Below are 72,089 nucleotides of genomic sequence, written 5' to 3'. Positions count from 1 at the left end.
GCTAGGCAATGGGGGTTAAGTGACTTGTCCAGGGTCACACAGCTAGGAAGTGTCTGAAGCCAGATTTGAACCTAGGACCTCCCATCTCTAGGATTGGCTCTCCATCCACTGAGCCACCCAGCTGCCCCCCTTCCTACATCTTTTATTCATCTTCTGTCCACTCACATGGCCACCATCCAAGTTAAGGCTCTTATCATCTTTCACCTATGCTATTTTAATAGCTTCCTAGACTTTTTACATCTAGTCTCTCTTCTTTCCAATCCATTCTCCCCAAAGCTGCCTCTATAAACTCCCTAAAGCAAAAGGAATTTTCCCTTTATCCTTTCCCTTTTCATGAATTTTCAATAGCTTACCAGTTTTTGGTGTTCATTCACATTTGGGATTTTCTTGACAAAGATATTGGCATAGTTTGCCATTTCCTTCTCCAGCTCATATTACAAATGAGGAAACTAAGGTAAACAGAGTGAAGTGACTAGTCCAGGGTCACCCAGGTAGTAAGTTTCTGAGACCAGATCTGAACTCAGGAAGAGGGGGCTTCCTGACTCCAGGCCTGGCAATCTATCCCCTGTTCCACCTAGCTACTCTATCTCTAGCCTAGAATCAAACTCTTAATTTGGCATTAAAAACTTTTTACAATATGTCTCCATCTTCTGTTTCCAGACTTATTTCCCTCCATACATTTTACTATTCAACCAGATTCACCTACTATATGTTCCTCAACCTCCACATTCCTCCTCTCCTCTCTCAGGTGTTTGTACAGGCTTCTCCTTATGTATTTTTTATTATTATGTATTTGATCCTCTTCTCAGTCCTGTAGAATCCTTAGATTCCTTCAGTGATTAATTCAAAGGTTATTTCCTATTGAAAGATATTCCTGATTCCCCTAGTGGACAAGTGCTCTTTGATCTCAACATCTTGTATTTACTTCCCTGTGCACATCCTGTATTTCCCTGGAGAAAAGAAGATCTTTGTGCAGAGTGAAAGGAGCAGAACCAGGAGAACATCGTACACAGAGACTGATACACTGTGGTAAAATCGAATGTAATGGACTTCTGTACTAGCAGCACTGCAATGACACAGGACAGCTCTGAGGGATGTATGGTAAAGAACGCTACCCACATTCAGAGGAAGAACTGCAGGAGAGGAAACACAGAAGAAAAACAACTGCTTGAAAACTTGAGTTGTTGAGGACATGATTGGGGATGTAGACTCGAAACGACCACACCAACGCAACTATCAATAATATGTAAATAAGTCTTGATTGATTTCACATGTTAAAACCAGTGGAAATGTGCATTGGGTATGGGGTGGGGAGGAGGGTGAAGGGGAAAGTAAAAACATGAATCATGGAATCATGGAAAATTTTTCTAAAAAAAAATATTTAAATCTTTAAAAAAAGAAAAAAAGAAGATCTTGGAGGTCAGGGACCTATTTTTTTTGTTTGTTTTTATTTCCTCATTGTTTAACTCTGTGCTATAAACATGTAGATATTTAATATATGCATATTTAACTGAATTGATTATATGCATTGCCTATCTTCATAAATTGCCTATTTTTACAGACATAAAAAAATAGGAGTATGGTTTAATGGTTGACGATGTCATCTTTTAGTCTTTTTTTGGTGCTATCTTAGAATGTTAATTCAGCTAGCTAGATGGCATAGTAGATAGAGCAGTGGGTGTGCCTAGAGTCAGGAAGACTTGGAGTTCAAATTCAGGTTTAGACATTTCCTAATTGTGTGACCCAGGACAAGTCATCTAACCCCTTCAGTTTCAAATGGACGTAATTAAAAGCACCTCTTTCACAGGCTTGCTATGAGAATAAAATAATTTCATATTTGTAAAGTTCTTAGCACCATTCCTGGCATTGTAGGTGCTTAACAAATGCTTTTCCCATCTCCCTCCTTGCTTTGTGTCACCATAAGCACATTATCTATGCCTTGATCCAAGTCATTGATAGAAATGATAAACAGCAAAGGTCAAGAATAGATCATTACAGTACTCACTGGAAATCTTTTTCAAAGGTTATTTCAAAGGTCATTGAACCAAAAAGTAATCACTTCTTAAATCTGGACATTCAACTTGTTCTCAATCCATGTAATTTTACTATCCCCTAGCCCACATTTCCCACAATAATATTATCAGGTACTTTTTCCAGACTCTTCACTAGAATAAAAATTAAAAAAGAAAATAAGGATAGACAGACTTGCATAACTAATACTTGAGTATTAATCTTATTATTAATCTTAATTCATCTTAATACTTGAAATAATTAATCTTAATACTCGAAGAAGTGATTTTTAGTTGAGGTGATTTCCGGGCTCTGTTGGGGTTGCTAATTGTAACAATTACTTGCATCAATTATTTTTTCTCCTAAAAATAGTGATGAGTCCATTTCCTGTTTTGCAGTCACGGGTTTGTTTAGATAGGTCAAGTTGGAGCTATTATAATAACACGCCCTGACTTTCATTTTTATCCTTTCTTCTATCTTGATGTTAATTTTTCACCTTTGTTTTAACCAGTGAATGATCTAACTGTACACAGAAAGCTGATACTGAAATGATTCCCATAGTAGCAAGTAATCATATCTGATCTGTTAAAATGTAGTCTATTTCATTTCTTGTGTGATGCTCAGTTCTATCCATGTCTATCATCTTATTCTCTTCTTGAAGAAAATATTCATGAAACGCTGGCATGATGACTCTAAATCACCTACATGCTTTGGGCTTTCTTTCTTAATTGCAAATGCTATTTTCCAATGTATTTTTCACCATCCTCAGCTGTGCCAGTTTTGTCTTGAAATCACCAAGTATCAAGGGATTTGTTGATTTGATCTGGAGGATCTTGTCTAGTTCTTTGAATGATTCTTCTACTTTTTCATCCTTTCCAACAAATGTTGGCACAAAATCTGTAATTATTACAGTAATCCCCTTGCTGACCTCAGTTCTCACATGACATAGTGCTTCATAATATAAAGCCTGGAAAGAAAAAGAATCAAATGTACCATGAGGTGATCTTTCTTGTTATCCTTAGGAGCATAATGAAAGAACTCTGCCAAGTCTTTTATTTGTCTCTCTGAAGAGACCTATGAGCCATTATTCCATTTAGTTGCAATTCCTTTCTTTCTTCTTTTTATATTTATGGCAAAAATGCCAACAAGCCTGTGCTTCAGTTCTTCTGGCAGGGTGTTTATTGGTTGTTTACAAGGAACTCACATTTAGAGTAGCAAACAGTTAAATTAATGTTTGTAAAAAGTCTAAAAAAACTAAACAAACCACATGATTCTTAATAATCAGTCAGGCTTTTATTAAGTATGTGACATGTGCTGTGCTAAGAGTAGAGGGTTCAAAGGAAAAACAAAAGTCACCCTCCCTTACCTTAAAGGTACTTGTATTTTAATGGATATATATTCTGTGAAAAAAAATTAAAATAAAATAAATAAATATATATATACCGGCATACTTTGGAGATATCGCAGGTTCCATATTACTACAATAAAGCAAATATCATAATAAAGCAAGTCACATGAATTTTTGGTTTCCCAGTGCATATAAAAGTGTACAATGGTGCTATATATTAAAAATATATATAATATATATACCTTAATTTTAAAAAATTGTCACTAAAAAATGCTATCATTGAGTCTTCAGGAAGTAGAAAATTTTTTTTTTGGCTGGTGGAAGGTCTTACCTCTATGTTGATGGCTGCTGACTGATTGGAGCAGTGGCTGCTGAAGGCTATGGTGGCTGTGGCAGTTTCTTAAAATAAGACAACAAGAAGTTTGCCACATCGATGACTCTTCCTTTCACTTGAACACTTAGAGGTCATTGTACGGTTTTTAAATGGCCTGATTTCAATTGGCCTAATTGTTGTCTGTCAGGGACTAGGAAGGCCCAAAGAGAGGGAGATAAACAGGACAGCTTGTTGGTGGAACAGTCAGAACAAATACATTTATCAGTTAAATAAATTGTCTTATAATAGGTGCAGTCCATTGTGGCCCAGAACAATTACAATAGTAATATGGTGATCTTAGATTACCATAACAGATAGAAAAATGATAGAAAAGTTTAAAATCTTGTGAGAATTACCAAAATGTGACACAGAGACATGAACAGATGTGGTTGGAAAAATGGCACTGATGGATGTGCTCCACATGCAGTTGCCACAAAATTTCGATTTGTAAAAAATGCAATATCAGCAAAGCGCAATAAAATAAAACACATTAAAAAGCGTTATGCCTATAAATAAACCAGTTACATACAAGATAAATACAAATTTTATGAAAGGTCTTAGAGGAGAAGACACTGGGGAAACCAGGAAAGGCCTCCTGAGTTAAGATAGTATTTTTGGAATCCAGGCTTCAAGTCTATACTATCCGCCTAAGATTCTCATTGCTGGTGAAGATGATAGTGACTCCATACTGCATGCTTACATGGGGGGCAGAGTTGATACAGGAACTTTGGAGGGGAGGAATTTTTTTTATTCCTTCTCCAAGAAAGGGCATATATAGTTCTAGACTTCCTATAGGACCAACTTTAAGGAGAGAGAGAAAAGACTTGGGAAGCAACAAGAATGTCGGGGAAGGACAGCTCCTCAGCATGTCCCTGATTTCCAACTTGTCTTCCTAGAGAGTTTGAGGAATTTTTCCTTGACTGAGATTGGGGGCTTCTCTATCTTGGTTGAATGAGATCCAGGCTCATTTCTACTTAAAATATTCATTCAATTCATTCTGTATATTTTCTGGTATATTCTAATATGTCAGATTTCTGTTTTCAATTTATTTTGAAAAATGGGTTTGTTCCCTATGATAGGATTAATATCTACCAAGCTTTCCCCACCCATGGCATGCTTTCTCCTTTTCTCCTGTGATAAAAATTAGTTTTCCTTAAAAGGGATTTATGGAAAAGAACGCTACCCACATTCAGAGGAAGAACTACAGGTTCCGAGACTTGATTAGAACCTATTTCCTTATCTGTATCCCTTATCAGAATATATTATTCTGGTCATCTAAGGGCATAAAAAATCCAGCCATTTGGGACCCTTCTCATTTGGTCAATTTCTGAAGATCACATGAGTTATCATACTGGCCTAGTACTTGCCTCACTGACCAGATTAATTTCTATATGGAGATGACAATGATGTATCTAAAGAAGCTAAGTGTCACTGTTTCCCTTTGGCATATCCTTGCTGTGTTAGGACATGGTAAACTTCCTTTTGAAAACTGTTAAATAACTTGGGAGTGCTTAATTTTGTCCCAACATCAAGTTTGATATAAAGAGAGTGTTAATGTTTGCGTCACCTTGAACACTCACTATTAATAATTTTGCATAACTAACATTTGGTGGAAAGGAGTTAAGCCTGTGAATGTAAACCTGGGGCACTCCTTCCTTAAAAAAAACCAGGGAAATAGATTGAACCTTAAAAAATATTTCTCTTGCACTAGCAATATTTAAGGATAGCAGAGAAATGGAATTCTAGCCTTGTATGCTTCTCAGAGAACAATAAACCCTTTTCCTTATTCCCCCCCCCCCCCCCCCAGAAAGAAATCAAAGTCTTTCTTGGAGAATGTTAGGCAAGATTCCAGAAAGATCCATTCATGCCTCTCCATGAGCCTCATTCAGACAACTCAGGTATACACATACATACCTACATGGGCAACATACATAGACTCAACATAAAGGAAGGCATGGATTTTAAGAGGAGGAGATGAAGAGGAAGAACATTCTAGACATGGATTCATTCCTTGTCCTATTATTTTCTAAAATCTGTCATCTCTGAAAAGCAGAAGGGAACTCCACAGGTCTGAGAATCATTTTGTCTGTTTTTTTCCCATATATTATTGCAACCACCCTTCTGGTGATGACTCTCTCCATACTTAGCTAGGCTAGTCCTTGGACAGCAGTGGCAATCTGTCAATAGAACCATAGTCAAAGCCTTCCATCTTGGTAGAACTTCCCAGAGTTTGTACTCCACTGGAGTAAACTTTAAGAACCCAGGATTGACTCTGTACCATGAATCAGGGCAAGTTTTTTTTTTATACCACTGTATTTATATATATATATATGTATATATATATTTATACCATTGTATAATAATGATGCTAATAATGATAACTACTTTTTTAAAAAGCTTTATATTTTCAAAGCCTTTTCATATCCATTATTTCATTCATCTTCATAATACCCCTAAGAAAAAGCAAGCCCAGGGATATATTTTTATTCCCATAGTACTAATAAGGAAACTAAGATCCAAAAAATTAATGCTCAGTATCATACAATGAGTCAACCATGGAGCTAGAATTTAAATATCTTGGCTTCAAATCCGGTGCTCACTCATGATATGAAAATAAAAGTCTTGATTCTTGTTCCTACTAGAGATGAATTTCAATCCCCATCTAAGCCAACTACCTGAAAACTCGACTCTTTTCGCTATGTTGGTTTTACTGCTTTGTTCTAGATTTAATATTGATTTGTGGCTACCATCTTCAAGTGCCAAGAAGGGTCTGCTGAGTTGCTGCTTCAGAGTCGATTACTTGCCTTCTACTTGGGAGGATAAAGAACCAATGGAAGAGAAAAGGATGGACATAAAATCAAGAAATGAAAACTTGAATGTGAATTCATTTTATCTCCAAGAAGACTATAAACTTTTTGAAAGCAGGAGCTTTCTTCCTTACTTTTTTCTCCTCTAAAAGAATGATAGAATTGCAATTTTTTGAGGTAGACAGGGCCTTAGTGACATTTACTCTAATTCCTTCATTTGTCAAAGGAAAGAACATTGTAACATCGTAATTAGCAATTAAGTGCATCCCCTGTCATCTTTATGTTACTGCGTTTTATAGTTTAATCTTGGCTTTCTACCTAATTATGAGTGCCTCAACATTTTTCCTTTTTTTTCTCCTTAGCGATTAACAAAGGGTTGGACTAGGTACCTAGTAAGGGCACAACACATATTTCTTGCATGAAAAAATTGATAGCACTCACTGTAAGACTACAAATGGAATTTTCTGATCCTGTTTCATCTTTTATCTTTTTTCTGTCTTCTTCTCCCTTCTTTATTCTCCCCTTTTCCTCCTCTTCCTCTCTAAATTTCTACTTTTTGAATTTTCTTTCTTTTTATATTTTGAATTTTCTACTTTTTCCTTTTCATAATAACTGGTAATTATTCAATGCTTTAAATTTAATATATTGGTTTATAGTTAATCCACATCATCATCTAGACATGGATTCATTCCTTAAAATAAGTTTGTGAAGTAAGTTCAGGAAGATGAGCCAATTGTTAAATTTTCAGTGAGCATTGACACTTTGGAAGTTAGCAAATGTTACAAGCCAGGGCTTGATTTATTGTTTTGTTTCTTGCCTAGACTTAAGAAAGTAATGAAGATGTTATGTTAATAATGTAGATTAAACTTGAAAGGGAGTTCTTTGTCCATTTTCTCCTGGAGAGGCAGTTGTTAAAACATTTAAAACATTTACCAGCACACTCTTGATTATAGTGTTATGATCCCCAATTTGTAGATGAATGAATGAAAAAGCATTTTTAAGCATTTGCTATGTGCCAACCAAGCATTGTGCTTAGCCTTGGGGTTACAGATGGAAAAATAAAAATAGCCTCTGATATCAAGGAGTTTTCATTCAAACGAGGGAGACAATACTCATAGGAAGTGATGGCTATGGAAGGACACTTTTCTCTTGAAGATTACAATGATGGTGAATGGGGTAATTGGGGAATAGATTTACATTCCCTCCCAGGAACAAAGTTGGAATTGATTTTATCATGATTATAGAAACTGAGGGGTGTGGGAGATCAATGGGAAGAGAATTTGAAAATGGCAAGGTTATTAAGAAGATGGATGTGGAGTATGGAGTTGGGTGAAGCATCAAGGTTTTTCCTGAAGTGAGAAATGATAGACAGTCAACATTTAGGGCAGAAGGGCCCAGGGATACCCAGGGAGACAGGTCCAGAGGTAAATGGGATAAAATCTTCAGGATTTGTTTTCCGGCATGGCTGTCAAAGCATTTGGTTAGGCTGTCAAGATGGTTGAGGAAAAGGTGGCCATGAAGAAACTGAGTCCCAGAAAATTTAAACAATTTGCTTAGGTGATCATACAGCTACTAAGGAGCAGGGTCAGGACTTGAATCCAGATCTCCTAATTCTAAGTCCTATACTCAAGAACTGAGAAGGAGGTTAGGGGTCATCAAATATAATCTCTCATCTAGTATTAGAATACCCTATTTTAGATTCCTAAGCTGGTGACCATCTAGGATGCTCAATTGTTATTGTGTTCAGTTTTAGTTAAGTCTGACTCTTCCTAACCGCATTTGAAGTTTTCTCAGCAAGGATTCTAGAGTTGTTTGCCATTTCTTTCTCCACCTCATTTTTTTATAGATAAGTAAACTGAGGCCAACAGGATTTTAAATGACTTGCCCAGGGTCACATGGCTAGAAAGTGCCTGAGGTCAAATTTGAACTCAGGATGATAAGTTTTCCTGACTTCAGGCCCAGAAATTTATCTACTGTACCACCTAGCTGCGCAGGATCCTCTATCTATACCACTTGTTAAATAAAGCAAACTGCATTTGACTACAAGTACTTAAGAATGTAGTCAGATTACATGTAATTGGGAAAATAAAACATCTTTGAAGTTTAAAAAATGTAAATGAAAACTGAACTGCTAAGGTTCATCAGAGACTCGGGAAGTTAAAAGATTTATTTGAACTTGGACATATTAGTAGTGAGTGCTGGTTCTTGACAAAATTGTGGCATAGAAAATGTTTTTGTCGGCTTCCTTGTCCTGTGCCTTCTCTATCCCTCAGCATCAACACCTCCATACACTTATTCTCCTTGTGGTCCCTCTCTTTCTAAACCTTCTCTGAAGAAAAGAAAATGTAATACAGTGGAAGGAGTACTGACTTGGAATTAGGACAACTGGATTCATACCTCAAACTCTGAATTTATGAGCTATAGAAGTAGCCTTGGACAAGACACAACACCCCTCTGATTTACTATTTTTTAACCTGAAAAATAGGGATGGCAATATTTCCACTATCTACCTTATAGGATTTCAGTGGAAAAAAAAAACTTGTAGAAATTAATCACAAATTTTTGGTCCTGGAAGGGACTTCAAGCAGCAATTAGTCGAGCTCATTCCTACACTTACTGACTGATCAAGTGGTGATCCAGATTCTGCTTGAGCATCTCTAATGAAAGGAAGTCCACTGTCTTTTGAAGAAGCCCATTTCAGTTTTGAATAGCTGTGGATAGAGTCCCAAGTCTGAAGTCGGGAAGACTTATGTTCCTCAGTTCAAATCTGGCCTCAGACACTTACTAGCTATGTGACTCTGGACAAGTCATTTAATAGCATTTGCCTCAGTTTCCACATCTTGTAAAATGAACTGGAAAGGAAAATGGCAAACCATTCCAGTATCTTTGTCATGAAAACCCCAAATAGGGTCACAAAGAGTCAGACACAACCGAAATGACTAAACAACAATAACAAAAATTTTTGAATAAGGAAGTAATATGATTAGAACACATTTTAGAAATATTAATTTGGTGACTGGGACCAATTAAAAGCTATTGTAATAGTCCAGATGATAGGTGATCAGGACCTGAAGAAGGATGGTGATCTTGTGATATTAGAAAGGACCAGAAAATTTGTTTTGCAATAAGTTATAAATGGCTAATAGCTGAAAGTATTAACCCTGACCAGGACATTTTTATTTCAGTAGGGACCAAAATGTATAGGAAAGAAATTCAAATTGTAAGGCTTCAGGCACCAGCAAATAGATAGGGAAGAGAAGGGAACTTTCTTAGAGGCTCTGAAATCCAAGTTCCTGCCTCTGTCTACACACAAGTTCCATCCTATTGAACATCTTATTCAGGTGTTCAGTTATAATGGTTACATGTATTGAAGTAGAAATGACATTAAGAGAATAAAGATAGGGAAAGCAGCTAGGTTGGTTTAAATACAGAGGAGATCCATGCTAGAGTATAAATAATTGTGCTAGCATTGAAGGACTGATTTACAAGGTATATAAAAGTAGGAAAATACATAAGATATTTAAAAAAACACCTCTTAGACCATATTGATATCCTGCAGGGGGAAAGATCTATTTGCCTATTCTCCAATTTATTCAAGTGCTTTAATAGGATCCTCTATAAGGGCATCCCTGCTAAAGGTATTAGTGAGGGAGAAGCAAGACTTCAGGAATGGTAGTCAACAGTGGACCACATCTTTACCATCTCACTATTATCTAAAAGATTTAAACAATATAAGATGCCATTATGCTTAGTGATTGATTATGAAAAAAGCATTACACTTAGTAGAACAAAACACTATTTTATAGGCTCTGTTACAAAAAAGGTATTTTTCCATCTACTTATCATGACATTCATTATAGCTTTGAAGGTATAACAACAAAAGTAACCCTAGTTTATGACCATCTGAAAACAATCATCAAACAAGGCATCGTACTGGGAGAGATGCATGCTGGTCTAAGTATTTGCCACTGTGATGGAGGAAATCTAAGTAGAGTCCAGGCTGAGGAAGGATCCCCAGTGGATGGTGAGGTTCTCTAATTGCTCCTGTTTGCAGATGGCATTGTGCTGATTGCATCAATCCCCAACACACAACAGAGCCTATAGAAGAGATCTTGTTGCTCTTGTTCCATCATTCCAACTCTTCATGACCCCATTTGGGGTTTTCTTGGCAGAGATCCTGGAGTGGTTTGCCATTTCCTTCTCCAGCTCATTTTACAGATGAAGAACTGAAGTAAAAGGGTAAATGATTTGTCCACAGTCACATAACAAGTACAAGTATCTGAGACTAGATTTTAACTCAGGAAGATGAGTCTTCCTGACTTCAGGCCTGGCACTCTTGGCTAACTAGCTGCCAGAAGAGATCTGTAATCACTGAAAGGAGTTTTAGCCTGTTCATCCACATAGGAAAGACCAAATGAAGGAAGAGTATCTGTGGCCCATATTTCAACATGCATCAATTTGGATGCCTTATAGAGAGTGTCAATATCTAGGACAGAAAATACAGATTGATAATGATCTGAACCCAGAGTTGAAAAGGAGGAAGAAAGAGCGTTTGGAAAATTCTGTCTCTTTTATCTACCTCAAGCTTCCCATAACACACTATATTTTCAGTCTAGATGTTTCACTAGTGCAGCTGCATGGCAGTTAAATGCTTAGTAAATCAATCTCTCAACCCCACTCAGAATAGCAAGTCAGGTTCTCAGAGTTGAATTACTACTCTCCTGCTTAGAGTCTTCAAGTAACTGCTTTGGGTTGTGAGTTCTAATACTATCATTGATGAGCCCCCATCCAGTATTCCACATATCATCACATATTCCTGAGTTCAAATCTGGCCTTAGACACTTATTAGCTATGTGACCCTGGGCAAGTGACTTAACCTTGTTTCCTTCAGTTCTTCTTCAGTTAGCATCTTCTCAATATCAATTAACCAATTAACATAAATTAGCTTTTACAAAGGTAGATTTACTAAGAAGGTATAATAAGGACTGAAAGCCAAGGATATCCTCCAGTCACAAGTCTCATTCATTCTCTTCTACATACTCTTCTCAAGTAGATTCACCCCAAAAGGACAAAACATACCTACCCCTAAACTGGGAAGAGAGTGGTGTTTCCTGGCCTTGGTAACCCTAAGCATATCCACTCAATTCTGGGTCAGCAGGCAATTTTCCATCACTATTGCAGTACATTACTTGAAGCAATCAGAGGATACCTGAGCCTGCTCTAAAATGAGGGAAAGAGTCTCTCCTTTATATACACCCAAAGCAGGTTTGCCAAGCTTTCATGTAGGATGGTACTAGATAGGGCATATTGTATATGTTCGAAGGATTGAATTTCATTCAGTCCCTTTGCAGAAGTGAGAACTGGAATACCACTAAAGATGACTATCACTAAGAAGACAATAGAAAGATACATGGAGGTTGTAACGTGTAACATGGAGGATACAACAAAAAAACTGAAGAACTCCAAAGAGGAAGAAGGAAGATCATCAAAGGATTATATGATAAAAAGAGAAGACAGGGTGGTCATAAGACAAGAGTGAGAAGTGACAAGAGCACCCCCTTTGTATACCCTGATGTCAGGAAAATCAAGGAAAGCCTATAACAAACTGGGTGGACCACCTTTCTAAACTTTTGGAAGGGCATAAAATTGCACAGTTTGGCAGCCACGGAGAGGTTTCCATTTGCATCACTGGAGAGATAAAGGATCCATTTGAGGATTAACTTTTTAACACCTTATGTTCTCTCTCTCTCTGCCTCTCTGTCTCTGTCTCTGTCTCTCCCTCTATCTGTCTCTCCGTCGGTCTGTCTCTGTCTCTGTCTTTCTGTCTCTGTCTCTGACTCTCTGTCTCTTTCTATCTCTGTCTGCCTGCCTGTCTGTCTGTCTGTCTGTCTGTCTGTCTGTCTGTCTCTCCCCACTTCCATCCCTTTTTTGCCCTCCTCTCCTTTCTTATCTTGCCTTTTCTCTCCCTCCCCTTCTCTCTCAAACTACAGCTCATCATTCCCCTCTAGTGGCCAATTTAACCAATTTCCACAATTTTCCACAGCTCCCCGGGACCTTTACCAATTTGCCTTTTTGCCAATCTGCCCTGTTCCCCAAGAGACAGTAGGAGAGAGAGGGGTCCAACCTTAGCACTAGAACTTTTAAAAATACCTTTCCTGAACTTTCATCTTCAAAGTGCTATGCTCCCATTAATTAATCAGTGGCACTCAGGGCTTGAGTTCTGAAGCTCTGCTGGGCCATCTGTCCCAGTCCTCCCCACCCTCCCCATATCCCCACCTTCTCCACCTCTCTGGAGTGGTGACAAGAGCTTCTGGCTCCTTTGGGGATGAGGTTCTGAAGTTCAGCTCCAGCATGTCATCTGAGTATTCTGGAAACTTTTTTTCTGGTGCCTTTGGGAATTCCAATGGGCCTTGGTACTGGGAGATTTTATAAAGTTAAATCTCAAGATTCATGCTTGCTTAGTAACTGGGAACTTAAAAGAATACTTGGATCTTTCTCAATGACATATTTATCCTGGATATCAAACTAGGCTTAAAGAAATTGGAAAATTAGCTTGCATTCTGTGGGATAGTACAGAGGTCTGGAGTCTGAGGTTTTTCCCAATGGAGCTGATAACTGTGACTAGAAATTGAAAAGGCAGATTTGATTGGGCTTCATGAAAGGAAAAACTTCCCAATAATTAGAACTAAGATCAGGATGCACTGTCACATGAGATGGTTAGTTCCTATGACTAGAATCCTCTAAGCAGAGGTTGGCTGTCACAAAGGCTCTTTCTCTAATTGACCTCTGGGGCCCCTTCCACTTTTGACCTTGGGAAAGGCACTTCTCAGTATATTAATATCCTTATTTATAAATTGAGGACATTGTATGGAAGGATCTTTATGAAACCTTACAACTCTGAGATTTCCACTATAGGAATTTCTCTTTGCTAGTGTTATATAAATGTTTTTGTTCATCCTTTGTTTTCCAAAGAGGAGCAATGACATCACAGGGCCATGTCTTGACTTGCCTGTGAATTGGATTTAAGTGAGGCCAAATTGCACAAAGTCATCAGTTTCATTGTCTTTTCCAGAGCCATCTGAGTTCAGTGGCAAGACAAAAAGTAGGACAACTGCCAATGGCCTGGGGTGCAGTGGATGACCTTGGTGTCTTCAATGTCTGACCAAGCTCTAAGCTCTCCACAGAGTCTGCTTTAGCCATCTTCATGACCACTGGAACAAATTGTTCTCATCTTCCTATTTTGCTAGAGGAAGTCTTCACATGCTTGGGGGTAGACATTACAGTAACTCATTGACAGGTTTGAGACCTGTGTTTTAATCCATCTGCTTAGTTTTAATGGGCATAGCTGCTGTGCATGTTCCAACTTCTTGGAGCCATAGGTGAGAGTTGGGTGAAAGGTGGAAGAACAGATTTGAAAAGGGTTCTGCAAGCCCTCACACCAGAGGTCCTTTCTGAATACCCCATACAACCCTGTGTAAATGTACATATTTTGGGAATCAGCAGGGACATATTTAGGGTATTAACATTAAATAAAACTCTAGCTTTCCCAAAGTCAGTGACAAACCTGAATTAGGTGGATTGGGTTCGGGGACTGACTGGTACTCTTTCTTTCTATCTGTCTTAAGTTTCAGAGTGAAAGATAGTAGAGTAAAGTTAATGCCCTCGTGTGGTCTCCTCCACAGAAAATGCCAAGGACAGATTCCTTTTCTTTCAAGGGAACTCTTGGTGCTAGGGCACAAAGCCAGGCTGCTGTCCTGGAAACTGAAACCTATCTTCAGCCACTAGAGCTTGCTCAGCATGGAAGCTAGAACCAAAAGCCACCTCTAGCCTTTCTGTCCCATTTCTCTCCCTCTTTCCTGATCCAAGGTAGTTGAAGCTCAGATCAAGTTCCAGAAAAAAGAGGAGGGACAGGGGGGAGAGGGACAGATATATTCAAAGAAATGGTACTTCTGCTGCCAGTTCTTTCCTCTTCTTGACAGAATTGTAAAATGTCAGAGCTAGGGACTTTGGAGCACAGAATCACAGAGCTGGAAGGGCCTTAGAACACAGAATGTCAGAGCTTTCTGTGAGTGAATGAATGAAGGGGCTTTATAAATATAGAATGTGAGAGCTGAAAATGGTCCTTAAAGTGAGTCAGAGGGGGCAGTTGGGTAGCTCAGTGGATTGAGAGTCAGACCTAGAGACGGGAGGTCCTAGGTTCAAATCTGACCTCAGACACTTCCCAGCTGTGTGACCCTGGGCAAGTCACTTGACCCCCATTGCCACCCTTATCACTCTTCCACCTAAGAGCCAATACACTTAAGGGTTAAGGGTTTAAAAAAAATAAAGTAAGTCAGAACTAGAAAGCAATTTTTTTTACAGTGGAAACATTTTTTTTTCCTTCAGAATTTTTTCTGTAATCAGGTCTAGCTATGTCATTTCCCCACTCAAAAATCTTGATATTCCTTGTCGCTTTTAAAATAAAACATAAATTCATCAGCTTGGCATTTAAAGCCCTCCACAATCTGGCTTTCCCCTATCTTTTCCAATTTTAATTCATATTTCTCTTCTTCATGTACTCGATGTTCCTATCAAACTGGAATACTAGCTGTTCTCCCAATTTTTAAAATAATTTTTCCAGGTACATGTAAAAGCAATTTTTAACATTTGTTTAAAAATTTTTTGAGCTCCAAATTCTCTCCTTCCTTCCTCTTGTTCCCCAAACTTGATATGCTTTCTCCTTAGGCTATCCTCCATGGCCAGAATGTACTTCTTTCTCACATTCCTTTCCTTCAAGGCATCTCCTCCTTTTTGAAACCTTTCCAGATTCTCCAATTTTACATCACTTTCTCTCCATTTTCAAACTATCTTGTATTTATGCATCCATGTATATGTTATCTTTCTCCAGCAAAATATGCCTTGAGGACAGGGTCCATTTGTCTCTGTTGGCTTTCTATCCCCAGAGATAATCAGCTAGCAAGTCTTGTGGTGAAAAAAAAAGGGAAAGACCAGAACGATCTGTTAAGAACTATCTGATGCTCCTTTATTTTATTTTATTTTATTTTTTATTTTTATTTTTTTAACCCTTAACTTCTATGTATTGGCTCATAGGTGGAAGAGTGGTAAGGGTGGGCAATGGGGGTCAAGTGACTTGCCCAGGGTCACACAGCTGGGAAGTGTCTGTGGTCAGATTTGAACCTAGGACCTCCTGTCTCTAGGCCTGGCTCTCAATCCTCTGAGCCACCCAGCTGTCCCCGCTCCTTTATTTTAAAAAACAAATGTTCTTTAGAAACTTGGGAGTTAGTGCAAATTGGGCCCAGAACTGTGAAATATCATGCTGAATGCTTGTCAAAGGAGAAGGAATACTAGATTCTTCTGAGCTAGGGCATAGTGGCTTGACCATAGCAGTCCACTCTGAGACCCACTCAATCTCCAGACTTCTAACTTCTCCACTCTCTTGACAACTACCTTTTCAAATCAGCCTTTAGTTCTGCCTTTTTGAGTCTGTAGCCAAGACCACCATTTTATTAGGGACTTGGGTCAAGCTGTCTCCACTCAATCTCTAAACTTCACCTTTTTCCAGCAAAAGGAGATAGGCTATATATCTGGTACCCTTTCCCTACTACTCTCTAGCTCCCCTTTATATGTTTGTTGTCTTCCATCCTTAGAATGTAAGCTCTTTGAGGGTAGAGACTTCTCTTAGTCAAAGGAAAAACAGGGTTGCATTTGTATCCTATTGAGGAATTACATTACAGAGATCCTAAGATGCTCCTGGAGAATTTGGATTGTTTGCCTGCAGGTAAAAATCAAGAGGCAAGACAACAAGACTAGAAGATAAAAAGTTCCATTATCATTAGCTGGTGGGCAGTTGCCTGGCAGCCAGCTACAGAACCACCAGAGATACATACATACATAGGATTTTACATAGCCTTTAGGCAAATGGAAAAGGAGTCTCTCCGTGAGGCTACTAAGATACTTTCCTTATTGAATAATAGGGACAGGATATGAGGTGACTCGAGGGGAGGATGTTTCAAATGGGTTTTGGACTTGTTAACCTTGTTGCCAAAGGAATTACCAAAGATCATGTTTATTCTGGTAGTTAATCTTATCCAAGGGCAGCTAGGTGGCAGTGGATAAAGCATGGACCTGGAGTTAGGAAGACTCATCTTTCTGAATTCAAATCTGTCTTCAAGATGTTTTACTAGTTGTGTGACCTTGGGCAAGTCATTTAACTCTGTTTGCCTCAGTCTATCATCTGTAAAATGAGTTGGAGAAGGAAATGGAGATCACTCCAGTATTTCTGCCAAGAAAACCCAAATGGAGACAGGAAGAGTTGATATGACTGAAACAACAAAACAATACAACAACAACAACAGATCCAAGGTCTTCAAGATAGTGGAAGCCTCCTTGGTAGAATTAGTGGACTCATCCTACTGAATAAAATGTAGTCTTGGAGCAGCTAGGTAGCTCAATGGTTCAATATGGCCTTAAACACTTCCCAGTTGTGTGATCCTGGGCAAGTCACTTAACCCCTATTGCCCAGTCTTTATAGTTCTTCTGCCTTAGAACCAATACTTAGAGAAGGTAAGGATTTTTTTTTGGTAGGAAAAAAAGGTAGATTAAAGATCTGCATCTGTAGAATCCTGTGTCTCCCTCTTTTTTTTTTTAACCTCTAAAACTACTTTTTTTCTGGGGAGATGTTTTTTTCTCCATCAGCACATAGGTTTTATCCATTTCCTTTACAAACCCCAACAAAAAACAATGGTTGTATTTGTATCTCCAGTACTTACTGCTCATAAATGCTTAATAGATTCTCTATCTATCCACTTAATTAATACTTGTTCCCCCATACATTTCATCATGCATTTCTATAGTGTTGAATGAATTGTCCTCTCCTGTCCTTCCATTTTCACCTCTTTAAATCCAACTTTAGCTTCTTTCAAAGAGCAGTTCAATTGCTGCCTTTTAAGGACTTTCCTAATTAACCTATTCATTGACACTCTCTCATTCTCGAAATTATTTTGCTAATATTTTGCATTTATTTACTTGTATACTGCATAGTATCTTCTCCATACAATAAAAGCCCTTTGAGGGCAAGAACTGTTTTTTGTTGTTGTTGTTGTTGTTATTTTCTTGTTTTTTGTATCCCAATCATCTATCATAGTACTTTGCTCATAAGACCAAATATTAAGTTGAATTAAACTTATGTCGCCACAGGACATCCTACCACCACGTTCTAAATGGTTGCTTTCAGAACTGGACAGCGCCAAGAGGAGTCTAAAACACTGGGTCAGTCTCATCTAACTGAATTAGACTTGTGACCTTGGGCAAGTACTTTCCTTCCTGCATCTCATTTTCTTAATCTGCAAAATGAGATGATTTATTTCCAAGTTTCCCTCCAGCCCTAACTTTTTTAAATTTCATGTTCTGAAATTCTTTCTATATTCCTGCGTCCTTTCGCGTTCATAATCTTATTCGACGAACTCTTCCTCTTTAGGGTCAGCCCGGATTCCTCAGAGTATAGATTCAGTAGGGACCACAACTCCCAGAATGCCTCGGGGCACACCGCCTCCTGCACTTCCGGCGTGTGGCGGGTAGCGAGCCAGGGAGACGGCTGCGGGCCGAGGGCGGCGAGTGACAGGTCGCTACGGGGCTGGAATCAGGGTCGGGGCCGGGATCGGGACTCAGGTCTCTGGGGATTAGCTTCTCTGCTTCTCTCGCTCGTCCCATCGCGGTGACCTTCATGGGCCTCAGGCCCCCCGCCCCAGGGCGGCTGAGGTGGGCCGTGTGAGGCGGCCGCGGGTGGCTTGAGGCCGAGGGTGACTGTGGCGAGCGAGGTCGGGCCCAGCCGAGGGCTGAGGGAGGGCGGCAATGTTCGTGCAGGAGGAGAAGATCTTCGCCAGGAAGGTCCTGAGGCTTCACATCTGCACCATGGAAGGCGCCGAATGGCTGGAGGAGGTCACCGAGGATACTACGGTGGAGAAGCTCAAGGAGCGCTGCCTCAAACATGTAAGGAGACGCCAGGGACTCTTGCGGGCCCTACCTCCAGCGCCCCTCGCCTAGCTTCCTCTCTTCTGGCCCCAAGCCCCATTCACCCTCTTCTAACCCTATATCCCTTGTCCCCTTCATCCTACCATGGCCCACAAATGAGACCCGATCTGTTCTCTGTTCTCTCCTCAGCTTACATTTTCCTTTTCCCTCTTAATCCCTTTCTTTTCTTTCCTTTTCACTTAACTATCCTCTTTTTCACTATTTCTTCCTCACCTCCTACTTTTTTCTCGATTTATGTTTTGTTTCCTTCCTTTTTTGCCCTTTACCAAAGTTTCCCCCACTTTACTTCCTCCTTTGTATCATTCTTTTTCCCCCTTACACTTAACCTCATTCTCTTTTTTCCTTATTCTTTTTCTTTCTTTCCTTAGTTTTACAGCTTCTTCATCCAGATAGTTGATCAATTAATATTAAACACTTACTATGTGCCAAGGCTCTGTTCGAGGTTCTGGGGATACAAATATAAATGAAACAATAACTATTCTCAAGGAACTTACTTTCTAACCGTGGAGAAAACAAAGGTATCTGTATCAGTAATCTGTAGCAGCATAGATATGGGTGTGTGTGGAGAGATAGACACACAGATATGTAGGTATACATATATATACACATATATATTTATGTATAAATAGATACCAAAACTGTAAAGAAAATAAAAATGCAAAATAGTTAGATTTAAAGTAATTTGAGAGGCAGGGCATACACAGTTGAAGATAAACTTCACCCATTCCTCTAATAGTTTCACATTTGTCTTATTTTTAGCTTCCTTTTCCTACTTTCCCCCCATTTCTTCTCCCCATTTATAATACTGTGCCATTCCTTACTCCCATTTTTTTCTCCTCTCAGTTTGCTCCTTGCTAGTTTCCTTCTCCAATTTAAACTCACCTTATTTATTCTATTTCTCTTTTTGCCCATTTACATTTTCCTTCCCTCATTTAACTCCCTTTCTTCATTTCTTTCCCACTCATTTCTTGTTTATCTTGCCTTTCTTTATTCTTTATCTTTTTCCTCTTCCAGTTTTTTCCCCCTTTTCCTCCTTCCCTTCTTTTATTTCTAATTTTTCATCTTATCTGCCTTTGATGTTATCTTCCCTTGACAATAATCCTTAGTCTCTGACCTTATTTTCACCCACCTCTATTCTGTTTCCCTTGGCTTTTTCTTCTTTCTCATTTTGTAGTGCACTGGGTTCTAGTTCTGACTTTGCTTCCAACAAACTGTGTAACTTTAGGCAAGAGATAACTTCTCTGGGTCTCAGGTTTTCCATCTGCAAAATAAGGTAGTTGAATCAAATGATCTTTAAAATACCTTTCTAGCATTGTTCTTTTTTTTCCTTCCCCGGAGGGAATATGGAACTACTGAATGAGATAGGTAGGATCCTAGACACCCTTACTGAGTTGCGGAAATTGTGAAAAGGATCTTATGTACCTCTGTCACTTTCAGTGATGTATATAGAGAGTATGGATGAAGAGGCAGTCAGGCCCATTGGACTGACCCAAGAAGAGAGTTTGATTCAAGCTCTGCCTCTGATATATACTGGCTGTGTGACTCTGAGCAAGTCACTTAATCTCTCAGTGCTGTAGGGAGAGAAGGTGCTAATTTTCATTGGGAGGAGTTTCCTAATTGGAATTTCCTATATCTATACAATCACATGTTTAAGCCCTATTCCTACCCCTATCTTTCTGATGAGGTTTTAATTTTTTTTAGTCAATTAATCCCCTAAGAATTCATAATTAGTTCTTTAAGGTGTAATGGGCAAAGCCCAAGGACCTCCATGGAGCAAAACTCCGGAGGACACAGACCCTCAGTAAAACCAAAGCCACATAGCTCAGCTGAAGTTAGACATATAGCTCATTTCTCACTTGAAGCCCCCAAACCCCTCCTTTTCACCCCTCCCGCTGTAACTGAATGTTCTTACAATACTACTGATGTATGCATTCTCTGGGAACCTGGGTTAGATGGTTACATATTGACATATTGATTTATTAGCTTATAGAAGACTCTGTCTAACTTAAGCTGAGTTATGGCTTTGGCTTTACTGAGGAGGATCTGTGTCCTCCAGAACTTTGCTCCATGGAGGTCCTTGGGCTTTGCCTGTTACGTTAAGGTATACTTAAATATAGCCATAGGGACTTTAAATTGTCCCTATAAAACCAGGCACTTTGAATTTTTCTTGTTAATTGTTGTTTTTGTTGCTTATTGGCCAAAGCAGGATCCCTTTCTTACCTAAAATCACTAAAACATTATCTCTTCTCTGAAGGCATTCTTCCTTTGTTTAGTATCATTAAGAAAAAAAGGCCATCTTTTGCTTTGGAACTGATACTTAATATTGATTCTAAGATGGAAGGTCAAAGTTATTAAAAAAGTTTTTTTTAAGAAAAAAAAGGCCCCAAACTGATTTTTCACTTTCTGAGATGACTGTATTTTAAAATTTATTCTACACAAATGAATTTGAGTATTTTTTTATATCATATATTATATAACTAATAATTGAAATGAATTCTTAGAGACTTTCATTCCTGTAAATGTTTACCTCATAACACTTATAGTTTATAGACCAAATTTGTAAAAATGCCTAATTAAATAGGATATTTATCACTATGATTAGATAAAGTGTTGTGCCTGAAGCTAATAGTCTCACTAGAGTTGGGAAAAAAGCAGTTGACTGGGTCACTACAGTAACCCCTTAAGTGACATTTTAAAAAATGTGATATATATATATTATAATCTATACATAACTATGTAACATGCATGTTGTAATTTATATATGATATATTGATTATCCTTGGATGGTAAAATATGGTTAAATTTTATCTCAGATTTTTTGGCGTTATGGTAACCATCTAAACCAGATTAATTTACAGTTATTTTCAGAGATTAATGAAAACTATTCTATAAAGTAGCATATTGTTATAGTATAACACTATGGAGAGAGAGATAGCAGAACCTATTTCTTCTTCCATGCTGAGGAGGCATCTTTGCATATTGAAAAAAGTCTTGGACTTTGACTCAGAAACATTGATTCAAGTTCTGGCCCTGACACTTCTCTGTGTGACTGAGTTTGCTTTTTACTTCCCTTCTCTAGGTCTCAGTTTCCTTATTCGTAAGATGATGATAATAATAATATGCTCACTTGCCTCAAAAGGTTATTTTTTAGAAAGGGCTTTGTAAACTTTAAAATATATGAGACACACAGGTCAAGACAGTGGTATACTTCATGCCATGGTTCTAGAGGTTATTCATTTATGATTGCTTCTCTTTTTTTCCTTGAAGATTCTTTTTTTTTTTCCTTAGATTTCTGGAAAATTAGCAGTATCCTTTAACAAGGAAAATTTGGACACAACCAGCTTTTCTTGCTACATTTTAGACTGTACAAATACTGTCAGGTTTTGCTTTTATTTTGTTTTGTTTTTGCTTTTGTTTCTTATAATTTTACTCTGACATTGGGTGATCTTAAAATATATTTCCACTTTTATGTAAATTTAAAAAAACTTTAAAAACTAAATTAAATGTTTTCAAAATTCACACTTCAAGTGGTTAGTAGGCAATAGCTTATCAGTGGCATTTAGTTTAGCAAAGCTTTTTAACTGATGGTATAACTTTACATTACCATTATGATAATTTTTATGAAGATGGAACAGGAAACAGAAAATTCTTTACTGATACATGTTAATGAATTTCTGGAACTCCTTGGGGTAAATTAGGCAGCCAATTTAAATAGGATGCTAATTAGTATATTCCTGAATTTTATTATTCAAGTCAGTACTGATTGCATAGGGTTGTTTTTTTTTTTTAAATTATAATTCTTTAACTATAGTCCTTTCTTCTCTGTGTAGTCTCCCCAGGTAGATGGGACAGGCCACCAAGGGTGTTTCATATTGAGTGAGTGAAACATAAATTACTGTATAATGATAGCTGAGCAATCAGAAGTATTTCCACCCCCACATCTCTTCCCATTCTACCAGAGTTGAGCTATCCCTTAGCTGTAGTCAGAATTCATTAGTCAGGGAAATGATAATTCTAAAGTTTTGTATGGGAATGTCACCCTGGAAACCAGTTCCTCAATGTCACATATTGCTGCAAAGCAGTAATACCAGAGTGTGTATTTTAGTTTATATCATACTTTCCCATTTTTTTCCCTGATGTTTCCCTTAGCCTATCAATGATTTTCTTCTGTTCCTGCCATCTTTGATGAAAGGGAATGAGTATTGTTTTTTTTCACAGCATTTAGGAATTTAATAATATTTTTTATTTAAAATGATAATGATACTAATAAAAGGATTACCTTTACCACATAGTTTTTTCAAAAATGGAATCACCATTGTGTTCTAGATCTAATGCTTTTTAAAGATGGCAAAATTAACCCTCTTGATATAAAAAGTATCTGTGATAGTTTGAGATATATAGAGATCTCAACTAATTGTCTAAACTTAACATGGTTACTAACAGTATTTAGATTATATCATTAATATGAAGGCTAATGAGCTTCTCTAGAAAATTTAGTTCACTAGCTGGTAATATTTAGTGACTCCTTAATTACATTAGGTATAATTACTTTGACCAATCATGTATGATGCATCTAAGCTTGACAGGATTGATGTTGAAAGAGTTACTGGTTGAATTGGTGATCTACATGTAGATATCTTTGTTATATCCTAACTACCACATCCTGATCTGCTTTAAAACAGCTTAGTGATTACTCATTCTCAAGTTCCATTTCTTAGGTCTTGTTAACTCACCAGGGCAGATATGTTCAGGGGTCAGTCTGAGGTTTGTATTGGAAAATTATATTTCATAAGATAGATTCTAAACTCTATTAATTCTAATATCTTTCTGTAAAGAAACTACCATTGTTACCATCTGAGAACAAAGCTATTTAATGGTTTAGATGGGGAAAATTCATTTCTGTGTCTTAAATATTAACAAAGCATATAAATGGAAAATGACTCTTACCCTATTTTGCTCAAATGTTCATCTCTTCCCAAAGTCCTTTTTTTTTTTTTTTTTTTTTTTTTTTTTTATAAAATAAATAATCCTTACCTTCTGGCTTAGCATCAGTACTAAGTATTGGTCCCCAGGCAGAAGAGTGGTAAGGGCTAAGCAACTGGACTTATGTTACTTGCCCCAGATCATAGTTAGGAAGTGTCCGAGGCCAAATTTGAGCCTAGGACCTCCCATCTCCAGGCCTGGCTCTATCGACTGAGACATCTAGATGCCTCTTCCCAAAATCTTAATGATTATTCTCTTTTACTGTTTCTATCCAAGGGTAATGAAAATGATACAAAGCCAGCACTCTAAGCACTGTTACAGTTTATAAAAATACCAAAATACTTTAAGTTTTTTTGAGAGTTTACAGAACATTGTGTACCTTCACTGTATTTCCATCCATCCTCAGTAGCTTCAAGGAGGTCAGGAATGGATGTCAGGTATTATGGTTAAATTTATATAACTGAGCCACTTAGAAAATTTTATTGCTTGATAGGGACTAAAATTCTCTGATTTTAATCATTTGGTAGGCTACTTATAGTCAGGTAAATAGCAATCTCCATATCTTTATCTTCCAATCTATAAAATTAAGAGAGCTTACCTGGCAGAGATATTGAGTCAATTAGGTAATTGCTTGTTAACACACCAAACAAACCATTTAACCTGACATTATTATCCTCCCATATTTAAGGGATTTTACCATGTAACCCCAATTAATACTAGTAATCATGCAAGTATGAAAATATTAACTTTGCCATTCCAAGTTTTAAAGTGTTTTTGGTTAGCTTTAATAATGACAAGCATAATCATTTTTTCAGTGTCGTTTTTGATATTTTTATGGCTTATTTATCCACTAGCGATACCTGGATTTATTTTCATATTACAAATAACATTCTTATATGCTTTTCATTTTATATTTGTTGAATCATTGCCCTTTTCGGAAAAGCTTTAGTTCCTGAACATATTTCAACAAATCTAATATCAATCAATCAATAAGAATTTATCAAACAACTATTCTGTGCCAGATATTGTGCTAGACTTTGGGAAAGCAAAACAGTTCCTGCCTCAAAGAACTTACATTCTAATGGTGAAGAATGATCACATTTATTGAGCACCTGCACTGTGCATGCAAAGATGAAACCAGTCACACACATACCCTGTCTTCAGAGTTTATAATCCTGTAAGGATGGTTAAAAACAAATAAGCATACAATTATAAAGCCTGTCATAATATGATAAGGGGATGCTTAACAGCCTTATTTAAAATAAGTCAAGGTTGCATTTTCCAGCCTTTCTCTAACAGCATAAATTTTCTAGATAAAACTCTTGTCTGCCTTAGAAGGAGACTGACATTATGAACTTGGACTGTACAATCAGGGATGTAGCAATCAGATGTCTAGAGAGCTATATTTTAGAATCATTGGCTTATGAAAGCCGAAATTTCTAAAAGGAAAAAAAAAAGCTTTTTTAAGTATTATGCACCTGATCACAAGCACTTTCATCCCCTGAAGATACGTGAATGCTATTATAGGTTTTATGTCTAGGTTTCTGTTCATATACAATTTGATGTTTTTATAAAGGAGTAGGAGTGTATAGTCCCAGCTTTAAAGTAAGATGAGAGATCAAGTATTGATTTCAGCAAAATATACATTAGATTATTCGTGGTGTTTTTTTCTGCCATGGTTATACTTCTTAGTTAAAATGCAGATGAAAAGATTTGCCAAAGAATCCTTTATTTTTATGAAAATGTTGGTATTCAGAAAAGTTTTCATGTTTAGTATCTTCCCTTCTGTCTGGCTAATGGATTTATCTGATTAACTTCATTGACTACTTTTACCTCTATAAAATTTAAACCATCATGTTTTGAATGGATACTATAAGATGCACTGGTGTAGTAATATTCTTGAAAACTATCACTGTAGGTCAGTGAACCACTGTTGTGTGAGGATGAGTCATTGGAACTGGATGTATTTTATTATGTGTTGCAATGCAGCACAAAAATAGACAAGTCAGGTGAAATCATGAACTACTGTATGAACCTAGGCAAAGATGCTATTTTACATACAGATTATAATGCATTCATGACATACTGTGCTTCTCACAATGAAACAGTCATGTTTTCACACTCATTAAACTTTTTAGATTACATACTGAGTTACAAAGTGGGTTTGTAATATAGATGATGGGTTACAAAGATTTTGTCTCATTTTTAATTAAATAAGTACTGAGATCCTTTTAACTTTAAATGATTATTTCTAGACTCCACTGTATTTGATATATCCAGAATTATTGCATATCTGGGGGCCAGCTGGGTGACTCAGTGGATTGAGAGCCAGACCTAGAGATGGGCGGTTTTAGGTTCAAATCTGGACTCAGTTCCTAGCTGTGTGACTTTGGACAAGTCACTTGACCCCCATTGCCTAGCCCTTACCACTTTTCTGCCTTAGAACCAATACACAGTAGTGATTCTAAGATGGAAGTTAAGGTTTAAAAAAATTTGTGCATATCTGGAAATTAGTTTTAGGAGTGAATTCTATTCCTTCATTGTTTTGAGATATTGTGAAAGGTCAGAGGAAATGAGAAGAAAAGTTAACATTTGAAACTTTTCTGTGATGGTGAAGAAGGCAAAGACTTTGGAGGGAATCAAATCATATGTAGCTAAAGAGGAGGGAGTGTAGCTGGATTGTAGAATATATTGAGAGAAGTAAAGTGTAAGAAGCCTGGAAAAATAGAAAAGGACAAAGTTGGAAAGGGATTTAAATGTCAAAGAGAATTTCATGTTGGATACCTGAGCTGGCAAAGAGTCACTGTAGGTTACTGAATAGAGAAGTGACATGGTTAGATTTGTATTTTAAGAAGATCAATTTTGGCAACCAAGTGGAGTATGGATTGGAGTGGAAAGGATTTGAAGCAGAGAGATCAATTACAAGGCTATTGTAATAGGTCAGGTGATGAAGGCCTGTATACAGGTGGTGGCTATGTGAATCACCTATTACAATAGCCTTTATTCTTCTCAATGTACTCTACAATCCAGCTACACTGACTACTTACTATTCCTCACACATGATACATTCCTATCTCTTGACTGTGCATTTGTGCTGGCTTTAAGTTTCTTTGACATAAGTCTCATTTCCAAGATATTTAAGGAACTGAATCAAATCTACAAAAATAAGAACCACTCCCCACTTGATAAATGGTCAAAGGATATAAACAGGTAGTTTTTGGAGGAAGAAATCAAAATTATCAATAGCCATTTGAAAAAGTATATAAATCACCAATAATTAGAGAAATACTAATTTAAATAGCTCTGAAGTACTATCTCACAGTCATCAAATTGGCAAAAATGCTGGAGAGGGCTGTGAAAAAATAGGTAAACATTTGTATTGGCTATTACTCAAGTCTGGAATGCTCTCCTTCCTCATCTCTAACTTTTAGCTATCTGTGGCTTTCTTTAAGACTCAGCTTAACACTTTCTACAGGAGGCCTTTCATCATCCCCATTTGTGCTGGTCCCTTCCCTCTAAGATTATCTTTTATTAACACGGTATATAGTTTGTATGTACATAATTATTTTCTTGCTATCCCTTCCATTAAGATTTTGAACTTGAGAGCAAATACTATATTTTTGCCTTTTTTAAAATTCCTGGTACTTAACGGTGCCTGGCACATAGTAAGTATTTAATAAATGCTTATTGTCTGCTAGATGAATGAATGAAAGAAATCACATATTTATAATCCCTTTCCCCTGAAAAAAAATCATGCATAAAAATATACACATAGTTCAGTTCTTGAGTGGGTCATTAGACATAGCTAGGGACCCCAAGTTGGAAGCCAGAGAATTAGAAGGGAACTTTAAAGATAATTTAGTCCACTCCTGATTTTTATGAACTAGGAATCTGAGACGCAGAAAGATGTTATTACTTGGATTTACTTGGACACATTGCACTTGGATAATAAGTAGCAGAGTCAAAATTTAATCCATTCCTTCTGATTCCAGATCTGGTGATTTCATGGCTATTATCCCCTTAAATCCTATCTTCAAGCTAAACATCCCTGATTTCTTCAACTGGTTCAAATGTGATATAATTTTGAGTGCCTCACATACCTTATAAATGTGAGTCCCTCTCCCCCTCCCCCCCCCAATTACCCCAGACAGTGGAGGGAGGAAGTGCTTGTATTGGGTGACTAGACAGAGGGGCAGGGCATGCAAAAAATGTCCTCAGGCACTGTGGAGAGGGGAAATGGAGCAGCCCTCAGATCTGTGCCATGACTTCACCAACATGGTCTTATGACATTTGGGAAGAGAGGGCAGTTGAGTGAATGGGCTAAAAAGCAATCGTTGCTGCCAAAAGCCCTTTCAAACACATCAGTCTGTTCTCAGTTTATAGGAAGTTTATAAAAACAGTTTTTGCCCTTGATTGCTAAAATGGTCTATATGGTGTAGAGCTGAATTTATTAATGGGAGGGATAACAAGAAAGCCAGAGCAGCCACCGGGAGTCTAGTTATCTGGATGGCTTTCCCTTGTCAATACTGGAACCAAACAAAAATGCTTTGTTTAGTTAATACTTATTAAAATTAAGCCTGAACTTTCATCTTTAAGTTAAAAAGGACAACTAGTAAATGCTGGCATAGTTAGGACATTTTTAGAATTATATTTTATTAGCATAATAATTAGTGCAGTAGCTTGGTTATTTCTGCTTCTCTTTATCAATATTTTATTATTTTTTTTTAGTGTGTAAATGTGAGCTTAGAAGACCCTAAAAGTGTAACACATCATAAATTAATACATGCTGCTTCAGAGAGGGTTCTGACAGACACCAAAACTATCATAGAAGAAAACATTCAAGATAAAGGTAAGATAGTTTCATGATTAAGCTGTATTGTAGAAATACCACTATATAAACATAGAAATTAGACATTTTATTAATTTTCTCTATTAATTCTCAGGACTGGGAATTAGAATTTTAAAAAAGCAAGAGAAATACTGCTGATTTGAATTCAAAAGTAATTTTTATTAGCTTTCTGGAGTATTTGTGCAAAATGATAGAAATATAAACTGAACAACAGACATTTAACTCAAGTTTTATGAGAAATATGTTTAATTATTTTTCAAAGCAATATATAACTAATCCATAGAGTAAGCTTCTTTAATTTGGTCAACTTGATATAAAATTATAACTGAAAGAGAAATGGAGTATGTAGATCTGTAGAATCATTTTAATTGCATAAAACACTTTTAATTTACATATGTCTATAATTTAGTCATAAATTATATGAGATTAAAGAGCTAAAGTTTCTTATAGCACTAACATTTATATAGTTCACATGTTAAAGTTAAATGTCTATAAAACTATATACCTATATTCCCTAAGCCCAAAAGAAGGGTGTGCATCGGGGAGAGAGAGACAGAGACATTGACAGAGACAGAGAGAGAGATCTGTTTTCATAACTAAAATAATGTGGTTTCACTGTGTGTACTTCCTCCATCAAAACTGATTGTTGCATTGGTATATGGTTTCCTTTAGTTGCTGTGGCTGAAAAATTCCCTTATCTGGTGACTGAATCTCTAAAAAGTTAACTTAAAATTAGTCCTTGAACATCAGACATGTTGGACATTGCTGATTTCATACTAAAAGTCTTTTTAGTTTAATAAGACCTGATAAGGTTTGTACTCTGTAGCCTTTTAGAACCTAGCCTTATCTCCATGCTACAGCTTTACTTTATGTAGCTATATTGATATGTGTGTGTTTAATAGATAATTCAAATAAAATTTTATTAAGCAACTATCATGTGTAAATTCTGGTTGAGATTTAGTTAAGACATGTACCCGATAGATACATACATACATATATATGCTAACCTTAGGAACATTGAAAACCACAGAATTTAGAGCCAGAATATCTTGATTCACATTCCATCTCCCCCACTTCTTGTAAAACCTTGGGCAAGTTATTAAACTCTCTGGGCCTCCGTTTCCTAATTTGGAAAATGAAAGAATTGAACTAAATTACCTTTCAGGTCCTTTCACCTACAAGGACAATTATGGTCATTCCATGGAGTGCTGGACCTAGATCCAGCTGGATTTAGATCTAGCTGCAGATATTTACTAGCTGTGTGACCTTGAGCAAGTCATTTAATCTCTTTATGCCTCTGTGTGTACTCATCTGTTAAATCCTATTTCTTTGGGTTGTGTGGATAAAATGAAATATTTGTAAAGTAATTTGCAAACCTTAAAGTGCTCTCTAAATGCTAACTTTGATGATGATGATGTGTTTCGATTCCTTAATGAAAACTCTGTCATGCCTGTATATAACTCTTTTATTTCTGTTTCTCCTAATACCTTACCCCTCTTAACCTTATTTTTACCTTCAGGAAACCTTTGATTCTTTACCTTTCAATAATTTCTCAGGCTATTACCCCTGCTCTGACTTCAGTTTCTTGCATTTCTAGACCTTATAGTTGGCCAATTAATTTTTACACATTATTCTCAAACCCCTAGCCTTTTGCCCTATAGCTGCTCAGATATTGCCAAACCTCAGTCTTTGTATCACTCTCACCATCCAACCCCTAAATAGAGAGCTAGAGGAATTCAAACAAACACATTCACTGGGCATATTACAAATTGACTAGCTTTAATTGGCCTTCACTTCTTCACAACAATCCTTTTATTTCTTTCTAATTCGTTCCCTATCTTACTCTCCACAAAAGTTATTCCAAACCTCTCCTCATGCCTCCCACACAGCTCCCTCTGCCCCCCTCTCTTTCAAATGAAGACTTCACCTCTTATTTTATTGGTTTCCTTCCTATCTGTAAAAAAGCCCTTCATTACAGTTTACCATCCTCTCAAAATATCACCCTACATCCCTCCTCTATTTCTCAGTTAAACTCCTAGAAAAAGATATTTGTTGCCTCCAACTCCTTTCCTCTCACTCAACCTTCTATAATCCAGCTTCCAGTTTCATCACTCAACTGAAACTGTTCTTTCAAAAGATAACAATGGTTTCCTAATTGCCAGATCTGATGGTCATTGTATCAGTTTTCATCCTTTTCTACCTGTCTGCTGTTCTTGAAACTGTTGACCACCGTCTTCTGGATACTCTCTCTTTTCTGTTTTTTTTTTTTCCCCTTTTTTAGTGACAATATCTTGTCCTAGTTCTCCTCCTGCCAGTCTAAGTACTACTCCATGTCCTTTGCTGATTTAACATCCATATCACACTTCCTAGAATATTCTCCAAAACTCTGTCTAGGTCTTCTTCTCTTTATCTTTCTTAATGATCTCATCAACTCGTGGAGATTAAACCACCATATTTATGCAGATAATTAAAAGATCTGTGAATTTAGCCTAATCTCTCCTAAGTGTCAGTGCAACAACACAAATTACCAATTGAACATTTCAAATTGTATGTTCTAGAGAGCTCCCAAACCCAACATGTCTAAAAACCAGAGATCATTAAGATCCATTTCTTTTCCAAACTTCCCTGTTTCTTCTAAAGTCACCACCATTCTTCTGTTCTCTTGGCCTCTTGTTTTCTCCTTGTCTCCTCACTCTTTCTCACTCTACCCATCCAATCAGTTGCCAAGTCTTACCTTTTCTAGTATCTTCACAACATTTCTCCTATCTGATCCCTTCTCTCTATTCACATAGCTGCCACTTTAGTTTCTGCTTTCATCATCTCTCTCCTTGATTATTGTAATGGCTTTCTAATTGGTTTCTTTGCCTCTAGTATCTGCCTGTTCAAATTTTTCCTACACACTTGCTAAATGTTTTTCCTTGAGTGCAAATCTATCAGTCCCTTACTCAATAAATTCCAGTTGCTTCCTGTTGCCACTAGAATAAAAGATAAACTTTCTTTTATTACGTTTTTAAAACTGCTCACATCTTTTCCCCAACTTATATTTCCAGCCTCATACATACATTACTTCCTCTTCTGAACTTTGTGATCCAGGCAAACTGGCTTGCCATTCTGTTTTTCACACATGACACTATCTCATGTCTGCTTTTATTCTGACTATTCCTACCTGGCCTCCCTTCCTGTAAAGACTTCCCACTCACTTCCTCCTCACAGAATCACTCTTCTTTCAAGGTACTACTTAAACATAATATCAAGCTTTTCCTGATTTCCCTGAATTCCTCCTTCCTAAACTATTTTGTGTTTAATTTTATTTATGTTTATTTTGTACACAATTATATTTGTATCTGTGGGCAGATAAGTGGCACAGTGATTAGAATCCTAGGCCTGGAATCAAGAAGACTTATCTTCCAGAGTTCAAATTTGGCCTCAGATACTTACTAGTTATAACCCTGAGCAAGTCATTTAACCCTGTTTACCTTCATTTCTTCATCTGTAAAATAATCTGGAGAAGGAAATGGCTAACCACTCTATTATCTTTGCCAAGAAGATCCCAAATGAGGTCATGAAAAGTTGGACATGACTGAAATGACTGAACAACAAAATATTTGTGTCTGTCTCCACTATAAACTCCTTAAAAATATATTATTTATTCTTTGTATTTGTATCCCAGATACTCAGCACAATGGCACAAAGTAGACCCACAACAAAATAAACTTATTAATAGGTTCTAATAGCCTTTCAGATAGTTTTAAGAATCAATGACTCCACCAGATTTTTGCTACTTTACAAATCCCTTCTAGTCATAACAAAATATATCCTGTAGCTTGAAGTGAAATAGTGCTTGAATCCTGTGTCATAATTTTTTATTAAAACTTTTGTTAACTGACTTCTACCTATATTACTTTTTTTTTTTTTTTAATTTTTTTAAACCCTTAACTTCTGTGTATTGACTTATAGGTGGAAGATTGGTAAGGGCAGGCAATGGGGGTCAAGTGACTTGCCCAGGGTCACACAGCTGGGAAGTGTCTGAGGCCGGATTTGAACCTAGGACCTCCCGTCTCTAGGCCTGGCTCTCAATCCACTGAGCTACCCAGCTGCCCCCCTACCTATATTACTTTTCACAGTTTACAGATAATTGTGTATATGAGCATAGTGTAATTAGGCCTATATAAATAATAGAAGTGTGTTTCCATAGACTTTTTAAAAATTTATTTTTATTTTTATTTTATTTAAAACCCCTACCTTCCTTCTTGGAGTCAATACTGTGTATTGACTCCAAGGGAGTGACTCCAAGGCCGAAGAGTGGTAAGGGCTAGGCAATGAGGGTCAAGTGACTTTCCCAGGGTCACACAGCTGGGAAGTGTCTGAGGCCGGATTTGAACCCAGGACCTCCCCATCTCTAGGCCTAACTCTCAATCCACTGAGCTACCCAGCTGCCCCCTCCATAGACTTCTTGATTCAGAAAAGATCCAGAGAGAACACCTAGGCTCTTTCTCCCAAGCAAAACAATGTTTAAATGATTATAAGCACAGTTTATATAAATACAATTTTTATGATTTTGTTGACAAATGTGATTTTTTCTAGATGTCTTATTACTGGTAAAAAAACGAGCTCCTCCTCCTCCTCCCAAGATGACTGATGTCTCAGCTGAGGAAAAGGTTAGTTTCAGATAATAAATCTTGCAGATTAATTTCAAATCTTAGAATCAAAGAAATTTTGCAATTTAAGATAAATTTTATTTTTGGTTAATACCATTACAGAGCAAAATTCTGAATGATAAAACTATTTCTAGGTCCCAGCAGATTACCAATATAGAGTTTTGTTGTTGTAGTTATGAAATTTTTTCTGTACTCTTTGATCTTGTCAATAAATGAATTTTTTCATTCCTGTACACATAATAGGTATTCTCTGTGTCCTGATTTGCCCCTTCGTAAGAAAAGGTAGAAGGGAAGTGATCTCTGCTATTGTTGAGCTTTCCCAGTTGTTTTGTGCTACCAGTAAGCTAAAATTACCCATTGCCTCCTTCACTCTTCCACACGTCGGACATCTTCATTAGCCCTGATAGAAAAGCTGAAAGAGCTCAGCTAATAGTGCAGCTCACCTTATTACTTCCCAAATATGCATTAAAAGATCTAGCACAATAAAGGAGCCTGAGCCAGAGAAATGATATTTCGTGATATTGTCTCTGTCCCCCACTTTGTTCAAAATTCATCTTTGTTGCAAAACAGAGATATGATTTTATTAGTATACTTAAAAAAGTTCCAATTACATGTTAAAAAAATTTAACATTTGTTTTTTAAAATTTTGCATTCCAAATTCTCACTCAACCTCCTTACTCTTCTCCCCACTGATTGAGAGGGCAAGCAATTTCATAATGGTATGTAGGTACAGTTATGCAAAACACATTTCCATATTAGTCACGTTGTAAAGAAAAATGCATACCAAAAAAACACACCCAAGAAAAATTAAGTAAAAAATAGTATGCTTCATTCTGCATTCAGATTGTCATTAGTTGTCTGGAGGTGGATAGCTTTTTTCATTATGAGTTCTTCAGGACTGTCTTAGATCATTGTATTACTAAGAATAACTAAGTTGTTCACATCATACACTATTGCATTCTGTGTACAGTGTTTTCCTGGTTTTGCTTACTTCACTTTACATCAGTTCATGTCAGTCTTTCCAGGTTTTTCTGAAAGCATCCTGCTCATGATTTCTTTTATATTTGTAAGTTTTTGGTACAACTCATTTGTCCTGTAACCAAAAGTATGGAGCTTAGTATCTTCATAGGTTTAGAGCTGGACAGGAGCTTAGAGAACACTTAGTGCTTTCCTTTCATTTTATAGTTTTGGCCCAATAATGAAGTGATTTGATTAAGGTCGAATAAGTAGTATGTGACAGAGCCTGAATTCAAACTGTAGTTCTCTAACATCAAATTTAGTGCTCTTTCCCCTCTACCTCATAGTAAGACTAGAACTCCAGGTCTTATGACTCCAAAGCCAGAGAACTTTCCAACCTTTCCCTTTCCTTTTCCTAGAGCAGCTATGAAATAACAAACTAAACTGCTTTAGGTTATTTTTCTTCTTTTTCCTACTCAGCAAGCATACTGGTAAAGGATGGAATGACTGAAAGAATGCATTTGTGACTTCCCTAAGGCCATTCTGAGTGGCAGAGATAGTATTTGACTCCAAATCCTCTGAAAACAAATCTAGTCTCTTTCTGTATCACCAGTGAGAGTTGATCAGTAACTCACATAATCTCTTATTTTGGTGTCTAAGGATAGACTTTCAGGAAAATTTAAAGTAAAACCAGATACAAAAGAAACCCCCCCCCCCCCAACAAACAAACAAATAAAACCCCACTAACTCTCCAGAATTAACTACAAAGCCTGTATTGCATAATAGTAAAGCTAAGTTTCATATTGCTGTTACACCATAGTCTAGGCATATGGCCATTCAGGAAGAGCAATCTTAGAAGGTAAAAATCTTGGTCTGTCATGGTATATTTATGTGTATTCATTTAACTCAGTTTTTTTTTTAAATAAAAAAATAACTTATCCTTTATGGCTTAAGGTTTGTAGAGAAAGCTTTGTAAAGGATTAGAGAAAGTGATCATCCCCTGGAGAAGTAGAAGGCCAAACTATTTTAAGACAGAAGTGAGAGGGCTATGCTCATGTACTGAGTACACTGAAATAGTTATTTTAAGATGTCAAGCTGCCTTACCATCTACAGTTGGGCCAAATTGTGAAGGAATGGCTTTGGGCCACTGTGTGACCTCTTATCTTTAATTACACCTGGCCTCCAGCACTCACATTGACTCAGCCAAACTCTTGCCTTCAACATCTCTAGAACACAGATGGGTCTTTCTGCTCTTGTGTTGTTGAAAATTACAGAGAGAAAAAAGTCAGTTCTCAGGTACATTTTTGAGTGTTAGCCAGGCTATCTTTCCTGTTAATATGCAGACTTAAAGGCCCTGTGTCTAATACACATCAGGCAAATTCTCTATTCTGTTATTATTTATCTGACTTCTGTTGAACTCTGTATTGTTCCAGTTGCATTTGTTTTTAACCTTCATCTTTAGCTTATAGGCTTCAAAGCATCTCATTGAATTTGAAATATATAGGAAAGTAGAATTAACATTTTCCTCATGTGTTCATCTGAGGGTTGTACTAGCATCTACAGTATGTGTTAAAAAGTCCTAGATCGGGGGCAGCTGGGTGGCTCAATGGATTGAGAGCCAGGCCTAGAGATGGGAGGTTCTGGGTTCAAATCTGGCTTTAGACAATTCCTATATGAACCCTGGGCAAGTCACTTAACCCCCATTGTCTAGCCTTTACCACTCTTCTGCCTTGGAGCCAATACACAGTATTGACTCCAAGATGGAGGTAAGGATTTAAAAAAAAAAAGTCCTAGATCAGAATTTCTTATTTTTGGGGGGAGTCATGAACCCTTGTGAGTCTGGGGAAGCCTATGGACCCATTTTAAGAATAATATGTTTAAATGTATAAAATACCTAGGATTACATAGGAAACCAATTAGAATCTAGGTATCAGTGTTTTAAAAATTCAAATATCACAAGTTAAGAATACCTGACCTAAAAAGAGTTGTCCTGAATACTCATTAGATACTTTGTGGACAACCTTTGCAGGAACATGATTAGAAATTGTCCAAGATAAGGGATGGGTGAGTTGTGAACTGTACTTATGGAAGAAATATGAGATCACGAATTCATTGAAGTATGTTAGACTTTTTATGAAAGATGTAAAATTCTATAGCTCACCATAAAGTTGCACAGTATTTATTTGTAGAAGAAAAAGGAATGTAAATCTGTAAGGTTAAGACAGGCAGAGTGGTGTGGTAGAAAGAAACTAGAGTTGGACTCAAAAAACCTGGTTTTCAGATTCCACTATACCACTCAATAGCTTTGTAACATTAGACCAGTGCCTCTTTGAGCATTTTCCTTACTTAATAATGAGAATAAGATTAATTAAACTGTAATCCATAGGATTATTATGAATGTATATAAAGCATTTTGTAACCTATAAAGGGCCATATAAATGTAAAACAGTGTTATTATTTTTAATTCTTCTCAAAATTAACATATCCACATACCCAAGTATAGCTGATTAGAGCTCCAAGAATTATGCTTCCTTTTAAAACCTATTACTTTAAAAGTTAATTTTTTCACTTTCATCGCTCATTTCTAGCCACACTAATCTTTTAAGACATCATATTTTTCCTACGTCCTAAATAAATAATATATCCTTGGTATATTTTTTGTGACTAAACAATACAAAGAATTAATTTAAAAATTCTTATTTCAACCTATATGTCTTAAAGAAAATTTATTTTATTGATATGCCAGTTTAATTTCTAAGCTTTGTCAATTATTTATTAAATTAATCCATTCCCCTTATTTGATGACTCAGTTTTATGTTGCTAAGTTTCTTAATTCTTGTGTAGAAAAAGCAAGAACAGAAAGCTCCAGATAAAGATGCTATTCTCAAAGCAACAGCGAATATTCCCTCCCACAGTGTGGACCGGACTGTGGCCCATCACAGCATGAGAGATGTGAGTATTGGAAGATGCAATCTTATTTGACACATTTCTAAAATGCATCCAGAGAAAAAAATAATTTTAAGTCTAGAAGGTTTTGATTAACATGTGAAAAAAGGCTCTTTGAAAGTTGGATTTAGAGAATAAGATAATTGCTTAAATATATAGATGATTCATAGCATTATAAAATCTGAGAGACTTTAAAAATCATCTAGTCTGGTCTTCTACTGTCCTAAATGTGAACCCTCTTTCAGTAACTCTATTTGGTAGTCTTCCAGGTTCTGCCTGGATTCTTTCAGTTATGAGGAATTCACTTTTTATTACTCTTTATTACTAGGAAACAAGTCTTTATTACTAGAAAGTTCTTCCTTATATCACAGTGAAATTTGCCTTTAACTTACCAATATTGATAATTATTCTACCATTTGGAACCAACAGAAGAAATACCCCTTTCATTTGATAGCTCTTAAAATAGCTGAAGACCATAATCATATTTTCTCTTAAGTCTTCTTTTCTGTAGATTCAGTATCCCTATTTTCTCAAATATTCCTCATATGACAGGATTTTGGTCTCTTGTTTATAGTTTGTTTACTTTTTTCTGGACATGCTCCAACTTTTCTGTACTTAATTCAGTGCTTCAGGGTTCTATAATTTCATCAATATGAACAATCTTTTCACTGATATAGATTACAACTCCTCTACCATAGTTAGTAGAAAGTCTTCATAAGTCTCTATGGCCCAACAAATTAGTCACCTGATGGCCCACCCTAGGATGATGAATATCTTTGAATTTTATTATGTTGGTCCTTAGGTGGCAGGTAGAAATGGTCTATCACCAGGCTATCCTTTTCAAAACTCCTCTTAAATTATGGCAAATGGAACTGAATGTAGTACTTTAGGTATGGTCTGTAGGCCTGTAGAGTAGCAAGAACAGTAGCCACATTTTCTTCCTTTTTCTGGACAATGTGCCTCTTCTTCACTTGATATGAACACTGCTTTTTTACAGATTTTTTAAAGATAACTTAATTTTGAGTTATTTTATGTAGAAGATTTTGGTCCCCAATGTTTCATGTGATGTGAACACATTAGTTTCAAGTTCATTTGAATGAAATCCAAACTAAGATACTGAGTTTTGTTCATATAGGTTAAGTAAGCAGCAAGTTTGATTATCTTCTATGTAGTCTGACTTAGATTGGTAAAACAGTCTGATCATACGATGGTGGCATGAGGCTTTCTTCCTTAACACATTATAGAAAATACTTCTCTTGAGATTGTCCAAATATTTATTTACTAATTAAGATATCATTATTGTTCTAAAGAAGCCAGTGTAACTGTCTGCCAGCTTGATATGTTTTTGATGAATTATTCTGTTTCATTGAACCTAATAATTCAACACTCTTTCTTGCCAAAGTTCATATGGTAAAATAAAACTCTTTTACTACATTACTGGGGGTAAAATCCATTATATAATCTAACAATGTTCTTCTAGAATTCTCCTGTATGTCAGTCAGTCAGCTAACATTTATTTAGTGCCTCCTGTGTATTGGACAATGCTGTGTTCTAGGGCAGTGATGGTGAATCTAAAAGAGATGGAGTGCTGGGCTCTGTCCCCACCTCATCCCCCAGAGACTGAGTGCCATACTCCCCCTTGCCCCTTACTCCCCACTTCTTACCCTCACCCCTTACCTCAAACAGGGAAGAGAGGAAGTGCTCCTACTGGACTGCTAGGCAGAGGGACAGGTGATGAAAGGCTCATGTGGTGAGTGGGGAGGAGAGTAGCCCCAGTGCTCTGCTCCCCTCCAACTATGTGCCATACTGTGAGCTATGCTCCCCTCAAATATAGCTCTTCTTCAACCCCACCATGAGAATCACCTTCACCACAGACTCAATAGGCTGCCATCTGCACTATACCCTCATGCAGCATGTGAGCTCCCCTTACCTCACCAGCACCAGACAGGGGAGGGAGGAAGAGCTCCTGTTGGGCTGTTGGGCAGAAGAATGGGTGAAATGAGGAATGTCCTTAGGCCCATGGAGAGAGGGAAGAGAGCAGCTCCGCCCTGAGTTTCTCTGACTTTCTAGTAATGAATTCTGGTGGGTGACTGAAGTGTGCCCACAAAGAGGGCTCTGCATGCCCTTTTTGGCCCACGCACCATAGGTTCACCATCATTGTTCTAGGGATACAAAGAAAAGCAATGGTTCTTAGCTGGGTTGGAATGGGGGGAGGGGTAGGCAACACTTTTTTGTGTGTAGGAAGCTAATATACTTTAATTTCTGCTATATCAAAGTCCCTGTAATAACCATGGTATAATGGACTTCCTACTGTATTTCCAACAATTATTTCCTTCTAATTTAGAAAAGCCATTTGCCATAGCAGACTATATTCAGACAAGTCATTATTTCAATAAGGCTGAAATTAGAAATCTGTGTATGTTTGTTCCATCAAATTAAGGGAAGTCTGTTTTCTCTTATTAAATGAAGCAAAAGAGAAGATGTACAGAATACTTAGCAACCAGTTAGCATAATGTTGTGTTTATTAAATGAAACAAAGCTAGGTTTGTTCTATATATTTAGCAACCAGCTACCATCACTTTGTGATTTTATACTTCTGATTTATCCAGAAAGATTCTTGGGGCACTGGGGACTCCAGACTATATTAACAAATGCTAATTTAAACAATAAGGATTTGATTACATTTGAACTACTCAGCTAATTTCCATATGTTATCTCCTTTTGAGTATAAGAACAAGAGAAATAAACATCTTGTCCCCCACCCCCAATAGATTTTGGCCTGTTTGAGTAAAATAGCAGCATAATTTTGATAACTTGAACCTGATAGCTCAAATACATAGCCTCTTTATACATGAAAGTCCTAGTATAAAAATAATGCCACTTATCAACCTAGTTCAGTACTTTGGAGTCTTGAAGAAATCACTTACTTTTTTTCTTTCATTGCAGTTCCAGACAGAACTCAGGAAGATCTTGGTTTCACTTATAGAGGTGGCACAGAAATTGTTAGCACTGAACCCAGATGCAGTTGAATTATTTAAAAAGGCAAATGGTATGATCACACCCCAGATTTATTTTATGGTATTATGCCTCAATCAAAATGGACTATGTCTAATACTTGAATGAACATGTTATTTCTTCATGCTATTTTCCTTTATCAGTTGATTATGACCTATAATTCATAGTAGGTGAGCTGGCAGAAAGAAGATTGTGCTCTCTGTCTCTTGTTCTGTCTTTGTCTCTATTTATATATATGTATTCTTTACTTTGTCATTTATCATATGTTCTTGCATTAATCAGCATTGTTATGCCTTTCAGACATGTTTAAATTACATAGATGACACCTTGTCTTAATCTAAAATGTCCTAAGGTGATGTAAATGCCATTTATGCTAACATTTTGTTAGTATAGATGGAATTTTCTGTTTTATCCACACTGTGTCACACTATTTTTTTCTATTTTGCTAATAGCAATGTTGGATGAGGATGATGATGACCGAGTAGATGAAATAGCTTTAAGACAACTTACAGAAATGGGCTTCCCTGAGAATAGAGCTGTGAAAGCACTTCGTCTCAATCAGTATGTATTTTTATGAATGACAAAGAATGAGTTTTTCCCTCCCCTGACCCTTACCCTCCTCCTATTTTTTTGAGGGATAGATTTGAATACATGGATTTTCAAACTGTTTGGCACCACAAAATCAAAAGTTTTTTATTTTTATTTTATTTGGTAAAGTTAGTTGAATTTAAATCTAAAAAAAAAAATAGGAAAATTTCATTATCTAGTCTCTTATTTCCTCCATGTTATGTGTGTGTGTTTGTAATAGCAACAACTCAAGATTATCTATCTTTGGTATTATTCTCAAGACTCATGTTTTCAAATTAATTTTCTCTTCATGTCCACATTTAAAATAAAAGCAACTTATAAATCAAAGAATATGAACTGTTTCTTCCTCTGTTGGACATAAACCTGTGTTGTATGCTGTCTCCTTTGATCTTCATAACCATTTGCTTCAAGTGTTTTAGAGTTTTTTAAAAATTCCTTTTATAATCTTTGATTTGTACATCGTGGTGGTTGGACACCTTAAGCGAGTAACCTAGAAAACCATAGCTTGTGACCCTGCATCTCTAAATGTACTGTCATCTCTTCCACATTGCAACTTTCCCCATCATGGTTTCAATATATCACTGTTCAGCATAATTAAATGGGAATTTTTGAGAAAGTTTTGAAGAAGTCACAGACAACACAAAAAAAGTTTAGAAACTCAGAAATGCATAGTTAACCCAAAATTTACAATAGGGTATGGTAAATACCCCATAAAAGAAAAAGAAAAAATTCAGACTTCTTTGGTATGAAGGGAGGGCCAAAAATTTTTACACAAATTTTCCAAAATTTTTTTCACTTTTTAATAAAGTTTATTTCAACATAACTATGCTTAGGGAAATATACTTATGTGGGTTAAATATATAATATAATGCAATTTTGCTTAACTCTAAACTATAATTTGAACCAAAAACTTGACATGGTTTAGGTTTAAAAACAAAATAAAATTAAGCAGGATTTGAAATCTGGTTTATTTTTCATCTGTTACAAATATATAAAAAGATCCTCAAGTGCTACTGTAGCAAGCATAAAGAACCATGATAAACTTTCCTTTGGTTTACTTCAGAAAATAATATATTTATTGCACTGTAAAAGCTTCAAACATGGTGCAACAGAACATTATAAAAAATGTTTCAGTGCCAGCTTGCAAAAGTTCAGTAACCAGGGTAGTCTTATAGTAGGTACTGTGCTCTGACCCCTGCAGTGTGGAAGGGGGTATCTGTATTTCTCTAAAACCTTAAAATTTGTAAATGTATGTGTAGTTCCAGTTAACATTATTATAATTTTTAAGATAAAAGTCACTTCTAGGGATTTGAAAGGAAATTTCACTAAGACTTAAGCAATTAACTCATTGATGTTTTAAAGAAGCTTTTTTTTTTTTTACAGCATGTCAGTAACACAGGCTATGGAGTGGTTGATAGAACATGCAGAAGATCCAACTGTGGACACACCTCTTCCAGGCCACACTTCATTAGAAGCTGCAGGTGCTTCTGCCTCCTCCTCTCAAGCTTCTGGTGGACTAAATACAGAAAAAGAGGAAGTCAAGGATGAGCTAACAGAAATCTTCAAGAAGATCCGTAGGAAAAGAGAATTTCGACCAGATCCACGAGTATGTTATGTTTGATATTTAAATGAATGTTGAGGTTTTTTGTTTTGTTTTCTTGCTTTTCAAGATACTGGTTACTTATATCTTTATGGAAGAATGTTTTGGCATTGATAAGTAACCTAGGTTAGCTTCCACTTTTGGAGAAGAAAAGTAATGTCCTATGAAATTTATGGTCTAATACCCAAATAGACCAAATTAATTGAGAATTTAATCCTTACGACTTCTTTTTGTGCCTGGCATTCAAATGCATAAAATAATGGATTGATACACAATTCTTGTGCAATAATAAAAATGTGATTTGGCCATAAGTATTAGGTTGAAGCAAAGGGGCTACCCTATGAATTTGTGCTTTCCTGTAGACCAGCTTAGTATATAGCCTTTTGCCTTAGTGCCTTATATTATCTAATTAAATAAGGTAATTTATTTGTTAGTAGAGGAGAAAAGAAATTATTAAATCTAATTTACTGCCTTTTTTCTTGTGGCAGTTGCAGAGGCTGGAATCTTTTGAGACTTGGCTTTACCCTTAATTAAATTTTATTAGACTAGCTTTATTTCACTACTGTTTTCTAACTTAGCTGATTTATTCTGGGACAGTGAAGTGGCGGAGTGGATAGAGAGCTCCATCTGGAGACCTGAGTTCAAATTTGACTTCATTTACTGCCTATGTGACCCTGGGTAAATCACTTAACATCTGTTTGCCTTAGTTTCCTCAACTTCGAAATCATGGGGATAATAGCACCTACTTCCCAGGTTTATTGTGAGATAATAATTGTAAAGCACATAGCATAGTTTCTGGTACACAGTAATTGCTGTAGAAATGCTAACCATTATCATTGTTGTCATTTTTGGAATTTGTGGTTATTCAGTAGTGCCCAACTCTTTGTGACTCTTTTTGTGGTATTCTTGGCAAAGATACTAGAGTAGTTTGCCATTTCCTTCTCCCTTTCATTTTACAGATGAAGAAACTGAGGCAAACAAGGTTAAGTGACTGTCCCAGGGTCATACAACTAATGAGTGTCTGAGACCACATTTGAATTCAGGTCTTTCTGACTCCAGGCCCACTGTGCTCTAGCTATCCACTGCACCTACCTTTTTTTTTTTTTTTAACCATATTATCATTCTCAAATTGCTTAATATTATCAATACACTCATTACTAAATAACCCAAGACTACTTAAAAGGCTGTTCTCCTCTACGTCATTTTGTTGGTATCTAAAATTAAGTCTTTTCTTCTTTAATGGTGATTTTTAAAAATATAAGATCATTGAAAAATATAACAGCTATATACTTCAGAATAGTGTAGCTTTATTAGGAGAAAATGTATCAGTCTAGAGTTAGTATAAATGTATTAGAAATATGCTAGTCTAGGAGTTTGAAAACCTTGGCCACTTCAGTCCCATCTATTCACTAACTAACTATAATATGTGGCAAGTTACTTAAACTTCATGATAGATAAAGCATTCATTAATGTGCTTGCCATATGCTAGGCACTGTGCCTTATGTTCCTTTTAAAATGGAGGGATTAGACTAGATGTTCTCTTAATGTCCCTCCAGCTCTAAATTTTAGTTTTATATGATCCTGTGCTTTTTTTTTTTTAGCAAAAATCATCCTAAAAGATAGATACTTTGTGATTTATAGAGAAATAGTTCTGAAATAGTTTTGGAAATATAATGTGGTCACACCTATAGTTGCTGAAAATAGTTTCTTCATTAATGTTTAATCTTGGCAAGACAGGAACTTTTTTCCCTAATCTTTTCCTAGATTACTGAATGGAAACAGCATGGCACAGTGGCAGTAAGTAACACTGGAATAAGACTCAGGAAACTTGAGTTCTAGCCTTGGCTCTATCTGTCTTTTTGACCTTGGACAAATTAATTCCCTTTTTAAGGCCACAGCCTCTTTATTTGTGTGTTTGACTTTGTATCTTCACTAGGCACACAAGTGTTTAATAAATTCTTTTTGTCTGCTTCGATATCTATAATGAGTTGAATTGGATAATGTCTGAAGTCCTTTCTGGTTCTAACATTTGAGAATTCTATACTGACATTCTATACTTCATTTAATGAGATCATTATCAGATTGTTTGAGAACAGATTGTACTCAATCTATATTGCAATAAAGTTATAAGGCAGAATAATTATAATAAATTTAGTGGTACTGTATTAAAAAGAACTGTTTTTTTTGCTGAAATAACTGTTAAAGTGATTTAACTCTATGTGAAATGACTTGTTCTTTGAATTTGCTGACTTGTTCTCTGTGAGTGTGGTATTTAATGAGCTGTGGAATTCTCATTTAGGCTGTCATTGCTCTGATGGAGATGGGATTTGATGAAAAGGAAGTGGTAGATGCACTGAAAGTAAACAACAACCAGCAAAATGCAGCCGTGAGTAACGCATAGTTAAAATATTTCCAAGTGAAATGGAGATTTTTGCTCACTTCGTGTTCTTATAAATCTAATTTGAAAGTGTGGTTAACCTCTTTTCCCCTTGTTTCATAGTATTCTTCTACACCTATTCTTTGCTCTAGTCAAACTGTACTATTCCTGTTTTTCACTCTTAATTTTGCCCTTTCCTGCTTCTAAATGTGTATATAGAACACATGCTGGGGACTAATTCAATGTACTCCCTCTCCTTCCTATCCTATCCCCACACCATCTGTTGAAAGTCTCTATTTTCAAGACCATGACTTTTTTTTTAAACTCTTACCTTGTCTTACCTAGACAATTGATATTGTCTCATATCAATACCTTAATTGATATTAAGTATAGATTCCAAAGCAGAAGAAATGGTAAAGGCTAGGCAATTGACTTGCCCAGGATCACACAGCTAGGAAATATCTGAGGCCCAATTTGAACCCAGGACCTCCTGTCTCTAGACCAGGCAGTCTACCCACTGAACTACTTTGCTGCCCCAAGGTCATGACTTTTTCATGATTCCCATAGCTAAAAGTTATTATTTTCTTTTTTAATCTCTTGGGACATTTTGTTTAGAGTGTTATTCACTTAATCTTTTGCTAATTTGGACATGTATCATCCCTTCCTGCTCTATTATAAGTTCTTTGAGGGCAACAGCTGTCATTTTTCATTTTTGTGTTCCCCCAAACTAGGTTATAATCAACTGATAGAAGGAAAACACATAGAAAACCTAATATTAAAAGTGGCTTGCATTTCTTGAGTACACACTAACCACTGATAGGAAAATTGGTTAGGAATAATCCAAGAAGTATGGAGATGAAGTTGGATATCCACACATTTGTAACAATTGATAATGTGTAAGCAGTTTAATGTTGTTGGTCACCCAAAGGAATTAGAGAGTTGCTCTAATATATTGTTAACAAAGAATTAAAAAAAGAGAACCATTATAAAGGATATAGTCCACAAAAGGATACAAGCCTATCACATACCAAGAGTAGAGAAGTGGATAGCTCCTGTGCTCCACTGATTATGGTGTGATGTTAAGAGGTTGGGTAGAACCCTATTGGAGGACTTATGGTAAAAAAGACATTGAGAAGTGCACCACAGGATGAGATGGTGTGGCTATCTCTTGCCATTAGAGAAGTTCTCTAATTAGTAATATCATAGATACTATTAGTAATATCATAGATACATCAAAGTTACACTTGAAAACAAAGTACATGAATTAATTTTATATCTTCATAAAGTTTTCGTGGCTAATTAAAGTATGCCTTTGAACAATCAACTAATCCTACCCCCTACCCCATAATGATAATGCTTGGCATTTTATGAGAGGTGGGAAAGGATGAAGATTGGGGGGAAAAAACCTTAAATTTGTCAATTAAGAGGTTTTGGTGACTTTGGACAGAGCAGTTTTAGTTGAATGATGTGCTAGACTGTAAGAGTTAAGAGAGTAAGAAGAAGGAAAACTGAATTATCGACTATAAACAGCCTTCATAAGATTTTATCCATAAGAGGGAGAAGAGATGGGACTATAGCTATTGGGAATGAATGTGAGGACTTGGGGGGGAATTGGGTGGACAAGAAGAGTAAGAGTAAGAAGCAGGGAATAGATGAGAACACGGAGATGTTGGAAAGGACAAGTTTTCTGGAGAAGACAGCATTGAATGGGATCCTTAGAGTATATGGAAGATAATATGTTGGTTAAGAGAAGTCCATCTCTTCAAGCAAAACTAAGGTGAGGATAGAAGATAGTAGTGGAAGGCATCTGAGTGATGTAAAATGAAGAACAGGAGAAGAGAAAGCTCTTGTCGGATGGCCTCATTTTTTTTTCAGTAAATTGAGACAAACTTCTCAGCTGAGAGGTGACAGGGAAGGGAAGCCATGAGCGGTTTGATGAAGGAAGAAAAGATTTGGAAAAACCACCATGGGAAGTGGGTTAATTAATTAGTTATAGAGTTATAAAAGTATTGGCCTTGCCTCAGTGAGGGCCCAGTTGAGATTATATAACATAAATTTGTAGTAAACCCAGTCTGCACAGTTTTATGCTTTTTTTTGTTCATCAGCACATATAGGAACAAAGGCAACAAATGTGGGAGTGATTCAAGGCTAAGGCTTTACAGGGCATAACACAGATATACTAAAGGGATCTTAAGAAGAGGGCAAAATAAAGTTGAATTAATTTACCCAGAGGTCAAGATAGAGAAGGGAGGAAAGTTTAGCCAGTGTTAGGAGTACTGAGAGTACTGAGAAGCTATGGAATTGAAGATCATGTGAAGTTAAAACAGTATTTAGTGTTACAAGAAAGAGGAAAAGGTTGGATGACAGTCAATTATAAAGTATTACTAGATTTACTGAACATGAAAGTAGTAGTATAGTTGCAGACAATGGCCTGGTTGACTAAGGTGAGATGGAGGAATAGATAATATGAAATGAGTAAGTTGAACTTGAAAGTTAAGGTGTATCAGTATGTATGTTGATGTCTCCTACTATGAGGGCAGAAACTGGAAAGGAGTGAAAGATTGTGAGCAAGTCATTGAACACTTTGAGGTAGGAAAAGATTTCTTCTGGAGTTCAGTAAATAATAGCTACCAGAATTTTGAATGGGTAATAGATATGGATTGAGTGAACCTCAGAGGAGGAAAAGTTAAAGTACTGAGGACTGGTCAAAGAGAAAGAACCTGGAAACAGCAAGGGAGAGCCAGGAGTATTTTAAACACTTCCACTTTGACTAGTGAGTCAGGTGATAAGTGAGGGAATGTGCTGCCAGTGCTGAAAAGGGAAACCAGAGAGGGCTGTGTCATCAGGAGGGTCTCAGTCAGAACCAGAAGCTGGAAGAAGCTGGAAAGGAGATTTAAGATGTAGGCAATTTTTGCCCCTCTAGCAGGCTTTGGAAGGGGTGGTTAGCATTACAATTGGACATTTGTGGGGTTGGTTTGAAGGGAATGGGAATGAAAGATAAGGAGTTCAGAATCATTGGGATGGTAAGGGTATGATCAGATGACAGTTTGCTAATTGTTGACAAATGAGTTCAAGTAGGGTTTCATTGTCCATAGAGGCAAGGCTTCAGCAGGAAGTCCTCTTAGGGCCTTAGGCAGCTTAGGTCAGGGGACAGGTGCTGCAAGCGAAAGGAATGGTTACTCCCCTTCCTTAAAGACAAAAGATTAGACTGGAAACATGATAGAATTGTGTTTTTCCTCTTCCTTGGAAGGGAGAGGTCTCTGGTACTTGATGGAATGATTTTTCTTTTACTTTTAAGGCCTGAAGACCAGGCATGTTTTCTCTCCTTACCCTAAAGACAGGAGACTGGTGTGTAATGGAAAGGTTGTAAGAAAAGAACATGTAGAGAAAAAACAGGACCCAGAACTAAACTTTGGGGAACAACAAAAACATTTAGGGAGTGGGATATGCATGATAATCCAGTCAGTGACACTGAGTCAGACAGGAGGAGAACCAAGAGGGAACAGTCATGAAAATGCAGAGCAAGGTTGGTTAATAGTGTCAAATGCTTCAAAGAAGTCAAGAAGGATAAGAACTGAGAAAAAAAAAACTATTGAATTTGGCAATTAAAAGATCATTGATAACTTTGGAAACAGTAGTTTCAGTTGAGTGGTGAGACTGGAAGTCATTACAAAAGTTTGAGAAGTGAGAGAAGAGGAAATGAAGTCAGTTTTTTCTAGGAGTTTGGTTGAGAGAATGAAGAGAGTTATCAAATGATAGCTTTAGAAAGTAGAGTCAACAAGGGTTTTTTTAAGGATAAGAAAATTATAGGCAATGGAGAAAGATAGAGATTGAAGATTAGGGAGAGTGGGAGGATGAATGTGAGAGCAATTTGTTGGAAAAATTGGAAAAACATTGGATCATAGTTCCTATTAAAGAATTGGCCTTGGTGAAAGTAAGCACCTCTTTATCAGAGAGCAGAGTAAATAAAGAAGGGGAAAATGGAGTGGTAATGTCAAAGGATTTTGAGATGCAAAGAAGAAGGATTTATAGCAAATGGCCTTTACTTTCTCCTTAAAGTATGTGTTGTCAGCTGAGAGTGTGTTTGAGGCTTAAGAAGAGAACATCTGAGGAGTATTGTAGAGAATCTATTAGGGAAGCATAAAAGGATTGCCTTGCTGTTTTGAGTGCCCAGTTAGAATTAGAGAACATAAATTTTTAGTGAACCCAGTCAGCACAGTGCTATGACTTCTTTTCTCTAGGCCTATTCAGCACTCAAATAGAAGGAGAGGAAACAGGTGGATGGTGGGAATAATCTAGGGTTGGAGTTTGGCAACACATGAGCAGGACAGTGAACAAGAACAGTGTAGTATTGAATTGATTAACTAGATTAGGGTTAATACTGTGAAGGGAAGAAAGTGAATCCAAAGCAATGGTAATGGCCTGAAACAGTACTCAGAGGTAGAGGCACTAAAATGAAGTGAAGATGAGGGCAAAGAACAGGGTTAGGAGAGGTAAAGCATAGGGAAGCTCATGCTGTTGCATTTACTTTATAAGTGAAGAAACCAAGGTTGTTAAACTGAATGATAGCAGAAACAGTTCTGGGAGACCAAATCCTCAGTGTACAATAATTTCAACTTAGACTTGGTTTACATTTTTATTTTTACTTTCAATGAGTAAACCTTGAGAATTTTTCAAGAACTAAGAAAATATTTCTTTATTGGGAACATAAAGTAATTGTCTACATACATAGTTGGCTTAAAAATTTTTTTTTAATTATATCTTTTGGGGAACTAATTCCAACAAGTACTACTTCTGAATTTTTCAGTGTGAATGGCTGCTTGGTGACCGAAAACCCTCACCAGAAGATTTAGATAAGGGAATTGATCCAGATAGTCCTCTTTTTCAAGCCATCCTTGACAACCCAGTTGTGCAGTTAGGACTAACTAATCCTAAAATTTTGTTAGGTAAGTATTTCAGCAATTTGCAGACTGACAAATATAATCTTGGCTATTCAAAATGATCACTTTTTAAAAAACCGAGAATAAACTTATGCTTGCAGGTCTCATTATATAAATCTTCCCATTTGGCATCCTCCATCTCTAACACTATATATCTGGATGATTGTAGGCAAGTTACTTAACCTTTCTAAATTTCAGTCTTTTTTACCTATAAAATGGGTCTAATAATACATGCATTATCCTTTAGGATTGTTGTAAGAAAAGCACTAAATAACATTTAAAGTACTATAGAAATGTGAGTAGTTGTTTCTCAGGCCAAGAACTTGTAATCCACAATGTGGCAGTGTAAGTTTAAATTTAGGTTTTATACTAAATAAGAGAGTTATAAAGTAATATTGTGGTCACCGATTTTAAACTATAGCTTAAGTCAAAATGACTTTTAGCACCTTTTATTTACAAAGAGGTGGAAAGAGTGAAAGTGGAAATGTAGAAAAAAGGCAGAGCCTTAACATGCCTACCATCCCTTCTCCGGTGAGGTCCCCCAAGTCTGATCTCTACGTGGAGCCTTCAGCTAGAAGCCCACCAGTGCAGCCTCCTCCAAAGTCAAGGCAGGAATCTCAGCCACTCACCCAGCAAGCTGATGCAGGATCCAGGGAAAAAGTCTCCAAACACCAGGAAAGGAATCTCAGCCACTCACTCCAAAGGCCAGGAAAGGAAAGGAATGCTCCCCCAGACCATGTTGGTCTCTTTTTATACCCCTTTTTCCATGTCACTTCCTATCTCTCCTCCTTTTCACAGAAACTAATTGCAGCCTTTCAATTTGCCTAGCACTTCCCAAGAGGGGTGGGCAGTGGCCTTTGGAGTTGTGAGCTTACTCTAGTAAGTGACTTGTAAACTCTAATACTTAATGGTAAGTAGGGGTACTTTAAGTTCTTGATTTTATTAGCTAAACATAGACAAAGGGAGAGTTAATCCTATCTTCACAGCAATATGAGGACTTAGGAATTTAGATCTTCTAGGGTTACATATTCTACAGGACCAAAAACAAACAAAAAAACCTGTCTGGAATCTTTTTAACACTTAAAATCACTTGTTGATAAATTAGCCATATTTGTGGGAGTCTAGCACATATTAACAATCTTGGCCACAGTGGTTTGAATTGAATGAAAAGATTAGGACCTATGTGTGGTTTATTTCATAATCAGAAAAAAACCTTACAATACAAAAGGAAATACACATTTCATTTCTATAGGGTAGTACATAGAGTTAAATGGCATTTGGAATGTCTAGCATAGTCTTTTATGTTTGATCTGTCAAGGCTGAAATAGTAACTATGGACACATGGCTTTGACCTGATTGGAACTGTGCTTTGTGGTGAAGCTGTGTTTTCTTAGTCAAAAAAAAAAAAGTTCCTTTTCTTAAGAAACTCACTTATAAATACATCAGAATAAAGCATCTGTGTGGGGCTTAAGTGAGTCTATATGTACCAATAACTTAATTTTGGGTAGATTTTAGCTTCTGGCCCACATGTTAATGCTCAAGTTAATTTCTGTCATGATATTACTTAGAATTATTATTTTGGTACCAGACTTTAAATATTTCCAACTGTATTTTTCAAAATATTTGTATTGATATGTTTTGTTTCTATATCAACTACATTTTCCATTGTATCTCTCCTTTCTTCCCCTCCCAAAGAGCCATCCCCTATAAAAAAGAAGAAAAAAAGTTTTGTAAAACTAACAAACACATTGAAAAAGTATGACATTGTATGCAATATACCACACTGATAGTTTTTCCCCTTACAAAGAAGTCGGGGAGGGACAGTACTTTCATGTCTTTTTGGAGCCAAACATAGTCATCACAATTCCATAGTATTCAGTTTCAATTGTTTTATTGTTGTTCTACATTATTGTGTTTACAGTTTTCCTGCTTCTTCTTACTTTACTTTGCATCAGTTTGTGTCTTCCTCTGATTATCTGTATTTTTCATATTTATTGCTTTTCACAGCACAGTAATATTTCACTACATTTGTGTACCACAGCTTGACAAACTGAATTTTAACCAATTTTCAGAGTACTTTAATTAAGAAATTGCCATGCATTGAAGGAGCAAAAACTATTTTTGATGGAAACTAAGTATGAAATAAATTTTATTGGTAAAAAGAGCTTTCTAGCATTTGCACAGTTCAAATTATAGAAATTTGGTTTGGTATTATATTTAGCTCTATGTTCTAGATCAGAAAAACAAGGAATTTGAGTTACAGGCTATTGTAGAATATTCAGCCTTTATTTGATGGAAAGAAAATTTGGTTTCAAATATGGAGTATTTTTTTTTTAAATTTAGTCACTTTCTTGGGCACTTCCAAATATTAAATATTCTGGATAAGGAGAGAAGTATATTTGAACTATTATGACACTGGTGAAAATAGTCATTGTCTTATGGATTAGCCATGCTCTGTCAGGCTTTTATTTTATTAGTGATAAGACTTGACATGGCATAAATTTTAATCTGTACAATAACAAACATATAATAGGGTCCTGCATTAGTATTGGATTGAGTCCCACTTGAATTATCAGTGTTTGCTAAATTAAAAGACTTATTCCCTTGTATTGGGCTTCTTGTTGAAAAAAAGTAAGAATATTTTTCTTGCTATAGTTTTCTTATATCTTTTGATTCAGAGTGTCTAGTCAATACATCCATGATAGTTGATATTTCTGTTATGACTAGATACCTATTACATATATCAAACTAGAAGTCCTGCAGGCATCTCAAACTCAATATATCCAAGATCCTAACTTGTTATTTTCCCTTCAGACTGCTCTCAGATTCTTGAACTTCCAGATTTCTGTAGAGGGTTCTCTCATCCTTCTGGTCACATTGAGTTACAATCTCAGAGTCATCCTTGACTCCTCACTTTCCCTTGCTTCATTTGTTACTTTTTTCAATTCTAACCCTTGAATTTCTCTCACATTTATCCCTTTTTTCCTACCCACACAACCAGTTCCTTTGTTCAGGCCCTTATCACTTCTTACCAAGACTATTATAGTAACCTACTGTTACAGGTCTACCTGCCTTGTCATTCACCTCTCCAGTCAAACAGTCTCACAATTATCAAAGCCATATTTCTAAAGCACAAGTTCTGACGAAATCACTCCCCTACTTAGTAAACTCCAGCAACTTCTTGTTATTGTTATGATTAAATCCCTTGTTTGTAATTTAAGGTCCTTGATTCCAACCAATCTTTCCAGATTCACCACATATTATTCCCCTCCTTATACTTTATGTTCTAGCCAAATTAGCGTTTTCGCTATTCTGCACATGATATTCTGTCTCCCCATTCCATGCCTTCATATGGACTGTTCCCCTCATACCCCAAATAGACTCCCTTTATCACCTTAGGAATTAAAAATCTCAAGTTTCTTTCAAATCTCAACTTAAGGTTATAAGACCTTTCCTGATTCCACCACTTACTAGTAACTTTTCTTCCTCACTAAAATTATCTTGTATTTGGGGTTGTTTTTTTTTTTTTATCAGAAACATGTTTTTATCAGAAAGCATATTGGAGAAAGCCCAAAAGACCTGATTTCCAATTCCATCCCTGCCACATTTCTAGATTGTGAATCTAGAAAGTTCATTTAACCTCCAATAGACTGTGAGCTCTTTGAAAGCAAGGACTGCCTTTTGGCTTTTTTTATCTTCCCATTGCTTAGCATATTGCCTAGTATATAGTAGATGCTTAATAAATGCATATCAACTGACAACTTCTCAGGACTCTGCAGTGATGGGCAAACTATTCCCCATGGGCCAGATCTAGGCCATAGTTTGCCCATCACTACCTTAAGCAATTCCCTAATCACTACCCCATCACTGCTCTAGGAAACTCTTTAGGAATATAAATTGTAGAGAATGTCCTGACCAGCATTGGTAAAGGAACCTTCCTCACTGGAAAGTTCCCCTACACCAGTGACATCATAGACCCTATTCCCATTCCCATCCCTTATTTGAGTCATACTTTTATTTATATGTTCTCTGCTCTGATAAAATGTCAGTAACTTGAGGGTAAGGGCTTTTCATTTCTGCTTTGTATCCTCTCTCAAAGCACAGTGCTTGGCATATAATAGACACTGAAGTTTCATTAATTGATCTATATGTGTATTCCTAATATCTAAGTATGTTCCCATTATATTTAGAAAGTTGTTTTTAAAAGCATGAGCTCCAGATACTTACTAATACATACTGAAGATGTCATGAAATGAATATTGCTCCTTCTTTTCCCACAGCATTTGAAGATATGCTTGAAAACCCATTAAATAGCACCCAGTGGATGAATGACCCTGAGACAGGACCTGTCATGCTACAGATCTCCAGGATCTTTCAGACGCTGAACCGCACCTAGGGTGATGGACACCCTCCACTCTGCTGCTCCCGCTGCCCACAGCTTCAGGTTCCTCATAGAAGAAGGAGCCGAGGATTTGGGGGGGAGGGGAAGAAAAAATAACTTTTGGTATTTGGCTAGAGGCCCTTTTAGTTATACTTCTCAAACAAGAAAGAATGTAGCTTATAGCTAGCTGGAAATGTAGTTGCCTTATGGATTTATTGGTAGTGGAAGCAGGGTTTGCATTCAGTTAGATTGAATAAAAAAATCCATATCTCAAAAATACTCATGCGAACAACTTACATGGGATTGTTTGAGACAGTAATGACTGCTCTGGTTTTATACCTTATTGCTTAAAGAAAGAATCTGTGAGGGTAGTTTACAAGTCAGTATTTTTAGCATCTGACCGATGTTTACAAAAAAGTGACTGACCACTTCAGTGAGGAATTAAATGATATACTCATCTCTAAAGAGTATTAAGTTATGATTATTAAAATTAAATGCTATTTGAATTGACCCTTAGTTTAATTTTAAAATCTAGATGTTATTTGAGAGAGCATGTTTCAATCCAAACTGTTAATGTCAGACATTCTAATTTAAGTAGATTCATTCATAGGTTAAATTTCTTAATAAATAGTTTTCCTTTTTCCTATTTTCTGTGTTAGTGTTGTTCTAGTACTCAAAGAAAAAATGTTATATTACTTTAAGCAATTCACATCTCATTATATTAAAGATGCAGTATTTTTTTCCTCTAACAGTTCATTTTTCCATGCCAACATTTTTAATATCTACAGGAGTAGATTTTATTAGTAGTAGACACATTTTGATATTTAGAAGGCTGTTTTCTTTTAATTTAATGAGTTTTAAAAGTCATAAGAACACATTTTCCCCATATCCCATATAGCATATATCTTAAGGAAAAGCAAGGCATTAAGCTGATAGTTTTTCTGCCTCTTTTTAAATTAAAAAAAAATCCTTTGTTCATTATTTTTGCCAGAAATAGTTGTCTTCTGAGGATGTTTTAGTTAAACTAACATTCTTGTGAGGGCAGTCAAATTACATCTGCCTTAATGCACTAACACATATGCCTTGACTGTTGGCACCTAAGTATCTGGCATTAGTTGGCTTACACATTGTGGAGTTACCATTCTTCCATAAATAGCCACTGAGTATAGAAGTCTACAGTAGCCGAGATCTTAGCTAGATGACAATCCTAGTTAGCTTGTCTGTAGAAGAGCATTTTTTTTTTATCTCACTGACCAGGTATCTTCATGGTTTTAGATTTAAAACATCAGGTCAGAAATACCAAGAATGATTTTTGTAGCTATTCTAGGCATTTTCTGATTTCTATGTCTGTCTATTTTGAAAAAAAGTTGTATGTAAGACACCCCTGACATATATGTGAGGTGTTACAATCTTTGTTCTCTGATAGTTTATTCTTTTTTTCTTCCATTCTTTGACTTAAAAGTGACTAGCTGGGAGTTTATGGTTTTTATTTTTTTAACTCAAAGCCCTTAATTCATTTATTTTTAACTTGAAAATCTGTGGAATGAATTCATTCCCCCCCCCCCCTTTCTTGTTAGAGAGTAAGATTCCTCTTGGTACTTCTCCCAGTCAAAAGGGTAAGTTTACAATTCAGTATTTTTAGCATCTGACCAGTTTGCAAAGAGTGACTGACCATTTAAGTGAGGAATTTAATGATATCTTCATCTCAAAGAGGAATCACTTCCTTCTCCCCCTTCAAAAAAATGATTTTGGGGTACTTTATTTCTAAAATCATTAGTGATGCATTAATTCACAACATACTCACACATTACCTATTTGATTATATAATATTTATGAAAGAGCAAAATATTTTAGCAAAATCTGTGTTACATTGTGAAGTTTAGGATTTTAGTTCAATAGGATTTTTTCTTTTGTACTACAGAATGATTCTTATTTTGCATAAAATTTATCCAAATAGTACACAATCATCCTTATTAAAGCACTCCTTCCAGGTTGCAACAATTTCCTGAGTTCACCGTTCCTTCTGTATACAGATTTTCAAGAGCTCTGATTCAGAAAATTAACTAGTTTCATAAACCTAGTCCAGACTCTTAATTCACCTATAAACTGGAATTACTATGAAAACAAAGCTGTTATGGCCAAAGAAGTACTGCATCTTTAAAATACCCCCAAACTGAGCAAATGTTCAGGTTTTATGTGTGTGCGGCTTTTTGGTTTGGGTTTTGTTGTTTTTTTCCTTGCTTAAACCTAATTAAAATTATTTTAATATGCTAATCTTTTAAATATTTGAGAGGGAAAAACTAAAAGGTAGTTAATTTGATGTGTCTCTTCAAAGAGGCAAATGACTTTTGGGGCTATATATGGCTTCTGAACATTATTACTTGGTAGAGCTAATTGCTTCCACTTAATGGACAATTAACAGTGTTTTAGGGATTAATAGTTTTGTTTTTTTGTTTTTTTTTTTTGCAGCAAGGCTTAGTGTGACTAAGGACTTCATGTAGACTTAAACTAAATTATCTGAGAATACCACATAAGAAACTAGTGAAATCAAACCATTAATACACATGCCTATCATTTAGTATGCAGTCAGGGCCAAGGCTATGTTAAGTGGCCAATTCAGCAGATTTTTGAGAGGAGCCAGCACCCAAACAACGTTTACCTTTAGTGCTCTTTCCACTGTATTTGGAGTATTGGTAATTCCATATGTTACTGATGGAGAATCTTTAAAATCCTCATGCCAGATTTTGAATTGGGATTTGGCAGATGTAGGAAGAGGTTTTCAGCTGGGGACCTTGTAGACAGGGAGGATATAGTTAAGGGCACTGTTACAATTGATATTCTCTATCCATGGCAAAGGATGGAATAATTATGTTTACAACTTCAGAGTTCAGTCTAGCATACATAGAAATATTAACATGCAGCTTACTGAATGAAAAGTTAAAACCACTACGACCACATGTCTGCATCATTTAAGCCAGACCTAGGGTGGGAATATGTACCATTTGATCTTAAAGATGGGAAAAGATACAGGAAAAGCAAGGAAGACTAAGAAAATAGCTAATGAATCTTCAACAGTATTGATTCTTTTTGAATTGCTCTTATGCTTGTTCTCCACCATCCCATTGGTTGACATAGACAATCTTTACCTTTTGATATTTACATGTGATTATGGAAAGGTATTTATTTATTTAATATATATATATATATATAATTTATAATTTTGTCAGATCACAAAGCTTTGATATTTTTAATAGAAGTGTTCTATATGAAAGTTTGTTCTCAGGGCTTCATATTTATACTAACTTTGTAGGGGATGCAATACAATTTGAAAAGCCAGTAATCATTTTACTACTGAAACATTGGTTACTTGGTATCAACTTGTGAGAGATAGCATGGGACAACCTTGATAGAGGCCGATCCAGTGAGTCTTCCTTTCTTGTTGATTGGTATCTTCTAATGAAGGGGTCCACAGGATTTGGTGTAAAAACTATGAATGTAAACAAAAATAAGGTAATTTATGGTATGGGTCTAAATTTTAGAATTTATATGTACTTTGAGAAAAATGTTTGTAGTATTGATGAGGTATTAGATGAGAGCATCTCAGATGCTGTGGTTGGGGAATACCAAGTAGTACACTGTGTCCACCAAATTATAATGTTTAAAACTACCAAAGCAATGGACTATTCCCATATCTTACCTCTAAAGGACATAACAAGAATATATTTGTTTTTTCAAAGTTATATTCTCGGGCAGTTCTAGTTATGATATCTTGATGTTATTACTGGAACAGTTAGAGAAGGACATTTAGAACCTATGGTTTTGCCCCTACTCACCCACCCATGTCTAATGCCCCTTGCCTTGTAGATTTTACAAGTTTGGGGGTTAAAACTTGTAAAAACTGATTTCTAAGATCAAATCCAAAGAGGTAATTCCTTATCTTCTACAGAACTGATTCAGTTGCCTAAAAATGACTGGACCATTTAAATTCTAATTTAAAAAAATGAATCTTTTGAAAATATTGATGAGATCAAGGACTAGTCCCAGATGTCCTCTAACTGAACTGTAGGCTTCTCCAATAGTGGTTTTTACTGGCAATTGTCCTGCTCCGGTGACTCTTGGCTCTATTATTACTTGAATGCTTACAAGATTGGTTAAATTCTCACCAGTTTGAAGTCCTCCCCCCCTTTTTTGTACAATCAAGCGTGTGCTTGCTACACAATATGGTTATAGAGTTGTTGCCTATGAACATTTTTCCTCAGAGACTACAAATTTACTCTGAAAATGCAGGTTCCCCAGTGTGCATTTCCTTTGCTGAAATTTGTTCTATTAGTATCCCAATCTTAATTAATACCAAAAGGTTGTAGTGGTGATTGGGAAGTTATATTACCTCTCTAACAGTTTCCCAACCCTAGATTCTAGGCACTTAAATACTGCTCCCTGGCTGAAACTGAAGGAAGGACTTTTGATAAATGCAAATGCATTAAATTCCACTTGAATTTGGTTATTGTTTTTGTACCATTGTGGTGTTTGAGGGGTGGGGGGAGTTGGGGGAGAACAATGTATAAATGTCTACCAAATGAAATGTTAACAGCTGCTGGTGATGCCTGTGTATTATTTTTTTAAAATGACTTTGAATATTTTGCTGGTTTAATAAAATATATCAGAATGTGATTTGCAGTGACTACAAGTTAGCTCTAGTGCTGCATTTTCATTTTACCTGGTTATAAAGATAATTGAATAGGTTTGGTCCCTCATACATTTTATGTGAAAGTGATACTGTGGCATGCATGCTTGTTTTAAAATTTAATGTTATTTGGGGCAACTTAAGTTGAGTGGGTGTGCTAAAACTAAATTCAGAGTTCATTCTACAGATATTGTGGTAGGGGCATGATTTAGTTATACTACCAGTAATAATGCTGAATATTTGAATTGATTTTGAATGTGTATAGTTTTGTTTTATTTTGTTTTTTAATCCTAATGGCCCCCAAAATATAATCTACTGAGCTGGGTTTTAATGAAGTCAGATTTCAACTCCTTAATGAAATTTCATAAACTCTTGTTAACACAGCTTGTTAGGGGACTAGAATGATTACTGAGTCTTACTTCCTCTAACCACACACACACACACACACACACACACACACACACACACTAATGTTGTGCTGATAGGTATATTGTAAATTTATAACATAATAAAAGTTTTTTGATTATATGAGCTGCTAGTAATTTCTTTTGCAAGAGACATTACATTTAAAGGCCCATATTTTGGTGATTTATGATCTCTCTTGACTAAAGTTTAGTATTTATCTGAACATTAAGCTGATGTTTTCTGTTTGTGCTTATTGTGCTATTAAAGAGATCTAGAATAGGATGTGGTCTGAGAAGGCTGAATCTTTTATATACTTAGGAAATGGTATGAAAAATTAAAAATCTTTTTTTATATTTTCCTCTTTCATAGTACAACTTATAAAGCATTGATAGGTGAGTATCCTTTTAAAGCAAAAACTTCATCAGTAATATAGCTATTTTTAGGAATATCATAAAACATTTAGTAAACACTAAAGAGGAGGCACTGTATTCCACTAGATGCTATCACAGAGTACATGTGAAGCTAAGGTCTTAAATAGGTCAGTAGGTATAATACTGTTAAATCTAAGCTGACGGGGGAAAAATTACACCAAGTAATTTCTTAAACTATATAGATAGGTTGATTGCAAAAAGATAGTATGGATGACTGGTGCATCTGGATTAATCAAAAAAACCTGCTTGGAAGCAGTGGTTTGTTTTGTTTTTTGATGAGTCATGGAAAAGGTATAAACTAATGAAAAGAGAGTTAAACCAGGTGCGGAGGAATAGTAATAGCTGTGTCTTATGTGCAATTTTGTTTATACAGGATGAAGTGAGAACAAGATGGAAACTGTAATAGGACCTGGTACTTACAAATACTAAATTTTTGCCTAATCAGTGGGGCACTAGGGAGTCACCAGAGTTATTTGCATAGGTGATTGATGGCTATGGCTATTGCTCATAGATTGAATAAAATGAGTGACTCTAGAAGTAGTGAGGTTACAGCCTGGAGATGCGTCTGGTATACACCCTTACTTGTCTTATCTTGCTATTTAAAAGTTCTCTCTTGGGGTGAGGCTTCTGTGTTATGTGATGAATAAACTGGGATTGCTAAAGGTAAAGTTGTAAAGCAGGCCAAGTTAGTTTTTGTGCCCTAATGTTGACCCAGGCCTACCTTCCTGGAAGTTTCAATTTTCAATTCCCAGAGTTTCAATTTTCATCTACCCTTTCCACTTTCAAAATCTCTTTTCTTAGTTACTTTGAAAATATTTTTGAGTGTTTTTGATTCACATAAAATAAAATTAATAGATAAAAGCATATCTGGAGGGGGAAATGCCTTAACCTAAAGGAACAACACTCTTAATGGTAGAATTTCAATAATTGGTGTTGGCACACAAGGGAGATTTTTGGGCAAGGTGGCTTCCTAGTGCTCTTCATAGCACAACAAATAAGGTTGCTTCCTCAACCTTAAACTAAAACCAGCCCTAAGGATGAACCTCAACCTAGTCATAAAGATGAACCTTAACCCCAAACTAGCCTTAGGGATGAACCTCAACCTGTGTTATGTGAATACTGACCTGTTTTTTTTTTGAAACTCAGTTTTAATTGAAAGCACTGAAGGATATAGTCTGCCTAACCAAAAGATTCCTAATGTGTTGCTGTGCTGTGTGGGGCAGAGTTCTGTATTAGAAGGAATGAATGGACTTTTCATACTACTAGTCTGTTTTGACCGTGCTGGTGTGTAGAATCAGTGCAGAGGGCTGGATGTTCATTGTAAAGTAAGAGATTTGATTGTTCAAGTTATGGTGAGATAGTTCCCATCTTTTTGTCTCATGTTCAGTTGCCTCTAGGAGAGTTCTTAGTAATAGTTTTATTTGCCTCTGACTTAAGAAAAGGCTGAGGTGACTAGGCACCTTAAATTTTAGTTCATTTGGCTACCTATTCTGTAGATTTCTGTGAGGAGAGTATTAATTTTAGGTTTCTGTTTGTTTTTATCATCTGTACTTGGCATTCTGTATCTATAGTCCATCTGTCCTCTGGAATCAATATTGTTTATTGCTTTAACCACAGCTTAAGCCAACTTTTGTTTTTGTTTACATTAATGTTCTGCTTCCTTACTATATCAGTTCATATATTTCTATATTTCTTTAAATTCCTCATGTTCGTTATTTCATATGGCACTTCATCATTTCCATATATTACAATTTGTCCAGTTGCTTTTCAACTGCCACTTTGCTTCTAGCTTTTTTCTTTTAAAAACATCTTTTAAAATTTAGAATATTTTTCCATGGTTACATAATTTATGATTTTCCTCACCTCCCCCACCCCCGGCTCTTTCCTCCCCTCTCCCAAAGCTTACAAGCAGTTCCACTGGGTTATACATGTATTGTTGTTAAAAACCTATTTCCATGTTATTCATATTTGAAGTAGAGTGATCTTTTAACATCAAAACCCTAATCATACCCTTATTGAATTATGTGATTGATCATATGTTTTTCTTCTGCATTTCTGTTTCCACAGTTCTTTCTCTGGTTGTGGAGGGCATTCTTTCTCATAAGTTACTCTGGATTGTCCTGGGTCATTGCATTATTGCTGGTAGAAAAGTCTGTTACATTCTATTGTGCCATAATGTATCAGGCTCTGTACAATGTTCTCTTGGTTCTGCTCCTTTCGCTCTGCATCAATTCCTGGAGGTCTTTCCATTCCAAGGGATTCTTCCAGTTCATTATTCCTTTTAGCACAATAGTATTCCATCACCATCAGATACCACAATTTGTTTAGCCATTCCCCAAAACATTTTTCATACTTTTGAGAAGGGAATGTACATGTAATTTGAAAGTTGGAAGGGATTTTAGAGATCATCTCAATCCATTTCCTTGTTTTATAGATCAGGAATGTGAGTTGTTAGGTGATAGTAATTTAGATTGTTCTGTGTTACATATACTAATGCTAATTGACAGATCCCAGTGAAATGATTGTAGTTATCCCTTATTAAATAGCATAAGGGGTATTTGAAGGACAACTTTTGGAGAGTTATCATTTTAGTGCATTAATTCAATCAGTATCTTGTTTTTTGTTGGAAACACGTTGAGCACCGGAGAGTTTGTTATCTCCTTCGAGATGTTATCAGCCTGTTGTACAGGACACTGTCTGATCTCTCTCTATACCTCCTCCTCTAAAAATTAGCAGGTAAGTTAATACTTTGTGAATGCAGGTTATTTAGTTCCAGGTGATTTAAAGATATTCTAAAAATCTGCTAGTCTCTCTAATTCTATTTAGTTTTTCTCTCTCGAAACCCCTCAAGTATGTCATAAACCTCAATCAAAAAAAGGAAGCAGAGGCACATATAACCTAAAATTCCAGATAATCATAGATTTAGAACTACAAGAATCTTCTCAGGTCATTTAGGCCAACCTCTCATTAGTAATATATGGGAATAGGCTGGGAGACTCAATGACTTGTCTAACTTAATTCGGGTGGTAAATGGGAGAGCTGAGATTTGGATTGACTTCTGAAGAGATTCAGCATGTTTTCCATTTCACTAAGCAAAAGTAATTTCTACATGGCTTGGAAATTACTTACAAATTGTTTTTTGGTATGTGTGTGGTGGAGGCAAGGGATGGGGTATAGATTCAATAGATTCAGTAAATATTAAGCACCTATTTTGTGCTAAAAACTGTGCTAAGTGCTGAGGATACAAATAAAAAATAGTCCCTGCCTTCAAGGAGCTTTCAGTCTAATGGGGGAAGAAAATACACAAAAGATGAAAAATTGGAGGAGGGATAACCCTACTAGAGCATACCCAGTACAAGGGCATGATGTTCATTGAGTCAAAACCAAGCAGAGCCACTGATGGAAAACAAAATGTTACCTAGAATGTTCTGAGCCCTTTATAAAGAAAGGGCTCCTCCTTTGGGAGGAGTTCATTATTTAGGCCTCCAGTCAGAGGGGAGAGGCAACTAAGGGACCTAAGAAGTTGTTGAGTATTAAAAACTGAATCAGCAATGGTCTGCATGATGGCAAGATTTCAGATGACCAGCTTATCTTGTGGGAGGCAAAATGCTCAATGTTTGCCTTGACATGAATGAATAATTATGGTCTCCCAAAGTTACCTCTAGGCTAAGTATTCCCTCTTCAATTTAGCCCTCTCTTTAACTTATCAATGTCCCTTTGTAAATGAGGCCTTCAGAACTGTATTCAGTAGTCTGAATGGGGTCTGATTAGGGCAGTAACCCATGGAGCTGTTATCTCCCATATTGTGGACACTGATACTCATAAGAGGTCAATACACTAATTTGCTCAGCTGCCATCTTATGGCAGCATTTGACTCACATTAAATTTGTGTTTTACTAAAACTCCTAGATCTTTTTCAAAGGAGCTGCTATTTAGCTATGCCTTTTCTAATTTGTGAAGCTGATTTTTTTAAGCTTGTATAGGTTACATTTATTTCTAGTAAATTTCCTTATTAAACTAGGTTCTTGGGGCAGCTGGATAGCTCAATGGATTGAGAGTCAGGCCTAGAGACGGGAGGTCCTAGGTTCAAATCCAGCCTCAGACACTTCCCAGCTGTGTGACCCTGGGCAAGTTACTTGACCCACATTGCCCACCCTTACCACTCTTCCACCTAGGAGCCAATACAAAGAAGTTAAGGGTTAAAAAAAAAAGAGAATAAACTAGGTTCTTTTTGGAACCTAATCTCATAAGAAGCATTAGCTTTTCTTCCTATCTTTGTCCTTATCCCAGTTCTGAATCCCCTTAACAATGCTGTTATTTAACCCATACATCTCCATCTTATCCAGGATAACAAGAGATTTTGTCAAACTTAGGTAAGCTATGTCTATTATAGTATTTCCATGACCTTCGAGTGTAATAATCCTATCAAAGAAAAGAAATGTGGTTAGTTTGGCATGACTTGTTCTTTTTTTTTTTAACCCTTACCTTCTGTCTTGGAGTCAATACTGTGTATTGGCTCTAAGGCAGAAGAGTGGTAAGGGTAGGCAATGGGGGTCAAGTGACTTGCCCAGGGTCACACAGCTGGGAAGTGTCTGAGGCCAGATTTGAACCTAGGACCTCCTGTCCCTAGGCCTGGCTCTCAATCCACTTAGCTACCCAGCTGCCCCCAGGCATGACTTGTTCTTGATAAATTAATGTGGGTTCTGTTTGCCCCTTCCTTTACTAGATATAAACCAAAATTTTAATAATATATTCTAGTCTTTGGCCAGAAACAATGCCATGCTCCCTGACCTATACCTTGTAAATACTATTTTTACCTTTTTTGAAAATCAAGCTATTTGTGCATCCCCAGTTTAATGGTACTCTGTTCTCCACAGTCTTTCAGAGATAAGTGACTGTCACCAAAATTGTAATTAACCCTTAAGTCACAAGACTGTTAATAGCTAGATTTATTAGTAAGAAAGAGAAATATAGAAAGGAGGTAAAGAATTTCCTAGTCGAATAATCGAGAGCCTAACAACTCAGTATCTATCTCCAAATCTCAGCCTCAGAAAACAAGCCCCCCAGCTTCCTGCTGGGTCTCATCTTATAAATCCTTACTATACCCACTACCTCTCTTACATCATTCCCCAGGAACCAATCCCAGTACTGCAATTAGCCTGGCACCACCCAGGGTGGGCAGTGCCTGTGGGATCAATTTTGTGGTTGCTGATTGACCGAAATTCAAAACAAATGGAAGGGAAGTTCAAATCTCTGATTGATCAAATCAACACACAAATTCCCTTCTCACAGTGGAAGTAGTTCAACAATCAGATATCCCACTTTCCCATCTATGAATTGGTAGAAGACATCTAATTTTTTAATAAACATTTTCCTTGATGCCTAACCAGCAGTGAGATGCAATAAAAAAGATCCTGGATTAGATACAATGAAACCTTGGCCTAATCCCCACTTTGTCACTAACTAGTTATGTGGTACTAGACTGCAGAAGCTGCAGTTTTCTCCTCTGTAAAGTGAAAGGATTAGACTAGAACAGTAATGGGCAAACTACAGCCCACGGGCCAGATGTGGTCCCATGAAATGTTCTATCTGGCCATGCAACATTATTCCTGATCTGACGAATACAATGAGTAGGATACAATACAATGAAACTTTGAAAGAGTTGCCTTTGAAACAGACTGACAGATGAACATTTCCTTTCCTTTGGCCCCCTCTTTAAAAAGTTTGCCCATCCCTGGACTAGAAGATCTGCAGTACCTTCTAGCACTGATTAGGATTGAACATCCCACAACTGATAATTACCAAGTTGTAAAATGTTTGAGTTTTAACTATGAAATTGGATCAGTTGGGCAGGCAACAAGCATAACCAAATGATTGTAGGTACCAGACACCTATGCTTAGGATACAAAGTGCAAAAGCAGTTCCTTCCCTCAAGGAATTGACATTTTAATGATGGAGGCAAACATAATAATAAGATACTTCACACACATTTATGTATCCATGCATCTAAGATAGATAAAAATAATCTGACTGGAGAAAGCACTAGCTGGGAGAGGTGAAGGGGGACTGTTTTAGGAAAGATATCCTGTAGAAGGTGGAATTTGAACTAAGTCTTGAAAGAAGCCATGGAAACCAGGAGAAAGGCAGACAAGGAAGGAGGGCATGCTAACCAATGCAAAGACTCAAAGTTGGGAGATGGGAGTGCCAAATATGATGAACAGCAAGTATGCCAGTATCTCTGTTGCTGTATTATTGTTTGTCCTGGAATTTTTGAAGAGGACCAGTGACATCACAGGGTGATGTCTTGATTTGTACATGAATTGGATTCAAGTGAGGCAGAGTTGCACAAAATCATCAGCCTCACTCATACAAAGTCATTCAACTCCAGTGGCATGACAGAATTCAGCAATGACCAGCAATGGCTTGGGATGCAATGAATGACCTTGGCATCTTCAATGTCTGACCAAGCTCTAAGTGCTTCATAGTGCCTGCTTCATTCACTTTCATGACTGTTGGAACAAATTGTTCTCATCTGTCTATTTTGTCAGAGAAAGTTTTCACATACTTGGGGTAAGTACTCCTCTAACTTACCGATGGGTTTGTGGCCATCAGTTGCCATCAACTTGGTTTAGCCCATTTTCTTTGTTTCTTTTCTTTTGCTGGATTATAGAATGCTTAGAAGAAAGTAAAATGTATAAAGACTGGAAATATAGGAAGGGCCTAATTACAAGTAGCTTTTTCTCTTTTTCCAAAGAGCTTTAAATGTCAAACAGGACTTTAAATTTGATTTTGGTAGTAATAGGGAGCCATTGGAGTTTATTGAGTGGGAGGAGGGAGTTCTATGGGTAGATTAATTTTAGGAAAATCACTTCGGCAAATGAATGGAAAATGGATTGGAATGGGAGAAAGTTGAGGCAGAAAGGCCAATTAGAAAACCATTGTAATTATTCACGAGAGATGAAGGCTTGCACCAGGGTAAGTAGAGAGAAAGAAGAGATGTTACCAAAGTAGAAACAAGATTTAGCAATGGATTAGATATGTAGAGTATGAGGAATCAAGGATGAGACTGAAATTATGAATCCTAGGTGACTGGGAGAATGGTATCACCCTCAATATTAAGAAAGATGAGAATTAGGGATACTTTAGTGGGAAAGATCATGAATTCTGTTTTGGACATGGAGAGCTTGAGATAGTTATGGGACATACAGAATAAAAGGTCTAAAAGACAGTTGGTGTAGGACAGGATCTTGGGAGAAAGACTAGGGTTATAAGTAATTTGCATAGACTAAACCTATGGCGCCCAATGAGATCACCAAGTATGATAGGGAAAAGAAGAGGATCTAGGACCAAGTCTTAGGGAATACTTTTGGTTAGTGGTCCTGTCAAAAATCAAATAAAGCTAAGAAGGAGCAACAGACAGGTAAAGGGATAACTAGGAGGGCACAATTCATGAAAATCTAGAGAAAAAAGTTTTCCAGAAGGAGGCGATCAATAGGCATCAAATGCTACAGAGATCAAGAAGGATGAGGATTGAGAAAGGTCAAGTAAGAGATCATCAGCAACTTTGGAGAGGGCAGTTTTAGCTAATAATGAGGTCAGAAGCCAGATTGATGAAGGTTAAGAGAGAAAGAAAAGAGTACATGGAGGCATCTAATATAAATGGTTTTCTCAAGAAGTTTAGAAAAAGAAGATAGATATAGGACCATAGCTAGGAAAGATGGTCAGATAAAGCAAAAGTTTTTTTTGAGGAGGGAAGCAGAGGGGACATGGACACATAGAGAAGAATTAAAGAAAGAGTAGGGATATTTGGGGTAATCTAGAGAAGGGAGGAGACAGGATTAAGGGTGCATGTACAGGGATATGCCTTGAGAATATCCTTTCCTTTTTTCATTCGAATATTAGGTAAGGTACTCAGCAGAGGGGAAGAGGGAGAGGTGGTGCTGAGTGACTGGAAAAGAAACAAGAATGCATGGAATAGCCATTGTGGAGAGTGAGGTAGCTAACTGATTAGGGAGGAGTAGAATGATCATTTTTCTAAAGCAAAGGTCCAATTGAGATTAGATAAATTTGCAGTGGATCCTATCAGCAAGATTCTGTAATTTTCTCCAGCTCTGTTCAACAGAAGATGAATAAGAGCAAAGTAGGGAAATGATGAGATTAACATGGAATTGGAATTTGGCCCTATAAGATCAGCAATAGGACAAGGGACCAAAGGATTTAAGAACAAAAGATACTATTTGAGAGTAGAAGAAACCAATTCAACAGGGAGTCAAATTGGGGAAAATGAGGAGAATATACCCAGTTCAAGAGTGGTGATCTAGGAAATAATTGAGGAGTGGAAGGAATGAAGATTCTGATATGGACAAAGAACTGTACTAAGGATCACTGGACAGACAGAAAGATGATAAAAGATTTTGATTAGACAAAAGGATCTCAAAGTTCATGAAAATGAAAGTTAAACATTTTTGAGTGCTGGCAAGATCAAGAGTATAACCATTTCTGTCTATATCTGAGGTGGAGATCATGGGAAATTCCTGATCCCTGTTTGACTTCTTTTATCAAAATAGCTGCATAAAATTCTCAAATATTTAATTCAAATGACTGTGCATTGCCTAAGAATTGTGTAAGTGTTAAAATTAATTGTTTGGCTAAATATATGAAAATTATAAATCTTTTATTTATAAAGTAGAGAAATACAAAAGGGTAGAAAAGATATTACCTAACTAAATATTGTTCCAGTGCTTGGCTCAGCCAGGACTTGTTAACCTTCAATCAGAATTAAACTATCTCCAGAAGACAGAAAGGGAAAACCAGGTATCAACTCACTCAACTTTGTTTTTTTTGGAGTTAAAAGTGACTCCTGAGGCCTATTTTCTTCTTTGAGCTGACCTTCTTCTTGAAGCGACTCTCTTCTTGGAGTCCACTCTTTACTAGCCTCCTTCACCAGACCTTCACCAGCCTCTCACCTCAGGGATTTTCATGGCTTTTATGGTGGTTTCCTGTCCCTGCCCCTTTTCATGGGGGCCAATCACAGTTTTCAAATTGTCTGAGTTCTCACCTTTGGAATCACACTTTTCTGAGTGAGTGAAGTCTTAAATTTCTGGCTTGTTCTCGCCTAGCATAAAGTAAGGTGTGAACTTACTAAGTGGTTTTCAAGTTTCTCCCACCTAGTTCAAGCTTGTGTTGATTCAAAGTTATTGCCAACCAAAGTGTTAACTAAGCAAAGAGAACAAAGGATTCCCTTTTCACAAGTATGAACTCAAAGAGAACCAAGAATTCCCTTTTACAGTTGCCTTAACACAAAAGGCATTGGAGGGGTGGAAGTCTGCATCAGTGAAGTAGGGAGTACGTACACCACTGAGGCCATCAATCCCTGGATGAATTATTCATTTCAAAAGTATATATGGGACTATTTTCCTTCCAGTTATCCCTACTTTATCTCATCTATATCTCTATTGTGCCCATTATTTATAATTTGTTTCCCCCATTAGACTGTGAACTCCTTGAGGGTAGGGACTATATTTTTTACCTTTTGTTGTACAGCATTTAGCACAATGCCTAGAACACAGTAAAAACATAAATGCTACTTGATTATCTGATTGGCCCATGCTAGGCTAGGCACAGTGGAGAGGAAGATGAGTATAGATAATATATGAATCAAGGTCTCTAATCTCTGAGAAGTTAGTCTACTCAATTCTCAAAATTAATTTTGGTTCTACTTTTTTTTAACAATAGAGTGTGTGTGTGTGTGTGTGTGTGTGTGTGTGTGTGTGTGTGTGTGTGTGTGTGTGTTTACAAGACCGCATGGTTTAGTGGCTCTTGCTACCTTTAGGATCAAAAATAAAACACTGTTTCACATTTAGGAGCCTTTTTAAACAGGCCCTTTCCTAACTTCCAAGTCTTTACCCTTTTTTATGATCCAGGTATACTGGCCTATTTATGGTCCCCTAAATCAATCTCTGTGCCTTTACTGTAACTTTCCCCCACATCTGGAATCCTCTGCCCCCTCAACTCTGCCTCTTGCTTCCCTTGGTTTCCTTAAGAATTAGATCAAATCAGGAGATCTCAGTCCTTAGACTATAAGGGGATAACTGGTCAGAAGAAGATTACAAGGGACTCTTTTATTAATCCTGGGTGCAGGATTTTGTTGCATTGGCCATATGTCTAAGCTGCAGTTACAGAAGGAAGAAGAGCACTAGGGACCCTGGTCATAGTTCCAAGGTGGAAAAGAGTGCTTATGGTTGCTCACAAACCAGAACACAAGCCAAGAGAGTAGTGACCATACTTCTCTTCTGCCTTCTTGGAATAACTGAAAACTTAGATTCCCCAGAACTTGTTCTGAAAATAGCAACACCAAAAATCCTCTAAAATTTAGGACACCCCAGGAACAAAGCCCAACATTAACATAGAGTTAAAAGTCATGAAATGGTAGGGGAAATGAGCAAAAAGCAACAACAACAAAAAGAACCTGACAATAAAAAGTTTCTATGTTGACAGGGAAGAAAAAAACACCAAAGCAGAAGAAGACAACAAAATCAATGTAGCTGCATGCAAAGACTCAAAGAAAAATGTGAATTTGTCAGAGGCCTAAAAATAAGTCCTGAAAGATCTTAAAAAGGATTATAAAAATCAGATAAGAGAGGCTGAAGAAAAATTGGAAAAAGAAATGACAGTAAGTGATGCAAAAAAAATCATGAAAAGAGTCAATATCTTGGTAAAAGTGACACAAAAATGCATGGAAGAGAACTTAAAAAGCAGAATTGGTACATGGAAAAAGAGGCACAAAAATTCACCAACAAAAAGTACCTCTTAAAAAGTCAAATTGGCCAAACAGAAAAGGAAGTACAAAAACTCACTGGAGAAAATAATTCTTTAAAAATTAGAATTAGGCAAATAGAAGCTAATGACTCCATAAGCTATCAAGAAACAAAATTAGAAGAGTTAAAAAATAGACAAAAATATGAAATATCTAATTTGAAAAACAGGAAAACAGATTGAGGAGATATAATTTAAGAATTATTGCACTACCTGAAAGTCATTATTTTAAAAAAAGAGCCTAGATATTATATTTCTTTTTTAAAAACTTTTTTAGTTATATGTAGAAACAATTTTTGACAAGTTTTTTGACTTTTTTTTTAAACCCTTACCTTTTGTCTTAGAATTAATACTGTGTATTGTTTCTAAGGCAGAAGAGTGGTAAGGGCTAGGCAAGAGGGTTAAGTGACTTGCCCGGGATCACACAGCTAGGAAGTGTCTGAGGCCAGATTTGAATCTAGGATCTCCCATCTCTGGGCCTGGTTCTCAATCCACTGAGCCACCCAGCTGCCCCCTGTTTTTTGACATTTTAGAATTCACATTTTCTCCTCCCCTACTCTCCCTGAGGCAGTAAATAATATGATACAGGTTATACTTATATTTTAAGCAATACATATTTCCATATTTCTCACAGACATATCAGTTCTTTTTGTGGTAGCAAAATTTGGACATTGAAGTATGCCAATCAATTGGGGAATGGCTAAACAAGTTGTGGTATAGGATTGTGAATAGTATTGTGCTACAGAAAATAACAAGCAAACAGGATGCTTTCAGAGAAACCTGGAAATATTTGCATGAACTGATATAAAGTGAAATGAGCAGAACCAGGAGAGAACATTATACACAGTAACAGCTATACTGTACAATGATGAACTGTGAATGACTTAGGTATTCTCAGCAATGTAATGATCCAAGACAGTTCTGAAAAACATGATGAAAATGCCATCTCCAGAGAAAGATCTGATGGAGTATGAACACAAATCGAAGTATACTTTTATTTAACTTCATTTTTCTTGGATTCTTTATTTTTGGTCTTTGTTTTCTCTTATAATATGTCTAATATGGAAATATGTTTTGCATGACTGCACATATTTAATATATAGTTGTTATTTCAGGGAGGGGAGAAGAAAGATTGGGAGGGAGAAAATTTGGAACTCAAAATTTAAAAAACAAAAGTTTAAAGTAGTTTTTACATTTTTAAACAAAAAATAATTTTTTAAAAATATTTTTCCTGTGGTTACCTGATTCATGTTCTCTCCCCCATCTCCCTTCCCTCTCCACTCCAGGAGCTGACAAGCAATTGCAGTGGGTTATACATGTATTATCACTCAAAACCTATTTCCATATTATCCATTTTTGTAATAGATTAATCTTTTAAAATCAAAACCTCAAGTCATATACCTGTAAAAACAAGAAATAAATCATATGTTTTCTTCTTCATTTCTTCTCCAAAATTTTTTTCTCTAGATGCGGAGACCATTCTTTCTCACAAGTCCCTTAGAATTGTCCAGGATCATTGCATTTCTATTAGTAGCAAAGGCTATCACATTTGATTGTTCCACAATGTTTGAGTTACTGTGTACAATGTTCTCCTGGTTCTGCTTATTTCACTATACAACAGCCCATGTAGGTCTTTCCAGTTCTTATAGAAATCAAGCAGTTCATCATTCCTTATAGCACAATAGTATTCCATCAATATCATATATGACAGTTTGTTCAACCATTCCCCAATCAGGGAACAATCACTCATTTTCCAATTTTTTGCCACTTCAAAAAGTGAAGCTATAAATATTTTTGTATGAACAAGTTCATCCCATTTTAAAAATCTCTTTGGGATACAAACCTCATAGTGGTATTGCTGGATCAAAGGGCATGCACTCTTTTAAAGCCCT

At 36.5% G+C, this 72,089-nt stretch overlaps 1 protein-coding gene across 3 annotated transcripts; it reads left to right on the top strand.

Annotated features, from left to right (window-relative positions):
- The first annotated feature begins 18,143 nt into the window (after window positions 1–18,143).
- On the top strand, window positions 18,144–54,508 carry UBAC1 (UBA domain containing 1). Of its 3 annotated transcripts, XM_044661258.1 has the most exons (10): window positions 18,144–18,526; window positions 28,280–28,400; window positions 32,985–33,058; window positions 36,860–36,967; window positions 39,908–40,010; window positions 40,429–40,537; window positions 41,948–42,170; window positions 44,464–44,550; window positions 49,349–49,487; window positions 53,762–54,508. In XM_044661258.1, the coding sequence occupies exons 1-10, from the start codon at window positions 18,389–18,391 to the stop codon at window positions 53,875–53,877; spliced, it is 1,218 nt and encodes a 405-aa protein (XP_044517193.1). In that variant the 5' UTR covers window positions 18,144–18,388; the 3' UTR covers window positions 53,878–54,508. The 3 variants fall into 3 exon arrangements, with proteins under 3 accessions (XP_044517193.1, XP_044517194.1, XP_044517195.1); XM_044661259.1 differs by lacking the exon at window positions 28,280–28,400; XM_044661260.1 differs by lacking the exon at window positions 49,349–49,487 and having other exon boundaries at window positions 53,762–53,871.
- Window positions 54,509–72,089: the final 17,581 nt, after the last annotated feature.

This window comes from Gracilinanus agilis, chromosome 2 (assembly GCF_016433145.1).
Source record: "Gracilinanus agilis isolate LMUSP501 chromosome 2, AgileGrace, whole genome shotgun sequence".
In the NCBI taxonomy this organism is placed as follows: Eukaryota; Metazoa; Chordata; class Mammalia; order Didelphimorphia; family Didelphidae; genus Gracilinanus; species Gracilinanus agilis.
This window is presented reverse-complemented; position numbering and strand designations above follow the sequence as displayed.

Bases quoted from the DNA above. Each gene is read 5' to 3' on its own strand.
- UBAC1 (XM_044661258.1), top strand. From the start codon at position 18,389: ATGTTCGTGCAGGAGGAGAAGATCTTCGCCAGGAAGGTCCTGAGGCTT. The intron at 18,527-28,279 runs GTAAGGAGACGC...ATTTTTTTTTAG, and splicing joins AGGAGCGCTGCCTCAAACAT to TGTGTAAATGTGAGCTTAGA. The intron at 40,538-41,947 runs GTATGTATTTTT...TTTTTTTTACAG, and splicing joins AAAGCACTTCGTCTCAATCA to CATGTCAGTAACACAGGCTA.